The 72,089-nt window shown below is 43.3% G+C and overlaps 1 protein-coding gene across 1 annotated transcript; it reads right to left on the bottom strand.

Annotated features, from left to right (window-relative positions):
* Positions 1-21,926: 21,926 nt before the first annotated feature.
* On the bottom strand, positions 21,927-71,374 carry Rybp (RING1 and YY1 binding protein). The gene is made up of 5 exons (XM_075983342.1): positions 71,232-71,374; positions 70,467-70,592; positions 26,270-26,446; positions 26,067-26,165; positions 21,927-25,745 (listed from the first exon to the last, which is right to left on the bottom strand). The coding sequence occupies exons 1-5, from the start codon at positions 71,261-71,263 to the stop codon at positions 25,493-25,495; spliced, it is 687 nt and encodes a 228-aa protein (XP_075839457.1). The 5' UTR covers positions 71,264-71,374; the 3' UTR covers positions 21,927-25,492.
* Between the last annotated feature and the right edge of the window lie 715 nt (positions 71,375-72,089).

Below are 72,089 nucleotides of genomic sequence, written 5' to 3'. Positions count from 1 at the left end.
AGAAGGCAGATGGCTAAGAGAAAAAAAAAATTATTATTTGGCCCTATGAATGGAGCTATCCATGGGAAGAGTCATTAACTGCCAAAAAGAATGGGACAGAGAAGTGCCCTGGTTGTTCACGAGAGGCACGGGTGAATAAGTGAGACACAAAAGCAGATATGCCCTTTAAAGCCAGATTTTAGCTGGTTGGTGTCCTTTTGAGCCAGGAGAGTTGGTACCAATGGTGAAGTCCCAGGAGCTAGTGCGGGTGTTAGCATTAACTGAAGGGCTCTTTGTAAGTTGGTCTTGGCCCAGACAGCAGGAGTGACCTGTAAAATATATGTTTGAAGATGGGTGGGTTAAAATAGGCTCTACCAACTGTTAGTTTTTTACTAGACCAGATTTCTTGATAAAGCAGCAGAATTTTTTTTTTCTTCAGGAACCTGCAGGTATCTGTAAGACAACTGGAACAGGAACATTTAAAAAGACAATTAAAGGGAACTGGGAACTCTGAATCTCTGAAGATACATCTGAAACCTGTTAATTCTGGACTAGGAATCCTGTTAAAGAGGCACACCTGTCTGTATTTTAGCAGGAAACTTAACAAATGAAGTAGTGAGTTACCAGTACCCTAAGTCATCAAATGCCATTAGACAGATTTAAGAGGGATAAATGAGCAGAAATGAGACAGCTTTTTTAGCTAAGCAGGCAATCCCAACTCTCTCTGTAATCTTTGGCGAACACCAACCTTAGAAGTAGTACTTGCTGTTAGCTGTTGAGCCCAAGAGGCCAGAAGATTTTTCCTATGGCAGGGAGGTTTTAGCCTACCTGTCTTGGCAGGATGAGACAGTCGATTCCCTGTGTAATATCCAGGAAACTGATGAGGTGGAAGGCCGCTTTTTGCTGTTTGGGTGACTTTGCCATACCCAAAGGCAAGCTGAAGGTTTTTTTGTAACCATATATCTTATTGGAGGAGCTACAGGATGCTGCAGGAGCTGGCATGTCTCTGTGGCATGTCTCTGTGTTAGAAGCTCTTTTGTTAAATGCACATGACTGGCATGTAGAACTGTGGAGGCCCCAAAATGTGAGCCTGTTAGCACGTTGACGAAAGGTCAGAGAGTTGGAACTTACCTCTAGTCCTTCAAGGTTATTGTGTTCCTACATCAAACAAAGGTCCCACCTAGATTCAGTGTTGATGAAGGTTTCTGTCCTACCTGGTCCTGCAGTCATTAAGTCCCGAAGAAATCACACAGAAGTCTACATCAATTATAAACTGATTGGCCCAGTATCTCAGGCTCTTCTTATTAACTCTTTTTTACATCTTACATTAACCCATTATTCTTGTCTGTGTTAGCCATGTGGCTTGGTACCTTATTCAGCGAGGCAGTCACATCTTGCTTCCTCTGTGTCTGTGTCACGACTGCAGATTGTGCTTCCCTCTTCCCAGCATTCTCGTTGCCCTGCCTCTACTTCCTGTCTGGTTTCTCCACCTACACTTCCTGCCTGGCTACTGGCCAATCAGCATTTTATTAAAAATAATACAAGTGATAGGATAAAAGACCCTTGTCCCACAGCAATTTAGGTCAGAGAATTCTGCTCTCTTAAGGTTTTTGTCAACAGGTGTGGCTAATAGCTAGACCTTGTATTTCAGGAATAGAGAAGTAGATGTTTCTACTTCAAAGAAAAGTCTAAGGATCCAACTGAGGTCCTAGCTCCTTTAAGGAGATAACTTTGACTTTGCATTGCACTCAAGAAGTGGTTTGCCTACAGAATGTTTTGGTCTAGTGTAATGTCAGGAGCCATTTCCTCCTAAAATCATTACAGGAACCATCACCCTGGGGAGTCTGCAGAGAACCCCACACCCCCAATTGTGCTAAGAAACCGTTCTATTGACAGAACCTACCCCACACCCAAATTGGCTGTTAATGGAGAGCTATCTGTTAGCAGAACCCACCCCACATTCCAAACTATCTAGAGAACTAGGTGTGTCAACTCCTAGTTGTGACTTCCTGGCCTACATGACCTGACCGAACGTAACCTCCTGGCCTACGTGACCAACGTGAACCACGTGACCAACGTGAACCACGCGACAAGAGTCCAGGCCCCTGTGCCCCCCCCAATTCCTTACCCTATATAAACTGTAAACCTGTCTCTAATAAACAGAGGCTTTGACAGGAACTCCGCTTAGCCTCCTTCTTCTCTCTCATCCCATTTATCTTCCAGATAGTGCCTCTCCGTGACCCTGGAATAACTGACTGCAGGGTGGGTTACAACCCCTAGACTAAGTAACCTACCCCAAAGCGGTTTACAGTGTAAGAGTTAGCATTACTTGATTTATTCTATCAGCGGGATATTTGGGTAGCCCGTGACCTTCAACTGGTCTATTTATTTCCTTCTATCATGTTATTGCTTTTTTTTTTTTTTTGTCTTACTCCTACCTTTGGGAGTCAGGGGTATTTTAAGCAGTTGGAAATTAAACATGGGTTAATTTTTAGTATTCACTGGAATTCCCTCCCGATTCTATTCTATGTTTCTCTGTTTTATTATTTTCATTTGTGTCTTCATAGTCTTTACTATATTTCTAAATCCCCACACCTCTACCTTGGCAAGAGGTATTTTTGTCTAGGCTGGTCCTTGATATAGGACAAGCATTAACAGACTCATCTTAATTCCTGGAGTCCTGTTTTGGGATTTTGACTGTACAAAGACCAACCATTGAGTCTTCCTGGAGAAAAAAAAAAGACTTCACCTTACCTCCTTGAGGAGACCGCTCTCCGTCTAAGGATGTCAGCTGTGCTGAAGGAGTACCTCTGAAGGCATTGGTATGGGGTTGGGCCAGTATGAACCCTGCCTTGAGGTATCAAATGTTTTCATATCTACTGCTTTTTGACCCCTGAGATGAAGCTGGTGGTTGTAGCTGGGTCCACAGGATTTCCCTTGTCAGTGTCCGCTGACAGAAGAACTTCTGTCTTCTAGAGATGGAAGCTGAGGCTCTGGGAAATGTTGTCCTGGGATGTGGGGGATGTGCTGTGGGAACAGGCATGGGTGTGTCAGTTCTGCAAGCGTCCTACAGCAAGTTGGGGAGCTGTGTATACTTGAGGCAGTATTTTTGCTCATACAAAGGCAACTTGCAAGGAAGATCTTGCCCATAGCAAGAAGGAATGGATCACAAAGAGGGAACCCTCAGCCACACCTGAGGCAAATGGCTGCTAACAGTTTATTTGGGAAGTGCTGAGGAAATCAGGAAGCAGAGTGGGAAGGAGGGGGAATAAGCAGAGGAGAGGGGAGCAGGCACTGTTCACTTACTATGCGGAAGCTGGCTGGGTGTTTAGCTTTTCTTATGCTTGAATCACTTTAATTGTCAAGAGGAAGAATAAATTCAAACAAATGACGAGAGAGTGGACGGGAAGGTTTCTAGCATTCAAGTCATGAGATAAGTCTCCAAACCTGTTGATCTCCCATGACACTACAGCATGCACCACAAAACCCGGATGCTAGAAAGTCCCAAGATGCAGGCTGAGGCAGGAGGCTTGCTGGTCCATGCCAGCCTAGGCTATGATCTTGTCTTTAAAGAAAAAAGTGTCAATTGGGAAGAGAAAAAGCAAGGTGCCATAGAAAACCAAGGAACAGCACCCAGCATCCAAGCAAGGGACTGCAGCTGCCATTCCCCTTGGATGGAAACCCACAGAAAATGCTGCCCTGGGACATGATGTCAGAACATGCATGGCTGTGTCAGCTCTGCAAACATCCAACTACAGCAGGTTGGGGAGCTGTATATACTTGAGGCAGAAATTACCCAGCTAGCGGGGCTCCCCTGGGACCTGGCCGAGCCAGGCAGGAGTGGGATCTTCAGAATGTCTAGTTAGAAACACCCCTGGGCCTGCTTTGTCCTAATCTGCAATGCAACCTTTAGCCTAGTACCCAGATGTTGCCATGGAAACTGAGTCTCTCTCTCTCTCTCTCTCTCTCTCTCTCTCTCTCTCTCTCTCTCTCTCTCTCTCCAGATGTTGCTTGGAGAAAGGCCATTTTGTGGGTATAAAGTACCGCCTGGAAGGTGGTGAGGGGGTACTTTTTATAGAGAGGCATCTCGAAGGCTTGCGAGCCCTACCCAGAAGACCCAGCAACTTAGGTGACTGGAATGGCTCCTGTAGGCTGAGGCCGGCTAGGAGCTGTGGCTGGGAGTTAGGGGTGGCCTCTTCATCCAGCTGGCAGGCCTTTGGACGTCTTCCTGGGGGCAGTGGGGAGCCTGCTGCCTTTCTGCTCTGAGCCTTGTCACCTCAGCAGGACATCTCTAAGAACATTTCACACAGTGGTCAGGCCCTCCTCTTCAGGAGGAGGAAGTGCGGAAATGGTAGGTTTGGGCTCAGCAGGAGAGCAACTGTCTTTACAAAGCCCCCTCGGGCCTGTGAACTAAGGGCTTAAGCTGTGACTCCCACCCTGCGGCCCTTAGGAAATGCCTTTGCTGCCAAATGCCGGGTGTTTTCAGATAAAGACAGGCTGGCACAGGGCTGCAAGCTGGCTCCCATCGGCAGCCTGCATCCCCTGGGCCCTCTGGCCCATGTGGGAGGCTCTGTGCCTGGTTTGTACATCAAGGTCTTTTCCCTCATAGGCCATGGGCCAGAGGACAGAAAGAGTGAGCTGCTGTTGACAGGGAGGATGGGGACAAGAGCGCACAGCTGGAAGCCCTTCCATGGCCACCTCTGCCCCATCTTCAGAAGAAAGCCTGTCGGTGTCCCCCAAAGACTGGTTTTTTTTGAGGCAGAGTCTAGCCTGGGCTAGCTTTTTATTCTCTATGTAGCCCAGCTAGCTTTGAACTGATCTTGCCTTTGTCCATTGCGTGCTGGAATCACAGACATAATCGCCATGCTTGCGGGCAAGTCTTTGCTACTTTCCTGTTAGGTTCAGCGTCTCTAGCCACACCACATTCTTGAAGAGTCCCTGTCCCTTACACACTAAGCCACTCCTCACATCACCTTCCTCACCAAGGCCAGCAACTCTCATGCTGGGAGACCTGGAGCGGAAGAGCTAAGGAGAACACCCCTTTCCCCATTTCTCTTCCTTGCCTCTCCACTCCCCTGCCTGTCTGGCTCTTCACTGGGAGTTTAAGTTGTCTTTAAACCCTCAGACTCTGCAAGTGGAGGAAGCCTGGTTGGCCATCAGGACAGGAAGATTAGGCTTGTTAGAGGAACTCCCCTCGGCCTACAGTGCACCTCACTGGGACAGACAGGCTGGGCCAGAAGCCAGGTAGATGTGTCTGACACCACCACTCAGGAGGGGGGAGGGAGAAACAGAGAGAGAGAAAGAGAGAGACACTTCAGGGAATGGATCTTTCTCTCTTCTCTGTCTCTCTGTCTCTGTCTCTGTCTCTCTGTGTGTGTGTGTGTGTGTGTGTGTGTGTGTGTGTGTGTGTGTGTGTGTGTGTGTGTGTGTGTTCAGGCAGCTCCTGGGGAAGACTGATCAGGGAAGCTGTTGGTTGCTGAGTGAGGTATGTATGCCCCTGGGGGTAGCCAGGCCCTTAGGGTTCCTGCAGGGGTTTGAGACAGCCTTTCTCACAGATACTGTGAAATCTAGATGAAGCTGGGCCTCCAGAGGAAAGAAGCAGATTCCAGAGATGAGCCAGGCCTGAAGATAAGCAGGGCTCCCCAGGAGATGACAGCGCCACAGCTCCCTGAGGAGAGAAGGCCCCAGGCCCTGATGTCACACACCTGGCTTAGAACAGAGCCTCTGGGAGATCTAAAAGGCAGCTCCAGTGAGGAAGTACTCTTGAAGGGGGTGGAGTTCACGCACCTCGGAAGAGTGCACACTAGAGGACGTGAGACCCTGTGTCCCTCCGGGCAATCCTGCAGAGTAGCCTGTCCCTTACAGACCTGGTGTTAGGTCAACACATTTATCAAAGGATGAGGCTCGGAAGCCAGGACAGAGAGAAAGAGACAAACAGGCTGCTGGAGGAAGAGGTGAGGGCAGATGGAACCACAGGGAGAAGAGGCGCTGCTGCTGTGGTAAAAAGCAAGAGAAGGGGCTACGGGAAGTGGGCAGGAAAGGACAGAGAGAGCAAGGCAGGGGAGAGGCTAGAGAGAGGGGGAGGAAAGATGTAGGGGGAGGTGAGGGAAGGAGCCTGTTGGGGACATTGGCCTGTTCAAAAAGAGTAGGCTCTGAGGTCTGTGGCAGGGGCTCCTACCAGACTGCAGCTGACAGCTGTGGGTGGCCTTGCTGGCTGAAGTGCCAGGATTAGCTGGGGGGGGGGGGCAGAAGATAGATACCCAAACCCCAGTCACTACTGACAGAGCATCCTAGCCAGGGCTTGCACCCTCCTTTCTGGAATGCCATTTCCAGGGAACACAGATCTGCCACCAAACATGCCCCAGACCAGATGTGGCCCTTGGAGCAGCAACTGCTATGGGGGGAGACTTGGCAAACGGAAGAGAGGCTCCGGTTTCACATCCCACCACCGAGGGGACGGAGAGGGGGTGGGGGTGGGGTGCCCCGCGCGTCCCAAGATTTGCACCTTCCATTTCTAAAGAAAGAAGAAACAGTATGTGAAGCCGGAGCAGAGCCCCAAACAGCCATGTACTGAGAGAGGGCAGCCGGCAGAAGGGAAGCCATTCGGAGGCAGCTGGGAGGGAGGGCTGCGTGCTGGGGCAGGAGGCACGTGGGCCTGTAGTATTATATACACCACTCCAGGGCTAGGAGCCAGTCAGTCCTGGCTTGGCCATCGCTACCTCAACTCCCAGAGCTGTCCCTTCCTCTGCGTAGTGGGGAGAGGAGAGACGCTGACTCCGTGGGGCTGTTGGGAAGATAAGGTCTGGGGAGTGTGGCCTGGGAGATCAAACACGGAAGGGATTAAGGGGAGGACCTTTCGGGCCGGAGCCACCAGTGGGCCCAGGTGTTACAAATTCACCCCAGGTCAGCTGTCATTGATTCTAGGAGCCCCTCCCCGAGGCTCTGTTGCTGGGCTCTTCACCTCAAACCCCTCCATCCTCTAGCCAGGCTTGGAGCAGGTGGCCCTGTCACCATATCCCATGTTGAGGAGGAAGTGTGGGGCTGCAGGACGCTACATAAAGTGCCCTGGGTTTTAAGGAAGGAGACAGTGAGGCTCTCTGCCTCAGGCCAGTAGAAGGAAGGCAGCCTCGTCTCTGAACGACAGACAGCTGTTCTCTGGCGCTTAGTTCTGGCTTGCTCTTCTGACTGGATGCCGGCCAGGGTTTGGAGAACTACAACTAAAGCTTTAGGCTTCGGAAGGCAGTGAGCGGGCTCCTCCCAGCCTTTCCTGTCAACCTAGGTTCTGAGGAGCTGGAGGGTATGAGGAGAGTCTCCAGGAAAGTCAAATGCAGGGTGGCCAGCGAAGCCAACCCTCACAGGTGAAAAGTTCTGACTGAAGAAAGGAGGAGGCTGAACGACCGCTCAGGCTGCTGGAAACAGGACTTTCTGGCGTGAGGAGGCCAGCCAAGAAGTAAGGCACGTGTGCATGTCTGTGTGTAGTGTGCTTGTGAGCATGTGTGTGTTGCACACAGCATGTGGATGTGAGGTGAGTGTGGATGTGGTATGTAACGGTTGGGAGGCCTGCGGGAGCATGGAAGGAAGGGTGGCCCCGTGGGAAGGCAGATGTGGGCTGAGTAAGGAGGGGCTGAGAGAGGGCAGTGGAGGCCCAAGAGGAGGGAAGAGAAATGGGAGAAAGGGAGGAGAAAGCTCCTGACTGCAAGGCCACAGGAAATCCTCACAGAACATCCGGGTTGTCTGCTTGAAAACTGTCCAAGCATCCTGTCTGTCTGTGGGCACCTGCCGTGTGGCCCTCTGCCTGATAACAGTCCCCACTGGACTCCCGTGTGCATGTCCTGGCCTCCCCTGCCCTGTCCATCCTGATGAATCAGACACAGGGAGGCTGCATGGGACCCTTGGTTCTTGACATGTCGAAGGGGTAAGCCGTGTTTTTGGTCTTGTGTTTCGTCGAGTGGTTTCTCCATTTGAATACCGTAAGGACTCGGTGTTTCTCAGAGTGACTAGGTGAGCCGACAAATGGGTTGGACGGTCACTGGGTGGGTATGTTGTGCTGACTGACTGGCTGTGCGTGGGACTGACCCGGTCGCTGACAGGAGAAACTTGTTAAAAATGAACGAAGCTCGGATGGAGCCTCTGGCTTCACTTATATGGAATGTTTTTCTCACCGACGGTGGAGGTGGTGTGGTAGAGCAATGCGTTCCCATCCCTGTGACGCAGGTCACAGTGGGGTTACTCTAGGAGTTGCTTAAGTTGCTTTTCAGGAACTTGGAGGCAGTTCAAGCTGGTTGAAACTGGGGAGCTTTTACTTGGGCCTGTGCCAGAAGCTGATGACCCTTTGATATCAAAGGGTTCAAAGTCCGCTGTCAAGCTTGTGAATGCCTCCCTTTCCAAACGCACAGCCTGTGAAGAGCCAGGAAGCTCCTGGGTCCAGATGCCCACGACTTCACTTTCCTGTCAATACTTTCCCCACACCTCAGACCATCCTGCTTCCGTGTTCTGCAGTTCCGGGGAGTCAGCCCTATGCTTCTGTTTCCACACACTGCATAGCTTCAAGTAGATTATTTTGGGCTGGCAGGGTGGCTCAGAGGGTAAAGGTGGATCTACACGGGCAATACACAATTTGAAAATGAAACTCAAAAAGAGCAGCTGCATTTTACACCAGCCTCAAAAAAAAAAAAAAAAAAAGAATAAAATGGGCCAGCAAGATGACTCAGCAGGTTAAGGCACTTGCCACCGGGGCTGATCACCCAGGTTGTCCTCCTGCCTCCACATACATATTGTGGCACTCGTGTGTGTTCACACATACAGCAAGGAAATAAACAAAAACATAATAGAATATTATTTCTCATTCCAGTAACACTGTATAGCAAACAAAACAGGCCTAATCCAGTGACATCGTGACAGTCATGGCCGACTGCGGTCAGACTGATGGAGTCAGTCAGGCGGCTGGCTCGTGGTGTCTGCGTGACTGACTGGATGGCTAGTCAATGACAGGGAGTTAATGGGTGGTCGACTGGTTTGGCTGCCTAAAAATTCATGCTGACTAAATAACCAGGCAATTGACTGACTGGCTGGCGGGTGACTGACAGACCGAATTTGCTCTCCTGAGAGTGTCCAGTGAAAAGCTTGATTGACAGCTTCATGGCTGTGGCTGACAGGCTGGCTGGCTAGGAGGGGGCTGTCTTTTCCAGACTAATTGTAGGACTACGTGTCTGCCTGTGACCCTTCAGTCTTGACTGCTTTGATGGCGTGTCTGCTCCTTGGAGGATTACTGACTGGCTGTTGACCCACCAGGCCGCGGACGGTGGCTCCCTCTGACGTGACTGGCTGCTCAGCAGACAGAAAGAGACTGTGTCCAACCAACAGGCTTGGCCACTTGCCTTAGTTACCGGAGAGTGGTCATGTGGCTGATGTATCAAGTAGGCCTGGCTGGTACCTCACGATGGGAGTGGTTGTGCCTGAGTGGATGGCTGTGGCAGGAAATCTGAGTGGAGCTGTGAAGTACTATCCTAGAGACCAGGCTCGACTATATGGCTGACTGGTTCTCACACACTGTCTGGGTGACTGGAACCCATTGGCTGGCAGCTGAATGTTGACTGTCTGTCTGACTGGCTGACTGACAGATTGAGACTGACCAGGAGACCTGCTGACTGTAGTGCTGACTCACAGAATCCGCCCTCGAGACAGCATCTGATACTGGCTGGCCATCTGACTGACCCTAGACAGGAGCAGCCATGACTGAATGTCCCTGACCATGCGGCCAAGTCTGGCTGTTGTGCACCAGCCAAGTGCTTGCCCTGACTGGGTATGCTAACGGGTAGACCGGTTGATGTTGGCCAGGCTACTGGCTGGCTGGTCATGACTCACAGTACAGGCGACCGTGCCTTGCTGTGTGGGCCTGGCTGCGTGTCAGAGTCTGACTGTGAGACTGAAGGCTGACTGACTTTCCTGGCTGGCCTGCAAACACAGCCCCTACCCTTCCCAGAACCATTAGAGAACAGAGCGGGGGGGGGGGGGGGGCGGGGGGACGGACGGACTGGCCCAGTCTGAGGGGACAGAGCGGCTTCTGTAAAAGGAAGAAGGGGGCAGGAGCTGCCAGAGGGAGAACAGCAACAGGCCCAGCCCTGGAAAGTTCTCTGCATCACCCTCGCAGGGGCTGGGTCACTAGCACACACTCTCTCAGCTATGTTTTTGGCTCTGTCTTACAGGGCCTCTGTTTGGAGGCAATGTGGGGAGGGGATGTGGGAGAGCCTATAAAAACAGGGAGCCAATAACTCACCGACAAGACTCCAATTATAGCGGATTGGGGTGTTGGGGTGGGAGTAGGCAAAAGCCCGCCAACCGTCATTTATGGGGCTTGGATGAGGGCCAAACACTGCCCTAGAAAATCCAGGCCTTGTAATGCAGGGCTGGGGAAACCTTAGGGAGATGCAGGGTGTCCGACAGTCACACCTCTGTTACTGACGCCATTTTACAGCCGAGGAAACAGAGGTCATAGCCCTTGGAGGCCCAGGGTATTGTCTCAAAGCCAGGTCATGGGGGGCTAGACTGACCCTCTAGATCCCTGACAAATGTCAGCTCCAGCCTCCTCTTCTCCCCTGTAAAGGTACAGGGGCAGTCAACTGTCTCAAGCAAATTGCCCCCTTTGCAACCTTGGTCTCGTCATCTTTGAAAGGGTTAGTCGAAGGATGCAATTGATAGAACTCAGACCGAGTGCACAGAGGCCTGCCTCTCCCTTACTGAATCTGTGCCTCAGTTTCCTCTCCCATCACACTCCTCTTCTGTCAGCCTGTGCTGAGAGGAAAACAGGCCCCAGAGGCCTTACTTTCCTCTTTGCTGTGAGAGAATGCCGAATACAGAGAGGCAGGGTTTATCTTGGCCCCTGTTTCAGAAGACAGAGTCCATCACGGTGGGGAAGCATGGCCACAGGAGAGTGGAGTGGCTCCTTAGGCTGTGTCCACAGTCAGGAAACACGGAGTGCTAAACGTTAGTGGGTAGTTGTTTCCTCCTTCCTCCTTTTTCATTCACGTCAGGGCTTCCAATCCATAGCCTGTGCCACCTACATTCAGGACACATCTCTCCCTCTGGGTTAAACCTCCCTGGAAATGCCCAGAGGTGTGTCTCCCAGGTGATTCCAAACCCAGTCACGTTGACAAAGAATATTAACTATCACACCAGAAAAAGCTTCAACTTTGACCAGGCAGTGGTGGCATATGCTTTTAATCCCAGAACTTGGGAGGCAGAGGCAGGCAGATCTCTGTAAGTTCAAGGCCAGCCTGGTCTACAGAGTGGGTTCTAGGACAGCCAGAGCTTTACAAAGAAATCCTGTCTCAAAAAAAAAAAAAAAAAGTTTCAGACTGACTTTTCCTGACTCCGGAAACCATCAGATGTTGTAAACTTTTCATGATTATTAAGACTCATCCCTCAAGCGCACATGACGGTTATTAGGATCTCCTATGCCATGGTCTCTGGGAAGCCATGATGCACCCCCTCACTGTGGCTGTTGTCCTCATAAAAGGGGACCTTCATAAACGAGTGTGGTACACACACCAATAATTCCAGCACTCGGGAGGGAGGAAAAGGAGGTCAAGATTCAAAGCCAGCCTGGGATGCAAGAGACTGCCTGGAAAACAAGACATAAAACTTAACAAACAAAGGCGTAGCGTGAGTGGACATTTAGACAGGGAGAAGACACTGTGACGTCACCGGGACAAGATGTCCATCTACGCCACAGGAGGCAGGCCTGGGACAGCTCCTTCCCTGTAGCATCCTGGGACACAGCCCTTCCATCAGACATCAGCCTCCAGAAACAGGGAGACTTGAGGACAGCTGTGGTTTTCAACCACCCAGGTCTCACGGCCGTCCTGATGCTCCAACATAGGTGGAGGCTCTTCAACCTCAGACGGGGCAAATGAGACTGGCCTGCGGCCTCTTTGGGTCTCAGGGGGCTGGTGGCTGCTCTCACTACCTCCTAGGCTTTGAGAGCTCTGTCCACCAGGAACTCAGTTCTGGGGAGGCTGAGGTCAAGCAGATCAAATGTGAATTCAATTATGGCTTGGAGAGGAGTACATGAGGTCACAGATAAAATGACAGAGGGACAAGGCCAGGACATTGCTGTGAACCTGTGCTGGGAAAGTAGTACAGCTGCCTCCACAGCGACAGAGCAGCAAAGCCTGCCCTTGTCACCCAGAGGAGAAAAGTAAAGAAGAGATGGGCCTAGATGCGGTGGCTCATGCTCCTAACAGCAGTACTGGGAATGCTGGGACAGGAGCCTCACACTAGCTCGAGGATAGCTGAGGCTACCCAGTGAGTTTGAAGCCACCCTGAGTGATGTACTGAGAGGTGGGACAGTGTGGGTTGCATAGTGTTAGACCAGCTAAGAGTACAGCATGAGTTACAGGCCAGCTTAGGATATATGCATGTGGCTGTCCCCTCATACCGGGCCACATGTGGCAACCACAGCTCTGGGAAGCATGTGGGAACCGAAGCGACCATGGATCTGTTCGCTATTAAAACTGGTCTAGTTTTCCCCTCCATTTAGCAGAGGAAGCTCATGTTACACAGAAAGGTTAATTACCCCCAACTTCCAAAGGTTCTCTGTTGCCAGCGTCGAATTTCTGCAGAAGGATCCCGTGAATTCCACATTTCAGGGTGTAGGCTTAGTGAAATTGCTCTCTGGTTCTGACAGACCCCATATGTAGCTACCTCCCAGATGGGCTATGCAACTGAGACTACCCAGGCACCATTTGAAACCGACCCAAGTGTCTACAATGTGAGCTTGGTGTTTCCCAGCCGGTGTGTGTGTGTGTGTGTGTAAGAGAGAGCAAGAATGTGTATGCATACCAGACAGAAGACAGTCTCTGCCGCTTTTCCTCAGGAGCTGTCTTTTTTTTTTCTTTTTGACAAGTTCTTACTGCCCTGCTGTTCTAGACTGGCTGGCCAGCAACAGCCCCCCGCCCGAACCTCTCATCTCTGTCTCCCCAGCATTGGATTACAAAGCTGTGCCACTATGCCCAGCATTCTCACGTGGGGTTTGGGGATTGAGCTCGGGTACTTGCACTTGGCAAGCGCTTTACCAACTGAGCCATCACTGCAGCCCCTCCCCCGACAGAGAAGAGACTACCATCTTTTCATATTAACAAGTGCTGTTTTCATTGCTTGGATTCTATGATTAATCTTTTGAGGGTTCAGTTTCTCCTTGCCAACACTTGTGACTGTCCATCTTTATCTAAGCTGTCTTAATGGATAGGGCATCCATCTCACCAAGGTTTGGATTTGCATTTCCCTTCTGGCTAATCACCCTCAACACATTTTCATAGGCTTCTAGAGGCCATGTTTACATTTTCCTATAATGTTTGTTCAGACCCCTTGGCCAGTTTTTAATTGGATTATCTTTTCATTTTTGAATTGTAAAAGGTCCAGGTACATTCTGAACCAAAGTATCTTCTCAGCTACACGCATTTGACAAACACCTCTCCCTCTCTGTGAGCATCTTTACAACTTAACTATGGTGCCCCTTGAAGCCCCCAATTTTTTATTTTGGGGAAGGAAAAAGAGAGAATGATGGCCCTGGACCCATCAAAACTGCGGCGCTGTGGCTCTGTTCCCTCTACCCCATGCTCAAAGAACGGCTAAACGGGCTGCTAAAGGAGAGGAAGACAAGATGGCGGGTGATTCAGAAAAGAACCTCAAGGTTCTATGCTGAACCTGCTCCTCTGCGGCTGGAGCTAAAGCCTAAAAAGTCTCCTGCACAAAACCCAAACCAAACCAAAAAGTCTCCTGCAGAGTTGGGAGAGAAGGTACCCAGAAGGAAAAAGGGCAAAACTAACGCTGGCGAAGATGGAGGGAATTCTGCAGAAAATGGAGATTCCAAAGTAGACCAGGCAGACAAAGCAGAGGACTTCAGAGAGGGCTGGGTTGAAACCACAGGCATGGGTCTACCATGCCCAATTGGCTGTGACAGGCATTTCTGCAGTCTGCCTTCTTCCCAATGATCCATGAACATGGAATGCCTTTCTACCCACTTAGCTCTTTGATTTCTTTCAACAGTTTCTCAAAACATAGGTTTTTATATTCACTTGTTACAAATATTTCTAAATATTTTTATTTTACATTTTTGTCATTACCTTTTAGTATATGTGTGTGTGTGTGTGCATGTGTTTGAGTGTGTGAAAGTGCACACACACAGTGCACATGCAGAGACCAGACTTTCAGGATTCCATTCTCTCCTTCCACGATTGTTGGGAAATATTACTTTAAGTTGTGTGACTTTTGTTTATGCTGCATTTGTTTAACTCTGTGAAGCTGTGATTCTTTGCCTGTCTAAAACACCTGATGGTGTTTAATAAAGAGCTGTGTTGCCGATAGCGAGGCAGGAGCAAGGATAGGCAGGGCTGACAGACAGAGAGTATAAATAGGAGGAGAAATGAGGGGGGAAAGGAGGACTTCAGGGGCCAGCCACCCCACTACACAGGCACGGGGGAAAAGTAAAGAAAGGGACATAGAAATAAGAGAAAGATAGAAGTCCAGAGGCAAAAGGTAGTCACAATAATTTAAGAAAAGCTGGCTAGAAACAAGCCAAGTTAAGGCCGGGCATTCCTAACTAAGAATAAGCCTCCGTGTATGATTTATTTGGGAGCTGGGTGGTAGACTGCCCCCCCCCCCCAAAAAAACCCAAAAGAATAAAACATCACAATACATGATGTCCCAGAGACTGAACTCAGGGACTCAGGCTTGAAAGTAAATACTTTCACCCCCTGAGCCATTTAGCTGGCCCATCGTTGCTGCAGGCCAAGCAAGCACTGAGTGGATGTGTATTGTTGAGATCAGCATGGTCACGTCAAGGACCAAATGGATCAGACCCACGGCAGTGGCCTGGTCATAAACATATACACAGGTTAGGCTTGGAACTGAGAAAGCCTTCCTCTGGTCTCAGTGCTAACATTGGTAGTGTGTCCAGAAGCCAGCAACTGTTGCTTCCTCCTCCCAAATGTTGACAGCTGAAACTGCTGCTTAAGGCAACTAGCCGCGCCCTCCCGCGGTGTGGTTCTCAGTGAACACGTGGGTGGGTAGTTGATGCTGCTCCCTGAGAATACACATGGCCCACCTGACCCCTGTTGTTCTGTACACGTGTTTGCATGGCTTTTTCTCATTTCTTCACAGCCCTTTGTCAGGTTTCCAGGACTAAGCTGCTCTGGGTGCAGCACCTCTTAATGGTCCTGCGTTTCATTTCCAGCATGTCCGTTGCAAATGTATGGAAGTAGCATTGACTCTTGTACACTGTTCTTCTGATGGGCAGTCTTCCTGAACTTCTCCCCGGGTTTGTTGGTATAACAGGGGCCTTTTTTTTTTTTTAAGAATGCTTTGGACTTCGGATGTAAAAGATGATGTCACGCGTAAGGACGAATCATTTTACTTCTTCCTTTCCAGTCGGGCGAGAATCCCAGTGGAGATGAACAGAAGTGGTAACAACAGATATCCTTGTACAGAGCCCACCTCCTCACTCTGGACTTTTACACAGATACCTTTCCTCAGGCTGTGGAAGTTCCTCACTATGTCTAGCTTATTGCACACTATCATCAGGAAGGTGAATATTAGCTGGGGAAAAAAAACCATAATGCTTTCAGGTAAAGATGGATTTTGTTTGTTTATATTATTTTTATGTTTGGGTATTTCATCTGCATGTATGTCTGTATACCATATGCATACCTGGTGCCCATGGAGGCCTGAAAAAGGTGTCAGGTCCCCTGGAACTGGAGTTACAAATGACTGTGTGCCATGTGGGTGCTAGGAACTGAACCCCAGTACTCTGGAAGAGCATCCAGTGCTCTTAACTGCCAAGTCCTCTCTCCAGACCTTGGCTTTTTTTTTTGTTGTTGTTCTTTTTGTTCTTTTGTGTGTGTTATTGGTGTTGGTTTTGCTTTCTGTATTTTATTTTGTGTGAAGATGTTGAATCCTGGAGTAACAGACAGTTGTGAGCTGCCATGTGAGTGCTGGGAATTGAACCCAGGTCCTCTGGGAGGGCAGTCAGCGCTCTTAACTGCTGAGCCATCTCTCCAGTCCCAACCATGTTTGTTTTTAAAGCAACAAAATAAAACCACAAGTCTGAAGAGAAAGGAAGGGAAACACGAAGAAATTTTTATTTATTTATTTATTTGGTTTTTCAAGACATGGTTTCTCTGTAGCTTTGGAGCCTGTCCTGGAACTAGCACTTGTAGACCAGGTTGGCCTTGAACTCACAGAGATCCGCCTGCCTCTGCCTCCCCGGAATGCTGGGATTAAAGGTGTGTGCCACCACTACCAAGAAAATATTTGAAGCTGGAAAATGGATAGGTAGGCCACTGTCTTGAGAGAGTCAAATGCTAAGCCAGGTTGCAAAAATCAAGAACCAAGCAAATTCTCCAAAAGGCCAGTAATATGTGAATTTGTGGGTCATATAATTCTGGACATGCAGGAGAAGGCTGGAGAGAACTGGCTTAAATCCTTGGGCCTGCCCCTCCCCAACAGTCAAACACAGAATGGAGCTTGAAAGATCACCGTTGGGACCTAGAAAACAATGTGCAAAAATGAGGTGCACCCGTGTGCAGCTGCTCGATGAGAGCCCTGCAGGGATTCTAGCGCCTTCTGGCACCTGCGCAGACCTTGTTGGTCCAAGAAAGTATATCCCGACTCAAAGAGGCCTTTCTCTAAGCCTGGCTCATTTACCTATTTAACTGCTTTTCTCATTACTAAGATAAAATGCCAACAAGAGTAACTTGAGGAAGGAAGGACTCATTCTGGCCCCTGGTTTGGGGAAGTCCATCACGGTGGTGGCAGGAACTTGGGGCAGCTGCTCACAAGCATCTGCAGCCAGGGAGCAGAAGCAGTGGGATGCCTTTCTCTTTTGTGTTCGCCCAAGACCCCAGACACAGGAGAAGTACCACTTACATACAGAGCAGATCTTTCTGCCTCAGTTAAACCAATCTAGAAACTCCCTTACAGACAAGTCTAGTGTGGCATTTCCATGGTGATTCTTTTTTTTTTTTTTTTTCGAGACAGGGTTTCTTTGTGGTTTTGGAGCCTGTCCTGGAACTAGCTCTTGTAGACCAGGCTGGTCTCGAACTCACAGAGATCCGCCTGCCTCTGCCTCCCGAGTGCTGGGATTAAAGGCGTGCGCCACCACCGCCCGGCTCCATGGTGATTCTAAATGCTAACTGGTAGACAATGAAGATTAATTAACCATCACACCTACGGACAGTCTCCAACAGACTTGAGTTGTCAGAGCTCCCCTCCCTGAGAATCTTATTCACCAGGTCAGTGGAACTCATTTTTCCAGGGAAAGAAAGTCTCAAGGTTGACACAGGACTGCCACTTCTTACATGGGACTTGTTTTGTGCACAAGGTTTCACATAGACCAGACTGGCCTGGAATTCAATCCGTAGTTGAGGCTGGCCTTGAACTCCTGTCCCTCCTGCTTACAGGCGTGTGCCACCACTCTCAGTTCTGAGGAACAACATTCTCTGATTCGACCGAACACCCCTGCTCCTGTTTCTCTCCTCATCGTTCCACAGTCGTCTTCAGCAACTCCCAGAAGCTCCAAGCCTGTTCCTTATTGCTACATAAAAGTCAGGCACCAGGCCTTCTTTGAATGTGAGTTTGCTGGAACACTCCCATTCATAAGAATGAGGTAAAATGGCATTTCTTCTGTTGGTCCATACTGAGTTTGTTTCATGAACTCAATGAACAAAGAGGGTGAAAGGAAGTTTTCTCTCCCCTACATCTTGGGTTAGTAAATATTTCTCCCCACCTAAACACTGTACTGTAGGCAGGTACAAAAGCAGCAACCATTCATGAACCTTCTAACACAAGCACTTAAGGAGATAGATTAAAAACAGGGTCCTTCTAGGACCTTGGGCTTTGGTCCTGGAATACATGTTGATTTTGCATGTGATGCCCACTCCACCATTCTGCTAACATTACTACCTTCTCTTGGGGGTAAGGCAAGCTCCAAAGAGCCACCAACTTAGACTGCATTCATGATGGGCTCCCCACACCTGGTGGCTCCTCCCTGCAGACCTGCACAGGTCTCAGATGGCAAGAGATTTTCACAGGCACGGAGGTGGATGGTCATGGCCAGCTGCCAACATCTCACCTGCTGTTGCAAAGAAAGGCTTGTGGAGTGCGGAACGACTCTCTTAAGCTTCAGTGGGACTAAGATGATGTCTGCAGGGCCTTGTTGACAGCTAAAGCCAGCAGAAAAACCAGCATATTCTGAATATCTGCCAGGAGCCAGGAATTCTTCAGGTCATAAAGCCTCGCAAGTGTTGGAGGTACAGTGCTTTCCTCCAAGTAACAGAGTGGTCTCTATGTAGTACTTGGGCTTGCCATTCTCTTGTACTAAAGTCACTAAAGCCTTCCCCTGTGTCATATTAGTTGGTGGCTTTAATTGTTTTAAAAATATCAGGGTAAGCCGGGCGGTGGTGGCGCATGCCTTTAATCCCAGCACTTGGGAGGCAGAGGCAGGCGGATCTTTGTGAGTTGGAAACCAGCCTGGTCTACAAGAGCTAATTCCAGGACAGGCTCCAAAACCACAGAGAAACCCTGTCTCGAAAAAACAAAAAAACAAAAAACAAAAAAAAAATCAGGGTGACTACAGGGGAACAGATTTTTGTCTGCAGGACTTCTCTTGAGCTTTTGAGACTTAAGCAGTTATTGTTCTAATGGGCTGGGATGTGGCTTGGTTGGCACAGTATAGTGCTTGCTTAGCATGCATGAAGCCCTGGGTTCAAACCTCAACAACTCCTGTGAGTTATACATCATAGTTCCATGATGGCAGGTACTTAGATTGCAAATTCTTCAGGATTATAAAGCAAGAAGAGGTAGCAGAATGAGATTCTATTTAGTTCTAAGAATGAAATTATATCATCGGCAGGAAAGTGGCAATCACAAAAACACAGTAGCTGTGATCACCTGCACAGGACAAGGGGTAGGGTGATAATAGGGTAGAAGGGGTCTGCAGGAATGGGAATAAGAGAAGATGGGGGGGGCATCAGAAACACCCTATACACAAGAAATTTCCAAAACCTTAAATTTGGGGGTGGGTGCGATTAAGACAGGGTTTCTCTGTGTAGCCCTGGTTGTCCTAGAACTCACTCTATAGACCAGGCTGGCCTTGAACTTAAGAGATCTGCCTTCCTCTGCCTCCCTACTGTTGGGATTAAAGACATTTTAAGAGTGTCAAAAAAGTAATTACAAGGGGCTGGAGAGATGGCTCGGTGGAAAAGAGCACTGACTGCTGCTCTTCCAGAGGACAAGGGTTCAATTCCTAGCACCCACATGGCAGCTCATAAGTGATTGTAAATCCAGTTCCGGGGCAGTCTAACGCCTTCACACCATTGCACAAATAAAGTTAAATACATCATTTAAAAAAAGTCATTACAAAACCCAATGCTTTGTTCAGCAAATAATATACTAGGAAAAAAATTAAAAGGAAATAATTGACAATTAAACAATAATATCACTGATTGAAAATCCAAACAATTGAAAGCCACACTGGGAGCGACACTGTAGCCACAGAAATACAGAACAGCTGACAAAGCCACCCCTGAATTCCATTTATTTATGCATGGCCTTTGACCAAGTGGTGCTGCCTCTGAACCAGGAAAAAATAGTCACAACCGAAAAGCACAACAAATCAATCATACCAAGCTCTTGTTATCAGTGAGTTTATCCAGGAACGTAAGAATGCAAATGCATGAAAATGAATCTCCTTCAGTCACTTCTCAGGGCATCAGAGAGACCAAGGCCAGCAGGGTGCAGGTCCCACTGTCTCAGCAAGGACTCTCACACCTGTAAGGTGCCCAGGATCACCCAGTCCCCGGAGGTGAGTCTCTCACTGCTCCATCTACTCCATTGAGTGTATCCTGTCACTTCCAGGAGTAGCATCCACTTGTTCATCTGCTTGTGATTTATGGCTGAGAACAGAACTGGGGGTGTAGCCTGGGTAGACAGATCCTGGTCTGGACTACATGGTACACTCGGAACTCCACGGTCCTTAGGGTCAGGAATCTGGGGTTGGGCTGTTCTTCAGGCTGTAGGGCTCAGACCTGGCAGGACTGACTGGGAATCTTCCATCTGGCTATGTTCTGCAGGGAGCCAGTGAAGTTCTAGGTGGTTTCTTCTCTCCTCCTCCAAGCCTCTCAGCTGGCCTCCTTGGATGCCTAGCTTCAGTTCCTCAGATGTTAATTCCAAAGTTTTAAGTGAATTCTGTTGTGGGCAGGGGTAACACATATGTCAGGGGAGCAAGGATTATCAACGTCTGTATTAGGGATGTCTGGTATGAGCCCATGGTGTAAAACTGCAGCAGCCTGCATGCTTGCCCTGCAGGTCTAGGGCAGAGGCACCTGTATAGCTGGGTCTGGTTGTGCAGGCCTGCAATCCTAGTTCCTCTGGAGGCCAGGGAAGAAGGACCAAACGTTCAAGATTTGCCTGGAAATCCTACGGAGGCCATCTCAAAGATAAAACTTTTAAAAAAGTCTGGGGGCAGTAGTAGTAGAGGCAAGGCCCTATTTATGTTCAAGCCCCAGCAGCAAACACAGGGCTGAGTGGGGGCAGCTGCACAATAGGCCTCTCCCAAGCCAACCGTCTCCTCCACCTCACTGTTCACCCCTAGCAACCTCTGAATACATGGTCAAAATGGAAGCCTGACAGCCTGGATGCCTTAGAGCCGGCCAACCCCACCCCCACTTTGGCTAACAGCAGAACATCACATGCATACCTTCCACGCCACTGTCTGCCTAGACCCGCAGAGACTTGTATTCCCACCTACAGCCTGTGCTTTTCCTAGGAAAACCAGAGCATTTGCTATAAGACCAATTGCCCCCTTCCACTGTGCAGGCAGATTAGCTACTGTCCATGACTAGCAAACAGGACTTGCCCAAAGTTACCAGCCTGCCTCAAGAAAGCTCTAAAGCTGTCCCGCTTTTCCTTCCATGTTCAGAGTGTCAAGGTCCAACAGGCTTCCTCTGCTTCACTCAAGAGCTGGCTGTCCAGGCACTGCCAAGCCTTTAACATCACTCTGGCCCTTGTGCAATTCCTTCAGCAAGCACCAATTAGCACACTGAGGTCACACCTGCAAGCAGTTCTCAGGTCTGGACAGTATTTAGCTTTGGCCTCTTGGACAGTGAGGTTAATAATCTATTCTTCCTGATGTCTTGTGTTCGCACATATCACATGGGAGGTTCCATCCTCCCGAGTGTTCCCAGTACCACTATCAGTGGGACCCCACAAAGGGGCTACAAGTACAAGCATGGGAGGGAGAGCAGAGAATGTTTCTGCACCTAAGATGTCCCAGCACAAACAGCAGCAACACAGACACCATTTATTCCGTGCCCTTGAGACCTTCCCAATACTTCTTGAAGAATCGAACAGTGATGAATTACAAACACGAAATATTTGGTAAGCGTTTCTTCAAGGCAAGACTCCCATTTGCACCCTTCCCTTCGGTGCGAGCTCAAGCACAGAACCAGACACAGTCCTCAGCATGAATCCTCCAAGGCAGGCCACAAGCAGCAGCAGGTAAGAAGCCAGGCTTCCTGAGGGGCTTGGGGGCCAGGCAAGATGTTTCACTCCATCTGGTCACAACAGGCTTAATGTACTCTGGCCAGAGGGCTTTCAAACACTGGAAGACACCTCCAGTTCCTTTAGATCACAACAGCCTATCTGAAAGGAGCATAAACACAACCACTTTCTTCCAAATCCTGATGGCTCTTTGACTCAATTCTTTCTTGTACATTTGTGATCTACACACTAAGACGCTGAAAATAACCTTCAGCTTGTGGTAGCACACGCACGTAAGGAACTATGCTTTCTATCCCCACTGGAAACATCCCACGAGTGGGTGGGGCAGGGGGTGAAACTAGGCTTTTCTAAGAGCTAAGGTCTATGGAACAACAAAATAATCATCTCCAATGTAAATTTTACTATTTTATTTGTGAAAAAACTACAAGCAGAATTCATAAATAGACATTTCTATTTAAAGCAGGAAAATGATAAAGTGGCTTCTAATAACATAGTCGTGCACATGCCAATAACAGGAATATATTAACATCTTTTATTTGCTAGACAAAGAGCAGTGTCCAATATAAATTTCCCCCAAACATTTAAGACCTGTGAATTTCTGACCAGTTCACAAAACCACTGACACTTTAGCATGAAGAGAAAACAAACCTAACAGACTGTCAGCTCTAAGACGGACGGAGCAGAAACTTCCAAAGCATTATACAAGCCATCTTTCTGGGCAAATGGAAAATAGAGCTCGTATAAGACATTAACAAAAGTTCACAAGGGAAGATTATGTTCTGACATACTTAACAAGCATTCGCTATCTGTCTCCAACAAACAAAGCTAAGGAAATAATGTAACCATCTTTACACAGTAAATTAAGGTTACAAGTCATACACAAGAACAGAACTGCTTGCGCGTTAGAAACTGTTCAGCTCCATTGTCACACTCTAAATGTTGGCTCTTAAACCATTTTCGGTAACATACAAGCAAAGGTTATTATATATTCAGCAATTAATAATTTCTCAATAATTTAAGATACGGTAGCTTAAAAATGTAGACTGAGAATGATCTTGATAAGGCAGGCGAGACATCTCAGTGGAGCTAAACTCACAGAAGCTTCTGCCAATGTTCCGAAGTACCCAGATCCAAACTGAAAGGTTTTGATTAAAATATTTTCGTGGTTATCAAGATGTCTTTTTCTTCCCCTCCCAATTGCATGACTCGGGCAGAGCAAGTCAGGTCAGCTCTGTGCGTGTACATACGAGTGTGAAGAAAGATCATGTACTAAACATACGGGAAACTTGCAAGCCTTAACACTGTGCTTTTTGTTTCAATATGCTTTCTGTGCCACTGAATACCAAGTATTTCTGGTCCTCTTAATGTCTCTTTGTAAGCTACACTAGTGTTTTTACCTACTGAGTACTATAGAATTCCATTTCCAGAATGCATGCCTGAGGATGTCATTGTGTAGCACCTACCACCTCTTCACCCCAGCAGAGCCTGTGACAGCAGCGACAGGGCGGCCAGGGACACCAGACTGCTTAGACTCCGCTACTGTCAGCTGCAGTTTCTACCTCACGGCAAGTTCACTCCACTCGTTCTGAAGCCTTCCCTCCCTTCACCTCTCCTCATTAATTTATCACGGAGGCAAAACTGAAAAACCAAGACATGGGCGATGAATGAATTAGTAGCCTATGAGGAGCTGGTAAATCAGCCTTTCCCACTAATCTAGGGGGTCCAATCACTTTACATGAAACTCGTTTTGAAAGAGTACACAGTGTTTCTGAACAAAGTGCATACCAACACTTATTGGTTCAAAGAGCAGTGCAATCCACATGAATTTGGTGGCATTTAAATTTTTTTAAAAAGTTAATTAAAAAACTTAGCAATTCCTTACACCTCTGGAAAATAAATATGGCTGACTAATTAACCCTCCCTGAGACCCTTAATAAAAGGAATATTAAAACTTTAGAAGGAATGTCTTTGCAATACCCCACTAATATTAAAATGTGGATTTAAAATTCATAGTCAAATCACTATGTATTATATATTCTGATGCTTACAGAAAGCACCTGATTTCCTTTGGTTCATTAATAAATACTTTAAAAAGATATTTAAAAAGGTAAGTACAGCTTGCATCCCAGATACAAGCACTGTTTTAAAAAGAGGGGAGCATTGTCCATGCTTCTGAGAACAGGAGCCCAGCGACAAATAGCACTGCCTTTGGGACAGAACATACACTACAGCGCAGAATGACCGGACTGGTTTTAATGTAAATGTGAATGGAACCGTTCCCGTTGGCTACTCAATTCAAGCTGTTCATGTTCTTAACTTGTTGCCTCCACAGATCGAAATCAGTTCTATTATTAAGCAAACCAGGTTAACACCAAGATGTGGTGTTTCCTTACACACACACTCTCCCGTGAGTCCTTCGAGTGTGATCCAATAAAGGAAGGTTAACACCACGTTCTCATACTTAAAGTGACTTAAGTACTACAAAGAGTGGATATGAAGGTAAAGTCAGATAGGAGAGATACCCTGAATCTAAGTACAAAGTAGAACCACCCAAACTTGGGATGAGATGGGGTTATTAGTGGTCTTTGATTATCCCCGCCCCTAAAATGGAAAAGTGAAAAGAAACTTTGAGGGTTCAGTCATGTCACCTCTGTTGAGAAGACAAAGACCGCCTGGTCACTCTCCTGGGGCGGGAGCTTTTGTCCTGTGACTTGTCCATGCACCCTTGCGGTCCTTTCCCACACAAGGAGCTGAGAAACAACACCAGAAACTGGATGTGTGGTTGACAACCACTGTTAAGTAAAATGAGTAATAGCAGGATTTTAAGAAGAAAACAACTGCATTGGTAGGGTGAAGGTTTGGGGGCTGGGGTAGGGGTGGCAAACAGAACACAATCACAAAACCCACCACTGCAATGTCACAGGGGAAGTAGACCGCCTCCCCGATGGTGTGGGTTAAAAACGCACCTATTGCAACCCTAGGACTAACAGACAGTTGCTAGATGTGCCTCAGGCATGAGCAGAGGTCTGGGAAAGGCCGGAATTCAAGATACAGAACACATTTTCATGAGTGCTTAAGAACAGTAATGTTAACATGTGACCGTAATTTACACGAATACTTGGCATTCTGGAGCTAGTTTTGTTACTTCCAATGGTCAAAGCCCTCCAACTGAACCACCTGTGATTTGTCAATTATCCCATCGCAAATGCAGGCTATCTGGAGCAGTCTTTAAATTTGAGATCACATTGTTTAAAAAATATATTTTTTTATATCATCCAGTACTTTTAAAGACAGATGAGAGAGTCAAGTTCCCATGTAGGTTGGAACATACTTCATGTAAGACTGATTTTAATTATATTTCAGCACTTTCATAGAAGGGACTGTCCCAGATCTGTGTCAACTGTTCAATGTTGTATTCACTTCACAGTGTATCAAGCACCAGCGTTGCCATGGATTGGTTTCAAATAACCCTTTATATATAATTTTATATTTATATATATAGTTATATCAAAACTGATAGTACAGAGTATAGCTGGAAGAAAGAACTAAATTTAAGAGGATATGCTGACAGGATGGAGTCTGTGAACACAATAAATAAAAGTTCCCTCCCCCCTCCCAACCCTCTTCAACAAAACAGAAACAGAAAACCAGTTGTAATGTACATGGAAAATTGTGCACAGCAGATTTTTTTATATAAAAAGTAGATTCAGGAGCACATCCAATTATAAATGATTGTTAGGAAAATCATATAAAACAATGGAATACATAAAAGTGTCAAGAGTAACTGTCAGGGTACGAAATTCCTTGGTAGCCAGATGCCCACGGCAAGCAGAACCTCTCCTGGTAGCATCACTACAAGGTCGTCCACAGAAGACTCTCCAGGGCGCAAGCAGCATGGGCAGGTGGAGGGTTTGAATCTCATACCCTGATTCATAGTTTCACAATTCCATGTGCAATTTCAGAAAGATTCATCATTTACTGCTGACATATCGCCCTTTGGCGTGGAGGAGCGGGAGGAGCCTTTGTCTGTGCTCTCTGACCCCGAGCTGCTCTGGTTCTGCTGTTCTGACCCTGCACTGGAGGTCACTGTGGAGGAGGATGTAGAGGAGGATCGAGTCTTTTCCTTAAAGTCTGTGATAATGACGGTGACGTTGCCCACAGTTACGGCCAACTGCTGTGCGGTGCTCCTGTCCACGTTCTTCAGCCGGGGTCTGAAACACATCAAGGGAGACATTTAGGGAGTGACAACATCTACACGAGCCTTCCCAAAAGCTTGTGCCCATGTACTGTAGGCATTCTGACCACATTTAACAATAGGAGAAATGACCATCAGCTAGCAGAACTTTTGATCATAGATGACAAACCACTTCTGTTCTTTTTGTTCTGGCCAAGATGATCTAAGAGGTCAGGAACCTTATCTTAGTTCCTCATTCCACCTCCCTTGGCCTAAAATCTCTTAAGTATATAGGAATCTTGGGTTTTTGATTATGATTAAATCAAGAACTTAGTATTTCACTCTAGTTTCATAGTACCTTGAGGTGTGATTCGTTTCGCTGGTCTTTGTTGTAGCGTTAGCCGACTGTATACTGTTAGCTTCACTAGGAGGATCTTTCAGAATATCAGACTTTGGTCTAAGGGTAAAAGCAAAGACCCAGGAAAACAAAAATAAGTCATCATTTGAAATCTCTGACCCAAGTGCAAATTAGTACAGAGTAATCAGTACCCAGATACTTACTTTGTTTTCTTGTTGGTGTTTTTCTTGGTGACACTGGGGCTAATGTCCTTGTCTTTCTCAGGTTTCTCTTTGTCGGGTTTTTCCACTTTCTCCTTCTTCTCCTTCTTAGGGGGAGGTGGAGTGGCGTACTGCTGTGCCACCTGCTGTGCCACCAGCTGAGAATTGATGCGAGGTTTCCTGCAACAGTCAACACAAGATACAGCATTAGTGTCTGGCTGTGAGTATTTTCTTAGCAATTCAACTATCCATTATTCCACACTGTTTCAATGTTGTCTTCAAAAGGAGACATCACATGCCCTTTTGGTACATATGCACACAGCCCTGTGCAATCATCCAACACGTTACAGGAGTGCTAAAGACACAGTCTTTTGAGCTGTCATGATTATACTGACAGCTTTCAAATACTGCTGCTGCAGAAGGCTAATCTCGTTTTATTAAAGGGACACTGGTAATCCCTTGAAAAGAGAATGAAATTAGAAGTGTGACATTCACTCCTCAATCTAATTATTCCAACTAGGCCTGCTCCCCTGCAGCTGTAATTGGCACGGACAACACATACTGGGCAATAAAAGGTAACTGTGGTTCATACAAACTCCCAAGGGGATGAAGTCACTGTGAAAAAAACCTCAGACAAGTGATACATTGACTGTGTCATAACAGTTATGCCCGCACCAATCTCCAGCTGACACGGGCTCTCTCATCACTGTTGTGTGTGTAGCTTCTAAGGAGCACCAAACATTCTCACAATGCAGGACTATTCACAGACCCAAAACTGGGGGGTAGGGGGGTGTGTGGGGGGGAGATATGCTAGCCAATGTTTCTATATACAACAACCCCTCCTCTACAGTCACATAACAGGTCTCATAAGTGAGGTCCCCGAGCTACTGCAAGGCAAGTGTGGCCCATCGAGCATGGGAATACAGGTAGAGATGGTTGGGATGAAATGCTATTGACCATAATTGACCGCTGAAGGTTGGGTGAGACAGGACTCCTATAATACTAATATAAAATTTCCCCAGCTAGACAGTCAAGAGTAATCAAAGTTCTAAACCCCAAATGGGAATATTCAAATGGGCTCTTAGCAAAATGAAACAACTGGGCTGCTAGAACATAGCCTAGTACACCAGAAAGCCCCAAGCAAAGGACCTGGAACACAGTCAGTCCTACACAGCACTGCCTCCTCACATAGTTCAGCTAGTCCTCACACAGGATTGTTGAGCAAACAAGGTTAATGGAGTACCCCTTGAAAAAACAATGTAGGGGACAATGCTTACAATTCCAGTAAAGACACAATCTCGACAAAAGTCAACTCTATCAGCCTCCAGCAACAAAGGCGTTGATCAGTAAACCAGTTAGCTCAAAGTACAGTTCTCTAAGTGAAGTTATTAAGTCATAAGATTTATATGTGGTTCTCAAACTTGCTAATGCTGTGACCCTTTAATGAAGTTCATATTGTGTTGACCCCAACCGTAAAATTATTTTCTTCTCTCTCTCCCTCTCTCTCCCCCCCCTCTCTCTCCCCCCCCTCCCCCCCCCCCCCTCTCTCTCTCTCTCTCTCTCTCTCTCTCTTTTTGGAATTTCGAGACAAGGTTTCTCTGTAGCTTTTGGTTCCTGTCCTGGAACTAGCTCTTCTAGACCAGGTGGCCTCGAACTCACAGAGATCCGCATGCCTCTGCCTCCCGAGTGCTGGGATTAAAGGCGTGCGCCACCACCGCCCAGCCCGTAAAATTATTTTCATTGCTACTTCATAACTGTGATTTTGCTACTGTCATGAACTGTAACGTAAAAACCTGATATGCTACCCATTCAACCTCAAAAGGGTCTCAACCCACAGGCTGCTCTAGATGACTATTGAGTCTAAGCCCTTGCCTCCAAACACTCATAGAACTTCACCTTTATGTGAAAAGGTGCCATCAGTTTTAACAATGAAGCAGCCCTACCTAACATGTTCCTTCAAAGAGGAATATAGTTGCAAATACAAAGATTTCATAGGCACCAAAGGAACGAGAACCAGCTGTTTACAAGATTACCAAGCACTGTAAATCAGACTTGTAACAAGCTGTCATATAGTTTAACCTACACTTGGATGTCAAAGGGAATTTTGGTGCTTGGGTGTAGTGTTTTCCTTGCATACTACAAAGTCCTGAGTTTGATCCTGCTGTTAAACCTAACAAATTTGAGGCTAGCCTGAGCTACATGAGGCTTTAATACGTACAGAAAAGTACCTTTCAATTAAGCCCACTGCAAACAAAATGAACCCAAGATAAAGAGAAGGCACCTGCAGAGCACTTCATATAGAGGTAGAACCAAAAAGGTGCCCAGGGGCCTCATGCTAGAACCCCAGTAAAGTTTTGTAGTGTCCTCTACCAGGCTACACTTTATTTTTCCCCCCAAAGTTTAGGACTGTTAATTTGTCCTAAAGTCACTGAAGCAAAAAAGAAAAAAAAAAAGATAAACATTCTTTTACAACCCCCAACGCAAAAAAAAAAAAAAAAAAAAAAAAAAACTGTTGAAATGTCCTTAGAAGGCTCTATCATTTTTAACAAAAGTAACAGTGTAAAACCCCAGAGTCATTTAAAATAAATTGGGAAAGATTGGGATGGAAGGAATTACTCAATTTTGTCTTCTTTCCTTGTGGCTTTAAGTCTCCCCCTCCTCCTCTGCCAGGCTACACTTTATACTTCAATGCCAGATAAGCTGGACAAATAAACTGGACAATGGTGGTGCCTTTTAATCCCAGCAATTGGGAGACAGAAACAGGTGAATTTCTGTAAATTCAAGGCCAGCTTGGTCTACCAAGTAAGTCCCACAACAGTCAGGACTGTTGTACAGAGAAACCCTCTGTGGGGGGTGGGGGTAGCAGGACAGAGACAAAGAGAGGAGAGTTCTTGCATCTCAAAGCACCTGTGAAGGTCTGGCTGTTGGTAGAGCACCTAACAACACAGCCTCCAGCTCCCTATCATAGCTCTTTGGCTTCTCCAGGATGCAGGACTCCTGACAAGGTCAGCTAGCTGCACAACTCACAAGCTGCACTCAACAGGTAAGATGTCTAAACACTTGTGATCATGTTAGGCACTCACACATCAGCAAATATGCTAATTCTTCAGCACAGACCACAAGTTTCATTATAGACAGGATGAAATTCATATATACAGGGAATAAACGATGGCCCATTCATCCTAGCACAGGCACAACAGTGTGTGGGCAGACAAGTGATGTGCTGTGTTACACAAGCCAAAAGAAATTAGGACTAATTAGCATAGTATTCAATTATTAACCATGAAAATTGACTCAGCTTTCTAAAAGCACTGTGTTATTTGGAAATAACTGCTTTGTTCTAAATGTTGTATGTATGGCTCAATAATATCCTTAATTGACAGTTACCTTATAAGCAACCCACCAGCTCTTCCCCCACCTAAACCCTGCACAGTGGCAACTTATTTTCTTAAATTCAAAGACTTGCTACAGAATAACCATCCCTCATACCCACCTCAGTATTTCTGTGTTAAGGAGCAATTTCATGACCTAAGGAAAATGAAAGTCTAGAATGGTTTCTTATATTAAGGTATCCCCGTGAAAAGCACCTAATTTTTTTAGTGCTAATTCCAAAAACATGCATATGCCAGGTTTAAAGACACAAAAGCATTTATGTGCAGCTATTCTTCCTATCTCTTGTACCTGTAAAAGCCTTAGCAGAAGATAGGAATTGTAGTACATCCAACATCAAGGCCCTAGACAGACCAAATATGCTTTTATAAATACAATTTTATAAATCAAAGTTACTTTTCTTTGAAAAAAAAGTCTCTGTAAAAGAATTTAAATTCAGCCGGGCAAATGGTAGCACACGCCTTTAATCCTAGCACTCGGGAGGCAGAGGCAGGCCAATCTCTGTGAGTTCGAGGCCAGCCTGGTGTACAGATTGAGTTCGTTCCAGGACAGGCTCCAAAGCTACAGAGAAACAACAACAAAACAAACAAAAAAAGAATTTAAGTTTTAAGTTGTGAACAGCTAAGGCATGGCTACATTTTCAGGATGATTCCTCAATTTACCTCTAAGGCAATGTGCTAAACTGTCCGTCCCAACAGTATCACCCACCATACATGAATGGCCCTGGCTTCTTAACCAGTGCAACTTGTGCTGATTTAATCCTAATTCCTGAACAAGTAACCTATATGATTCATAGGTTGTATTAAAACCAGCTACTTTCACACAAAGACAATTTAAAACCTCCACCATATCTGACTGTGGCCATACTTTGTAAGGTATCACTAATTTCTCTGCTTTGACGCTTAAGAAATCTTTTAGTATTAAATATAGAGCTGTTCCTTCTCTCACAAACAATTCTTAAAATTCGCCACTAGTGACCTAAAGAAATTGTAATCCCATTCTAGGTTATTCTTTCTCACCAGTATATACCAGACTCAAGAGAACCACTGTGCTCTGTAAAAACCTTCCTCCCAATTCTAACTCAAACTACTGTATAATGAAAACTTTTTTCTCCTGAGCCAGGCAGTGATGGCACAGCCTTTAATCCCAGCACTCAGGAGGCAGAGGCAGACAGATCTCTGTGAGTATGAAGCCAGATTGGTCTACAGAGTGAGTTCTAGGATGTCTCATGCGGAAGAACTGTGTGTGAGTCTGAGCGCACGCGTGTGTGTGGTATGTACTATGGAGTTTATGTGGAGGTCAGAGGACAGTTTGAGGGAATTGGTTGTTTCTTCCCACTATGTGGGTCGAGGGGATCAAACTCAGGTTGTTAGGCTTGGTGGCAAGTGTCCTTACTGACTGAGCTGTCTTACAAGCCATCTAGAACCTTTCTCTGAAGCTCAATGGGTTTCCTTGGCATTTTTATTCTCTGGTCTGAGTGGTGTCAGGATCATGCCCTCCAAGGCAGCCCAAGGACCCTAACTGCAGCCCAAACTGGAACTCCCGGACTGGACGGGAAGAGTACTGGCTTCACTCCCCCCTGCCCTAACAGAAAAGAGGGCCTGCAGCAGCATCGAGGTCTACTTTCTGATGCAGTGTACTGTGTGATTTTGGCTAAGTTACATTATCTGGCCAAACTTCTGTTTCCTCAATGATGAAAGCACTGGAGTAAATGATTTTAGGAAGCTTCAAACCACCCTTACATTTTTGCATTCAATATTTAATAAACACATCTTAGTGAAGTGCAGGCAGATTTGTAGCTTACATTGTCAGCAACTCATTTAGCCTGTTTACAGTCAGCTATATCATCTTACAAACATTCTACAGTGAGTTGGATGTGACCAGAATCATCATCTTCCAAAAGGCATGCAAAACCAACTTATGAACCACAAGGACAACAACTCCCTAGGCAAATACAGTTTCAGGTGCAAATAAACTTAATAAACCAAGTCTCCCCTCCAAGAAAAAAGACATTAAAGTGATCCAATCTGCGGCCCAAATTACTTCATAGCTGTCAAAGACCCTATTTAAAATCTATGTAACTATTTCTCTAAAATACTTATGGAACACTGAGAATCTGTAATTCTTCAAACAAATCTAAAAAGCTATTTGTCAATTCCAGGTATAATACTCACCCAACTACTTGCTGAAGGTGATGCTTAAGAGAAGAGCCAAATTGGACTTATTAAAATCTTTTTTGAACGTTTCCCCTCAAATCTAGCCCTTAAAATTATCCCCAAAATTAAGTACAAGGAAACAACAGCTGCGAGAAGGTAATATGATCAAAAAAGTTCATGCTATAATAATTTCTAAATCACTGGTAATTAGCATTCTGCTATGGCTGGGTGCTTATAGAAGGGAATCTTAACTCCTGGGCTTGACACGAGGGTTTGTTAAACTCTCTCCACCTGCCTTATCCCAGAATGCTCATTCACACAAGGTCAAACTACACTGGATGTTGTATTTTTTTGAAGATACCCTCAACTATGTATTTGTTAGCCTTCTATCCCTTAGCTTGAGATACACCCAAGATCAAGGCTACTTGTTTCCCCATCTCTCTAGGCAAATCATCTGTAGCCAGGTTTAGGAAGCTTCAATCCATCATGTATCTGCTGCCTAACATTTAGAACATAATTTACTACTTTTTGTTTCTCTACTAGATTATGAATAATTATAAAGCAGTACCAACCTCTTCAATTTTGCATTACACCTCTAAAATGGCTTTGAAGTGATAGCTTCCTGACAGTAGCTCAGTGTGTATTCAAGAATAGGTGTGTGTCCTCTAGAAAGTGGTGTAGAAGTAGATGTTACACCATCATGAGGCCTATCTTTTCATTATAATGCTATACTTAACTGTTTGGGTCTCAGAACAGAACTCTTTAAGGCTGTGGTTTCTCAAGGAAAAGTGCATTTATGAGAAGGGTTTGTGCGGTGCTGAGCTGTTTATACACCATGTTTCAGTATTCTCAGTTTTCAGAGGACATTAAGGAACCAAACACCAAAAAATTATGGGGCAGGTTCAAGTAGACTTTAACTCAAAACATAACTTTTATGCTTTTCCACTAAACCATATTAACTTGAGAATGAGTGAACAGATGCAAGGGAAAGGTGAAGAAGCCAGGCAGTGGTGCACGTGCCTTTATTCCAAGCACACAGGAGGATTTTGAGTTTGAGGACAGTAAGTTCCAGGACAACCATGGCTATGCAGAGAAACGCAGAAAAGCACCTCAGTCTGAAATGGTGATTCTGCCTCCTGGAATCTCAGGAGACTGCGTTTTTTAGAGCTGTCTCGCCCTGTCTTTTATATTCCTCTCTAGGGCTGGGATTAAAGGTGTGTGCACTGCCTAGTTTCTATGGCAACTACTGTGGCTACTGGGATTAAAGGTATGTGCGCTACCATAATCTAGTCTGTAAGGGTGACCAGTGGGACTGTTTTACTCTCAGATCTTCAGGCGGTCTTTACATTTGAAATTCCACTACACAAAACCAAAGGGGGAAAAAAAAAAACAAAGGCAAGGAAGCAAAGAATTGCACACCATTTTAAAGAGAGGCAAAAAGTTTCCAGGAATCCCAGTGGCATCCTCAAGTGCTTCTAATCCAGTTTTGTACTAGGTGAGTACAAGCTCTAATCCTCCACCTTACCACCCATTTCGAATATGCCAACTACCTCACTTTTGCTTATGCGACTAGAGAAGACTTGGGCAATCAGTTCTACGCACTGTAGTTTATAAGTATCTAGGGCCATAGGACAAAAACTTAGGAAACAAATCCTTCAAAAATGTTGTCTTTCGCGGACGGTGGTGGCGCACGTTTTAATCCCAGCACTCGGGAGGCAGAGGCAGGCGGATCTCTGTGAGTTCGAGACCAGCCTGGTCTACAAGAGCTAGTTCCAGGCCAGGCTCCAAAACCACAGAGAAACCCTGTCTCGAAAAACCAAAAAAAAAAAAAAAGAGAGAGAGAGAGAGAGGGAGGGAGGTCTTTTGTTTCTCTGGTAGAGTAAAAAAAGATCTACAGACTTAAAAAAAAAACACTGTGCAATGAGTAAGTCTGCTTATTTATTAACTAGAGAAACCACACCATCTCAAGTTAAGTACTCTGGCTTCAAGCGGGATTCCTAAATCACCAGAAAGATTGCCGATTGCACAATGTTAGCTAAACCCTTCACGCATATAAAAGGGACATGTAGACAAAATTGTGATCTTTTATTGCACAAATGGCTATAATCATCTAGATACATTTCAATTCAGTATTTACTTCTAATCAAGTACCTGCTTCTTTCTAACAGCAAAGTAACTCCACTTTCATTCATGATCAAGTGTGTAACAGACTTTGAATTTTCCATGCTCCACAAATGACTGGAGTCTATATGAAATGATCTCTCCCACCCTCTTAAAAACTGCCGACAAACTTTCTGTAAAAACTGCTAAAATATGTTAAGTATCTCCAATCTCCTTATGCAAGTCCCCCCCCCCTTTCTGTTTGGGGTCCAGATGAAGCCCTCACATCACATTTTGCTTTCACTTCTTTCCTTCTGCCTGCCTATGGTAGCTTTAGTCTTTTATGAATTTACAGAGTTGCTTTCTAGAAATATCACTGAGTCAGGGCTGGAGAGATGTCCCGATGGTTAAGAGCACTTGCTGCATCTTTGGTGGACAAAGTCTGGACTTTATAAATAAGCTGTTTCTCCTATAAACTTTCTGCGATTTCAGTATCCAAATATGGAGTCCCCTCAAATTGCTACAGAGACCCGGCTGATTTGGGTAAAATCTACCTGCCTCAGTCTCTAGAATACTGGGATTGCAGACCTATATACAGCTCTAGACCTGGATCCTTCCACTTTTATTACCTGGAATTCTTTCCCATATACTTATTTGTTCTATTATTTCTACTAGTACGATTCTTTTAATCACACAGGTATAGAATTACTGTTTTTTAAATCTCACATTATCATTACAGGCTTCTTCCCTATAACTGTCCTAGCTATTGCCTTGTATCCATTTGACAAACCCCATCCTTCAGAATGGGTTCCAAAGTCTGCAAGTTAATAAATGCCAAATGCTCATTGGATCATCTAACGTTTTAAAGCAATACATTCAAAGAAGAAAGAAGTAAGCCCTCACTAAGCTAGGGTACAAGGTGATAAATAAATAAGCATTCCCCTCCAGGTAGATGAGCTTGAACAGAAGAAGGCTGACTCGTGCGCACGGTGTGTGTGTGTGTGTGTGTGTGTAACAAGGAGCTTGAATTTGAATGCCTATCACAGGCACTGATCTACAGCACTGACAAAATGCTTATGCTTTAGTACATAAGAATACTATGTTCCAAGGGCACACTTGATCAAACAATATGCAGCTAAAGATAGAAATATCAAAAGAACTAAGGATAGATTTCAGTTGTATGTACTGGTCTCTAAAATATATACAATGCTTTCTAGAAAGAGAAAAAAAACTCTCAAAAAGTGGAGCTTTCCCCTCAGGAATAATGACTCAAAAGCCAAGACTTAGTTCATGTGCCTAGCAAAGCAAACAATCTGCTGTGAAAGAGAACCCAGGGTTCTCCAGTCTCTCTACAGCTCAGTGCTATACAGACAGCAACAGCTCCAAAATTGCCCATCCCATTTCTAAACAGCTGACACACACTCAAAAGCAGCCAACGAGAAGGCAAAAGACAGTATAACATGGTCACCATTTTCTGAGCTTTGTTAAGAGAGGCTTTTTGAGATAGGGTTTCTCTGTGTAACAGCCCTGGCTGTCCTTAAACTTGGAGATCTGCCTGCCTCTGCCTCCCTTAAAAAGGGTGCGCCTCCACAGGTTGGCTGAGAAAAGAATCTTTCTATGTTGTCCAGGCTGGCCATGAGTTCAGGTTTTAAGTATTCAGCCTAGAAAATTGTATCATGGACACATGGAGTGATGACCATCTCCCATCTGTTGTAGCTCTTTCCCAGGCAGGTTTCCTCCCAGCTCCATGAGACCACATAGGATTTCTGAAATACAGATCAGATCCATCTTTCCTCCAATTTGTTGCACATGAATGACATAGTATATACTTCTTAAGTGCACATCTACTCGAACAGAGTTTGGTCTCTGAGCTTTGTTCTCGCTGTGTGTCTGTTTTTTTATCTCATCACCTTTGATAGACATTTATGCTTTTTCCATGTTTCAGCTAAAATGAAGAAAGATGAAATGAGCACCAACTATATATCTTTGTGTGGACATATGTTTTCATTTCTCCTAGCTAGAGATCTATGGCAAGCCTACATCCAGTTTTTTGAGAAGCTGCCAATTTTTTTTTTTTCAACATGATTATACCATTTCACACACTCTCTCAGCACTGAACATTTGTGATGGTTCTCCATCAGCTACACTGGGTACTAGCAGTCTTTTTCATTTAAGTCATTTACAAGTACAGTACCACTTCCAAGTAGGATTTGTTTTAGTTTTGAAGATATGGTCTCATGCAGCCCAGACCAGCCCTAAACCCCTTTCATCCTCTCATCTCCACAGGCAGCTTCAATCTAACTTTAACCTGCAATCCTCAGATAGGTACTGTGTTTTTGAGTATTATAACTCCACAGAAACAGTATGGCACTTGTGAAGATCAAGATGCCTACCAATTTAATGCTTAAAGCCGGCGATAAGCAATTAAGTGCTGCTTTATGTTTCAATTACATCACACACATACACAATCGTGGTACATATATAAAGAGGCAGGTCACGCTCAGTGCCACGTTCCATTGCTCTCCACCTTATTTTCTGACACAGACAGGCTCTCTTACTAACTTTGCTACTGGTTGACCAGCACCTCCCCTGGATCTTCCTGTCTGTCTCCTAGGACTGACATTTCAGTCATGCACTGATACATCAGACTTTTTGTGGGCTGAAAGTAAATCAGAAGTCTACTGAATTATATGCCTAGAGAATTTAACTGAAGTTCAAGCATATAGAAAGCAAGTTTCTTTAAAAGGGGGGGGGGGGATGGCTAATTTAGGCACAGAACAAAAGAAAACTTAAAAACATAACTTTGAACATTACAGTTTTACAAGATCTACTATTATTTACCCAACACTTGAAAGTTAGGCAACTAACTAAATGAAGAAGTGTTTATTTTATATAGAGGTTTGCAAAAATCAGTCAAATAGATGAAGATAGCTGACAAGGACAAAAGAGATAGCAAGAAATAGCTAGCACATCAGATGGCAGAATCAAAATCCAAAGGGATCAGTTAACTGGAGAGATGGCTTAGCAATTAAGAGCATTGGCTATTCTATTCTTCCAAAGGTCCTGAGTACAATTCAAAGCACCCACATGGTGACTCACAACTATCCGTAAAGAGATCTGGCGCACTCTTCTGGCCTGCAGGCATATATATGCAGGCAGAATACTGTGTACAAAATAAATAAATCTTTAAAAAAAGGCCAGGCGGTGGTAGCTCACACCTTTAATCCCAGCAGTCAGGAGGCAGAAGCAGGGGGATCTCTGAGTTCGAGGCCAGCCTGGTCTACAAGAGTTCCAGGACAGGCCCCAAAGCCTGTCTTGATAAACCTAAAGGACAGCAATCTGCTTGATGTAGTTCTTTTGGGGGATAGTGTCTCACAATTCTACCTCTTCTGCTGGCATACTAGGATTACATAAGGCTACCCATTAGCTTTGGCTATAAATGTTCTATTGAGAACAATAACAGTTATCAGAAAACTCCAAACAGTAGTCCAAGTCTATCAGTTTACAGACAAGGAACTACAGCCCCTCTGTTTCAGTTTCTTCCAATGTTAAACACGAAAACACACTTGCCTTAAATTATTCCAGCAGAGCTGAGAACACAATGCCGAAACAATTGTCCTAAGTAAACAAAGAACTTTCCCACATACACTTTAGGTTTGTTCATAAAGCATTATCAAGTTTTTAACTTTGGTTTAATGAAACCAACTATATATTCCTCCAAGTTTCAGAGAAATGTCTAAGAAGGTTGATGTTACAGGAAAAAACATTCCAATTATGCAAAAGACAAGCCTATGATGTTTAGGCATCCCTACCACTGAGAAGGCTGAGGCAAGACTGCCACAGGCATGAGTTCACTCTGGCTTATATAGCTGAGCCTATGTTTTCTAATGATTATGAGATCAACAGAGGCAGTGGGAGGTGGAAAAGCAGAAGGAATAGAGAAAAAGGTGTAAAAAACAGGCATGAAGTCAGTGTGTTTTCAAGGCAAAACAGATTGAGATTCTGGTTTAGATTATGAGAGAGGGAAGGGAAAATATGGAAGGAGCTGTCATCACCCCACCTACCTCCCTTGTAGAAAAAAGATAAACTACACTAAGATTCTCCTTCCTAACAGGAGCTGCAGGTAAGCCAAGGCCTCTGGGAAGGTCAAGGGCTGGGAAGAGCAAGGGTTCACTTAGTGTACTGTCAGTGGAGACAACCACCAAGTGTGGCGTGGCAGCAGCAAGATTTGTGACACAAAAGAAAAGGGTTAGTCTCAGGATGCAAGGAAGCAGATTCAAATCCATTAGCTGAAATACTTAAAGTGTCCTACACTAAAGTAGGGATAAAGACTTGGAAACTGAAACCAAGATAAATGCAAAAAATAAGTTAAAGTTGGGGAAAGTGTGATGTAAGATTCTTGGTGCATCAGATAATGCATCAGAACAAACATTTTCAGAATCTGAGAGATGAATCAGCAATTGAAGTCATTGATGATCTGAATGGGAAGATTTTGGTGGGCAGGTGAGAAAAGCATGTTTCTACAAATCAGAGAAGTAGATCTTGGATCTGTTGGAACAAATTTAATTTTAGAGCTCATGATCCTTATAGGAGCTGCAGACTGAGCAATGAAACATTCATCAGCCTAAACGGCTGCTGGATAAACTCTAAGCAAACAAAAGGCCCATAATACTACTGGGCAGTCTCCCCTTAGCCAATATTGCTTTCTAATATATCAGCTAGTCATAATCTAAAAACACTACAAAGGAAGTTCCAGAAATGATCAATTCACAAGTTTTAAGTAACTTTTACTATGGTGTAACTGTTGTCACCTGTATTATTTTTTTTTTAATTTTATTGTGCCTAACTTAAAATTTAAACTTCATCCTAAGTATGTAAACATAACCAAATGGATAAAAGAAAAATATTGTGTGTGTGGGTGTGGTTTGTGCCAGATGCTTTGGGGGTGGGGGGAGGGACAGTGCTGAAGGGAATTGGAACACATCCCTTAAAGTTAATACCTATTGTATTAGGTTTTGAGGTGGACTTTGTTTCTCAGTCACCTTGGAAAAACATGTAGAATCTTTCCCAGAAAAAGATCATCAGACTCACATCCTTGGAACATATCTACTCTCTGTGCTATGAGTTAACCAAATAGGGAGGGAAAAACGAACACTATCACAAATCAAATTTCTATCCCGCCACCCCGGGTTTGTCTGCATGGTCTTGGCTTTCCAGAAACTCTTTAGAACAGGCTGGCCTCGAGTTCTGAGACCCCTGGAATTAAAGAAGATGGGCCACCACTGCCCAGACTCTGCTGGTTCTTAAGCTGGCTGAGTAAAAGTCTCTTTTGGAAATCTTAGCATATAGTACGACAACTATTAACTCAGACAATAGAAGGTGTGATCTGTGGGCCCCATCCATATTGTTCAGGCTGTGTCCAGAATTCATCCATTTTCCTAAAATAAGAAGCAGGATTACTGATTAAGAGACTATGTGCAGGAATGTGGCAGCCAAACCACAAAGACCCTCTGGAAGCCTTCATGACAGGCTTACATGGTGAGCAACTAAAACCTGTACCTGCCAACAGCCATCAAGTACCCAAGTCTTCAGTAACAACATACTTTCTCCAGCCCCTACCAAGCCTTCAGATGAGGAAGGAGGCAGCAGATGATACTACTGGAACTTCATCAAGGATAAGCCCCTCCCAGACACCTTACAGAAGGCTGTACATATCTTGCAATTACTGACTTGGGGGTAATACATTCATCAACACAACAATACAGACAGAATACATAGAAAAACACCTATTACCTCCCAAATGTACAATAACTTTATCAAGTGATGGTGTCTTGGAGAGACAATAAATATCTAACTTATACATTATGATCAAATCTACTCTAGAGAGAATAACGGCATATCTAAGTAAACCCAGAAGTGGATCTTTATGACCATGTCTCTATGTTCAGAGAAATGTGTTAGGCAATTCACTGTTCCAAGAGCATCACACTACACTTACATAAACCTAAATAGTCTGCATACTATATGCTGTACAGTGGTGGTGGCATTATAGCCTGATCCTCACAGTCCCAAAAGGAACGAAAACCACGGCATTAAATTCAACACAAATGATACAATCAAGGTGTACTAGGTGAATGTGAAGCTGCTGCTGGCATAACATAGTAAACTGTTTTACAGTGGAAGAGTATGAATATACATGAAAACAAAAATTACAGTAAATATTTAAGCCAAGTCAGATGTGGTGGCACACACCTGTAAAAATCAAGACTTCAGAAGTTGAGGCAGGAGGTCGAGGACAAGAAGGTTGGGGCCAGTTTGAGGCTACCCTGTTAACACACTTCATTATTCATTCATTGTCAAGCCTTAAGCATTGTGTCCAGGTGTGAATGACATATTTTTCATCACCAGCAATGCAATAGTAGTAGGCTTGCTTACTAGGTAACTAGGTTACCACACACAGTACTTTATATGAATTTCCAGTGTGGTGGCTAGGACGTTACCAGGTAGAAGGACTGGTTCAGTTCCTTGATAACATCATAGGATCATCATTGTATTTTTGGCCTGTAATTGACCAAAATGTCATCATGTGGCACCTAACTTAGTAACCTAGCTAGTCCACAGTCTCTTCAAATATTCAATCAAAATTTGTCAGTTGCCAGGCAGTGGTGGTGTACGCCTTTAATCCCACCACTGAGGGATCTCTGAGTTCGAGGTCATCCTGGTATACTGAGCAAGTTCCAGGACAGGCTCCAAAGCTACAAAGAAACCCTGTCTCTCAACAACAACAACAACAACAACAACAACAACAACAACAACAACAAAAGTCAGTATTTACTTTATTTCTTTAAACATGGAATCAGCAAACTTTTTCTGTGACAAGCCAGGCAAACTCAAATACAGCAATGAGAAAAAAAAAATCAACACTTAAGTAGACCATTAAAAGCTTAATCCTTAATGTAGCTTAGCTTGTCAAAGAGCAGAGTACTCATGAAGGAGGTGAGGTCTTCATCTTAGAACAATTCCAAGAAGCCATTGAAATATTTTCTAGAGGAAACTCCACTCTCCTTATTTAATTTGCCTTAAGACAGTATTTTGTTTCAGTCTCTAAAATTAGACACATTAATCTCCTAGGTAGAATTCTTTTCCTTAATAAAAGCTCCCCATTAAATGTCTTTTCTCAAGTGAAAATATCACTGCAGGCACTTGAAATCAGTCTGGTGGACCAATCAACTTCCCCACGGGAAAAATAACAGGATCAGGCTACATCAGCCACAAATGGGAAAGGTGGGTGCTCACTGTGAAATCTGTCTTGCTCTCACTGGGGTACAAGGTCTCCTGCTTGGTAACTGAGGACATTGAGGGAAGACCTGACTTTAGTGAATCATCTGCTAGAGTAAAAGTGTCAAGCCAGATTCTTGTATACCAACAATAATACAAAGAAACCTTTAATCATCAGCATTTCCGATACACAATTTGCATGTACATCAGAGTCTCTGCTGACACAAACCTAAAACTGAATGAAGTCTATATATGCTTAAGAAAAGTCAATATTGCCGGGCGGTGGTGGCGCACGCCTTTAATCCCAGCACTTGGGAGGCAGAGGCAGGTGGATCTCTGTGAGTTCGAGACCAGCCTGGTCTACAAGAGCTAGTTCCAGGACAGGCTCCAAAACCACAGAGAAACCCTGTCTCGAAAAACCAAAAAAAAAATAAAAAAAAATAAGAAAAGTCAATATTACAAGAAACTTTTTATTTTCACAACTTCTAATAAAACTTCCCTATAAAGTACTTTAAAGAAGAGTGAAAAAGTGATAGTGTGAAGACTACAGGTTTAAAACAAAGAAATGAAACTAGTATTTAATGAGCTTATTTAATAATTCAACTCCATTTTCTTTTCTGCAAAGGGTAAAATGGCATGTGTGTGAACATGGACAGACAAACACACATGGGGGGGATTTCAATATTGAAAAATCATTACCATGGTGAGAAATGAATGGCTCAGTAGGTAAAGTTGTTTTGCCATTAAGCCTGATGTAAGTTTGATTCCCAGGACCCAACATGGTGTAAGGTAAAAACTGATTCTACAAGTTCTCTAACCTCCAAGCACTGATGCACACACCCACACACACACACACACTAAATGAATAAAACATAGTGAAAGTCGTTATCAAAAAGACGATGAAAGGGTGGATTTTAGCACAACAGCTGATATCCATTAGGGGAAGATTCATCTCTCCATATGCTGGAAACACTCTGGCTGGGTAGCTCTACTTGTTGCCTGAAGAACACAAGTCACCTTGGTCCCTTGTCTTTGGAGGAGTCATGAAGATGCTGCTGAACAGAAGATAGAGGGGGCATTTTCTGAGGGTCTTGATAGTAGAAACCAGATATGGTGGTAGATGTTCAAGTGCAGTCAAGCTCTCAAGTACAGAGAGATGCAGGGAAAGTTTCCACTTCACTTGGATAGTCATCCCAGCACATATAACTAAAACTTTGTCCTCAAAATTCACACTCACAAGTTACTTAATTTACGGCATGGAAGATCAGGCAAAGTCACTACAGAGATTCTAGCTTAGATAACGCTTTCTGAAGTTTACCAACCAAACAGGCTTAGGCTTTCCACAAGGCAAAAGCAAAGAACACTGACTATCCCTGTGCATTTAATTCCCACAACAATTAAAACCACGGACAATTAATGGGCAAAAGACCAACTATGACTACCTTCTCTCCTGTTTATTAGGACATGTTTTCTAAGTTGTGAGATTAACCACGTTTTGGTTTTCTCTTTCTGCTTAAAAAAAAAAATCAGTCCAATCTATATTCTGTGACAAAAACGAACTCTAAGGCCTTGCTTTTGGGGGAAGTGTGTGTGTTTGTGTGTGTGTGTGTGTGTGTGTGTGTGTGTGTGTGTGTGTGTGTGTGTGTGTGCGCGCGCGCGCGTGCGCACAAAATCTTGCCCCGTGCTTCAGGTTGGCTTCAAATACACAATCCGTGTGCCTCAACCTCCAGAACACTGGCTTTACAGGAGTAAATACCGTGAGCAGATAGGGGTGAGGGGCAGAGAGACCAATCACTTTATAGAGTTTCTAAGTCCTTAATTTTAGTGTGTTTAATCTTTAGGTGCAGTGGCCTTGCTCTAATTCCTTATGATTACACTAACTTCCTTTAATGCTCACTTGATTTTCTTAAAAGTAGTACTCACAGGTAAAAACATACTGCTAAAGGCTAGAGATGAATCCTGAAACTCATGTGCCATTAATAAACAAGCATCAGACAATAAATAAGTGGTCTACCAGTCAGTTTAGAAATTTTAACATGTAGATGATTTCCACCTCTTAAAAATAACAACTAAAAATCTTGGCTATATTACTCATGTCAATAAAATTGCTGTGGTAAGCATTAATGATCATTTGATAACAACTGCTTTGAAAAATAACCACTCTTCATAAACACTGGTCATTTCCCCTCCAACCAGTTTCCCATTTAGTGAGTAGGCTCCTTCAACCAGGCCTAAATGCCACAATGCCATACTCATCTACTGACTGTCTTCTTCAAGCATTCAAGATGGAGGGGGGGGGGGGCGTTTGAAGGGTTATTTATTTATAAGTAGTTCTCACTCAGGGGATTCTGATAGGAAGCCTGGAATTTCTGTAGCAAAGTCTGGTGGGAACTGATTCTCAGGAATAGCTAGCCTACTGTTTCTCACACCCTTCCTCAAACACTATACGTCTTCACATTCCTGCTGCTGAGAGACTCCAGTCTCACACTAAGAGATACATCCACCTCCCAAGTGCTGGGATTATAATCACCACTGCCCAGCTATGAACATATAAATTTTAAAGTAATATTTTTATTGATGCTGAGAATTTCATACACATTCTACCAATGCCTCCCAGTTCCTCACACTCCACTTCATGTTCGAGGGAGGGAGGGAGGGAGGGAGGGAGGGAGGGAGGGAGGGAGGGAGGGAGCAAACCTATAAAAAAGAACCCAGTCTACATTGGTTGGTATATCCTGGGTATGGACCCAAAACATAAATTTTTAGTAATAATTATTTTAAAAGTTAAGTAAACTATATCTTCTACCTAGGCTTCTATGAGATTTTCCAAATTCATTTTTTAAAGGCTTATTTACGTTTATATACATATGCCTGTGAGTTTACATGTACCACGTGAATGGAAGTGCTCCCTGGGACTGGAGTTACAGGTTGCAATCCCACCCCACTGAACCCTAGTTCTCTGCAAGAGCAGTAAACACTTTTTAACCACTGAGCCATCTCTCTGGACTTTTTTTAAAAAAAAAAAAAAATGCAACTCCTGCAAGTAAAAAGAAAAAAAGAAGCCGGGCGGTGGTGGCGCACGCCTTTAATCCCAGCACTCAGGAGGCAGAGACAGGTGGATCTCTGGAGTTCGAGGCCAGCCTGGTCTACAAGAGCCCAGCCTGGTCTACAAGAGCCCAGCCTGGTCTTCAAGAGCCCAGCCTGGTCTACAAGAGCCCAGCCTGGTCTACAAGAGCCCAGCCTGGTCTACAAGAGCCCAGCCTGGTCTACAAGAGCTAGTTCCAGGACAGGCACCAAAACCACAGAGAAACCTTGTCTCAAAAAACCAAAAAAAAAAAAAAAAAGTATAAAATAACAAAGATGGAAGCAAACAACAAACAGCACTAAATAGCAAACAACAAACAGTACTAAATATCAAGTGCAAACAACTAAAATTTAGTCTCCAGAACTCAGAAAATGAGTCTCTTTCAAATTCCCTGGTCTTGGGGTATTTCACAACACAAACACGGTGGCTCCAGCAGTTCACACTATCATGTCAAATAATCTGAGACCTCCTACATCTGATCTTCACCATCAGAATCACTACTATGGCATCATCTGTACATGGGCACACAGTGCCCAAAGATGACTTCTGCAAAGGTGAGTTCACAGAAGACTAGGAATGCGTCTAAATGGTAAGGATGTGAGATCTGAGTGACCTTAACTTGCATCCATTCTATAGTTTACAGGTTGACTTTCCATTAAGTCATCATTTTGCTGGGAAAAGGGCTCAGCAGGAAAAAGTACTAGCCACCTAAACCTGATGACCAGAATTTGACCCCCCCCCATAATTCACAAAAGCCTGATGTGATGATAGTCCCTATGTATAACCCAGCCAGCACCCCCATGGTAAAACAGGAAATAGACAAAAGAATCACCTGGAAACTCAAGGGCCATCGACTCTGGAGTATGCAGTGCAGAGAATGAATACACACTCACACCCACACAAAATCAATTGTTATCACTATGCTGCCTGCTGCAAATACACAGACTAAAAATATGTAAGAAATTCAACTCTGGCATTCTAACTGCAAATTTTCTACTTAACTGATTTTTGGTCTCCTTTTTAACAGCATCATTCAAAACTTATTTTACACTTTGGTAATTGTTATAATTTAATATGAAGTGTTCCTCCTTGACTTATGGTAGACCCCCAGATGACGACACTGTTGACAGGTGATCGCATCACAGGAGTCTCACCTCAAAGTAATGAGTTAATTCATGACAAGTTCATAACAGAGAATAAGCTATTCTCCAAGCTGCTTTCTGACCTCCCGTGACACACAATGCCTTCCCCATAAATAGTTGTTTTTTTTTTTAAAAAAAAAGTAAGTACAGGTGAGCTGTGTTGGCGCACACCTTTAATCCCAGCACCCGAGAAACAGAGGCGGGCGGATCTGTGAGTTTGAGGCCAGCGTGGTTTACACGGCAAGTTCTAGGACAGCCAGAGCTGTTACACAGAGAAACCCTGTCTTCAAAAACAAAAACCCCCAAAACAAAAACAAGCACAACTATGTATAAAGCAAGTAGGTGTGTATGCTTCTCCTTGAGGGCAAAGTAATAATGTGTGAGACTCAGTCCATTTGCCCAACCATGACAAAATACCTCAGATTGAGTAGTTTATAAAAAGACTCAAACCCCTAACTCAAGAAATTAGCAGATGCAGTGTCTGATGAAAGCTAATTTCTCAAAGACAGTCCTATCTGTATGTCTTCACATGAGAAAAGGAAGAAAGAAGAGAGAAAGATCTTTTAGGACATAAGGACATGAAATCCCACCATGAGAGTAGGTCTCGATGACTGCATCACCCTCCAAATGCTCATTCTTGACAACACACTGAAGATTAGATGGCAACATCTGGATTTTGAGAGATATGAACAGTCACAGCAGAGTAGAGGCTAACAACAGTAATGACTTCTCTTCAAAATACACCAAGAAAGAAGCTGAAAAGACCTAAGTAATAAGACATATATTCAAAATACAGAAAAATGCTTTACAATGCAATAAAATAATCCTAATTCTTTTTTTTTAATTTTTTTATTGATAAAAGGAGAATAAAAATAATCCTAATTCTTAACTGAGCTAAAAACTAGAATAGAAACTAGACCAAAGGCTACAAAGGGACAGCAAGCAAAATGCTAATCATTAATCTTTCAAGAAATAAAATTCAAACCACAAGGTTTCACAATACACCCACTCAAAAGACTTCAATATAAATGACAATATACCTGATGAAGTCCTGATGAAGAAAAGGAAACCAGAAGCCTCCTGTGCTGATAGCAGTAATGTGAAAGTAGCACAACTACTTCAGAAGTTTGTAAGCAGTTAAGCTTCTTTTAAAGTTAATTTTACATTCTGCTACCTACTCATAAGCATCTACTAAGGAAATGCAAAAAAAAAACACATATCCATGGCCCTATCTAAATGTTTACAAGATTATTCACAAAAAGCAATAAAATCAGAAACAATCCCAAATCCATCTACTTATGACTGCAGAAAATGCAGTTTATCCAAATAACAATTTACACAGCAGTAAAGAAACAAAGTATTGACATAATATAACAAAGAAAACAACCCTCATCAATATGCTTAACAACTGTATGTTTGATTACACTGGGTATGGAGAGTAAGAAGTCAACAGTTGCCCCAGGGCAAGAGGACTACTAACAGGTAGAAGGGAACTTTTGGGGGGGGGAGTGTTTTAGGACAAAACAAGACTAAGGTGAGGCTTGCACGGCTATATTAAAAAAAAACACTAAAAGGGGGGCTATTTAACACAATTTGCATGTACTATAAATTATTCTATTTAAAGTCTGTTAAATGGAAATGTAGCAATTCAACCTTCTAGAAGATTTTAATACAGAAGTCAACTTAATTTTCAAATATTCTTGCATCTCATTCTATATTTATTTGTATACAACAGGTTACATTTTCAGATACAAATTACAGGGAAGATTAAAGGAAATTTCAGAGACTAGCTTTTTCTTGTATAAAGCATGAGGTTTACAACACTGTCACATAGTATGCCTATTTCAGTCTTTTAGTAAGGTCCAAGAAAACCCATGGACAGGCGACCAGCAAGACGGCTCAGCAGGTTAAGAGCACTTCTTTCAAAAGCATGATTGTTAGAAGCCACAGTGGTGTCAAGAGACAACTGACTCCACAGAGTTGTACAAAGGCATGCACTTGTGCCTCCTCCAATGATAGTTAAAAAAAAAACCTTCAAAAAAATAAACAAGCCTTTAAGCTTTCTGCTCAAAGGAGGCTGCAGTGCAACTTTCTTCAGTCATCAAAAATCTGGGTTTATCCAACACCAGCTCCCTCCAGCATGCTACCCAAATTCAACCCCAACAAGATCATGCAAGATCATGTACCCAAGGTGGACTGAAAGTGAAATCAGTGTCTCCACAAAGAGGTTAGTGATGACATCACTAAGGCAACCAGTGACTGGGAAAAGGTCTGACCATTCAGAACTAACAGCCTCTGAGGTATTACTAAGGTAGTACCTTCTGCCCCTGCCCTTATCAAAGCCCTTGAAGAGCCACCAAGAGACAAAAGAAGCAGAACATTAAATACAGTGGAAATAAAACTTTTGGTGAGGCTGTCAACACTGCACAGCTAGAAAATTTTCTACAACTATTAGAGACCCAGGGTACTGCAGTCTTACGTGTTACTAGCTGCAATGTAGATGGCCACCAGTCATGACATCATTAATGATGCAGTAGAATGCCCAGTTAGGCAATAGAAAATCCTTCTCAATAGAAGGTCATATAAAAAGATTATTTATATATATATATATATATATATATATATATATATATATATATATATATATATATATATGCTGTCTAGTAAGTTGCTACTAAAAGAATTCTTGTGACCTGACTTTATAGCAAGACAAACCACACACTGTAACACACAGAAATACACATACCATGTGAGTGTTATACACAAAACCAGGGGAAACAGAAATCATGTCGGTTGTATAAGATAGTAACACTAAGAAATGGTATGAGACTTTTCTGCAGTGGTTCTCACAAATGCAGTGTGGAATTACAATTTGCAAGATAAAGACTTTTTCTTCCATTATGAAGACACTTTTCGTACCTCTAGGGAATACCAACATGTGGTATATTCTGAGGCTGAATTAGGTTTAAGTGCCACAACAAGTTAGTCTTCTTAAAACAATTTTTCCTGAACAGTAGAAGACCAAAGAAATGTGCTAGAAAAAAATAACTAAATATGGACTAAGAGAGGGTAGAGGTGGTAGGTACACTCAGCATCAACAATTCTCATAGGACAAAATCTCAATCAGGAACTTGCCGTCCTAAGGAGCCTTTTAAGACAGATACATATATCCTTCCTTCTGAATTCTACATTTATTTCTGGTGACTAATTAGGCTTCTTAAAACCTTGACCAACATCTATCAAAGGGGTTATTTACTTACAGTTCAGTTTGTTGGGAGTTCGATTTCCTAATAGTGATGCGACCAAGCTACCAGTTAAAGGGAAACCGTCCTTTCTCTAAGAAAGGAGTGGCTAGCTTTAAAAGAGCAATGACAACGGGACAAAGCACAGTAGAGGTATTTTGCTCTCAATTACAGGGTTGAACTGTTCTAAAAGCACAGGGCTAGGAGGAGCCCATGGAGACTATGGAAGACTTTAAAAAGCAAGACTGAAAAGCCAGGGAGTTTTACTCTACAAGACTAAAATCCTAGTTGGGCAGTGGTGGCACACACCTTTAATTTCAGCACTTGAGAGGCAGATGCTGGCGGATCTCTGAGTTCGAGGCCAGCCTGGTCTACAAAGTGAGTGCCAGGACAGACAAGGCTGTACCCTGCCTCAAAAACCAAACCAAAGCAAAACAACAACCACAAAAAATCCTTTCAAGGCTCAAATTTCCAATAATATAGTTAATAACTTTGAATTGATCTCAAGCAAGTTATTAAACAACCAAAAATTTGCAATCTATCTCACCAACAATGAAATACTTCCTGTCCTTTAGTTCTCCCACCTCAGCACATAACTTTGACAGACTCAAATGTCAGTAGGAAAAGGGAAGTTCTGTTGTCAGCCACGCTTTTAAAATAATTTTGGCAGCTCGTAATAGTGAAGATGACATCATTTAAAGTATAGCCCCTAAAGCATCCTGTTTATCCAGCCAAGTGTGGTGGTACATCTCTCTCTACTCCTAGTATTTGGGAGGCTGAGGCAGAAGGAAGGTCACAAGTCTGGGCTATATTAAGTGGTCTCTGTTTACAGAAAAACAAAAACAAAAAAAACCCTACTTGCTATCTAGCATATCAGCATGACTGATAAAAATCAACTTATAGGGTATTAGTATGATCCTAAATTTTTTTAAAAGTGAAACTCATTTCAAAGACATTGAGAAGATAAGCATAGAAAAAGTTAATCATTTGTCAGAAGATAAAAACTATAACTGGATATGCTACAGTCACCTAATTTTTTTCATAAATAAAATGAAATAAAGTACTAAAGGGAGATGTAAAGACACAGTAATTCACACTGTTGGGGGGGGGATGGGATTTCTGAGAAGACGAAAATATTTTTTTTTCTTACTAAGATTTAAACAGCCAAAATTCAGACCAAATCTGAATACCTCAATCTTACTTTTTTGACATTTAAAAACATTTTGTGTAAAATTTTAACAGCTTTTATTTAAAAAAAAAAAAAAAAAACTCCTTTCAGGACCGTGAGATGGCTCAGTGGGTAAAGGCACTTACTGCCAAGCTTGCTGACCTGAGTTTAATTCCTAGGACCCAAATGGTGGCTGGGAGAATTAACTCTGTCACCTTGTACTCTGACCTTCATAGGCACAAAGGCAAGCATATACATATATGCATGCATGCACACATGCAAATAAATGTAATAAAAACCTTTAAAAATTAAATAAACTCTTCTCCCCTTAGACTGCTATATGGCCTTCTGAGAGCTTTGAGTAAAACAGTTACATCAAACCTGCAGTCTTCAAGGTAAGTAATGGATGTCTGTTTTTTGATACATGATAATATACAACCAAAAAGCTAAGCTCCAAGAGGGATAAAGACAAGCAGAGCATTTCCATGCTGCCAAAATGCTCCAGGTGGCCCACAATTATCTCAAAGTCATCAAGTAACATGACCAATATGAAAGTAGACTATAAACGAAATTCTTACAAAGAGAAAAGAATTGCTACTAGTGTGGTACAGATGGTAATAAAAAAGTCACATACACTTCCCATTGGAGGAAATTAGAAGGGCAGACAAGAGAAACATATCTCAAGAGAAACAGTTCACACCTTGAAGTCCCTCATACCTCATATCAAATAAGGTTTATCTGTCAAACTAAGTACTGTTCAAGAAGCGCTAGCAAAACCAAATTGCAGGCATGCTAAATAAAGTAGCATGTAAGTACTAGAAATTTGAGAGCTGCCATTGTTTATATACTGTAATTGGAAATATCTCACAGGAGTGATCATCTGGAGAACCATGAGATGTGGAAACTGAGAGACAGTCCTTATTCATTACGAAATGCATGCCTTCTGTGGTTATGGTTCTAAGACAAGGAAAATAGAAAATGATGAGGGGAAATGAGGCACATTACTTCATTTCTGCCTGTCCAAGGAGTAAAATATTCTAAAGCACAGAGAATACTGACAGCATGGAATATCAAGAGCAATTCTTCTAGTCATGTTCCTAATGCCTGGTTTGCCACAGTGTCACTTCATGGGGAGGCAAGCAGTGGTCTGATCCAGATGCAACTCTGTTCAGTTCCTCCATCACCTTAAGTGAAGACAGTAGGGTCCTTAAATCTCAGTGGATTTCAGTTTCCTAGTAAATAATTGTTGGGTAAACAACTTCTAGGGATCGTTTAAGAAACAACATAACCACAGGCAACTTAATCAGTCAGTTATTGTTCTATTGCAGCTTATATAAGAAAGCATTTGCTTAAGGTAGACAGGGTTACAGATAGTTCTTGACCATCACTGGAAGGAAAATGGCAGCAGGAGCAGTAACTTACATCCTAATCTGCAAGTTGCAGGGGGGCACGGGGTTGCCAACAAAAACATACCTTCTAATCTTCCCAAGACAGTCCGATTGGGAACAAAATACTCAAATATAAGAGCATACTGGGGGCCATTCTCATTTAAACCACAACTAAAGCAATCCTGTCCGTGGATTAGATGGGCTAATTCTTACTACAGCATGAGGAGTTGACTCACTCATTTACTAAATGAGTCCACATGTATTTCCTGGTAAAGCACAAACTTTAGGCAATAAAGAAAGAAAGAAATGAATAAGTGCTGAGAACAAGAAACCTATACCAAGGCCCATTATAATCAATTGCTGAAGTTAGGTAATAAGAAATCTCAAAAGAAGCAAAGACAGAGCTGGACAACAATGAAATACCTATTTTCTCCCATTCTGTGTGTGTGTGTATATATATATATATACACATACATATACAAACACACACACACTCATGTATTGTAAAACAAGTTCTAGTATGTTCTTTTGGTAGGATCTCTCAGGTTGATTCTAAAATTTATTATGGAATTACAAAGATTGAAACATAGTCAAAACTGAGAACAAACCAAATTAACTGACAATGAACCAAGGTGGAAAGGCCGTATTTATTTCTTGATTTCAAGATGTTACGTGATATGAACTAAAGTTAAATTAATAAAGACAGACCAATCGACAAAACATTATTTTAAAAAAACATTCAAAAGAAATCAATGATATAAACAGATACTTGAACATGCAGATAGAAGGAAGGGTGAGAGGGAGGGAGGAGGGGAGGGGAGGGAGGGCAGGTCACAAAACACACCAAAACAACAACAAAAAAGTATGCGCCACACTCAATACCCTAGATGCTCTTGGAGACAAAGTTTAAAACCACATTAACAGGGCTGGAGAGATGGCTCAGAGGTTAAGAGCATTGCCTGCTCTTCCAAAGGTCCTGAGTTCAATTCCCAGCAACCACATGGTGGCTCACAACCATCTGTAATGGGGTCTGGTGCCCTCTTCTGGACTGCAGGCATACACACAGACAAAATTTTGTATACATAATAAATATTTAAAAAAAACACATTAACAGCTAAAATACCATGAAAAGTCTACAGCTAAAAGAGATTTTTGCCAAGGCCAAAGAGGATGTTAAAACAGCTTAGAACTATCACATGTGCTGCTGGAAATTTAAAATATATTTTAGTCACTTTGGGAAATAATTAGCAGGTAGCTTTTTTGGTTGTTGCTGATGGTGCTTTAAGTTAAACCTAGCCTAAAGATTCCATTTCTAGTATTTATTCAAGAGAAAAGAAAAGCATAAGGCTATAGAAAAACTTGTCAGGTCAGGCGGTGATGGTGCACACCTTTAATCCCAGAGGCAGAGGCAGGTGGAACTCTGTAAATTAGAGGCCAGCCTGGTCTATAAGAGCTAGTTCTTGGACAGGCACCAAAGGTATATATATGGAGAAACCCTGTCTTGAAAAAACAAAAGCCAAAAAAAATAATAATAATTCGTCTGGGGTTATACACAACAGATTTTTGCTGTTAAGGGCCAGAAACTGAAAACAATTAAAATGACCATCATATAGTAAATTGATTTGCAGATTATCCATACAATGGATTGTTATTTAGCAATTAAACTGGGAAGTGGTGGTACACACCTTTAATCCCAGTATTCAGGAGGCGGAGGCAGGTGTATCTCTGTGAGTTCAAGACCACCATGGCCTACAGAACTGAGTTCCAGGACAGCCAAGGCTATATAGAAAAATTCTGTCTTGGAAAAAAGAAACAACAAAAATATGAATCTTCAAATATGCATTGAGTCAAAGGGGCTAGGACTAATGGGTGGAGGACTCATTCACATAAAAGAAAATACAAATGAATTTACACAAGCTAATAGCTAGAGCGGGGACTGATAAGAACAGGGAAGAAAACTTGAAGGAGGAAATACATGATCATTACCTTCAACATGGTGATTTCTCAGACTGCATTTTAGGTGTGAACTTCTTTATATTAAACAAAGATGGCAAATGGTCTGTGTTTTGTCTGATTACAGTATGCTTGGTTTTGTTACAGGACTAATATTGAAATCACACATTAAACCACAAAACTTCCCATAGACGAGTTTTACTATTTATCATCTCTTAAAATCTGAAGCTTAAATTAGGCATGATGACTCACGTTGTGATCCCAGCTCTCAAAAAGCCAGACTGGGCTACAAAGTAAATTGTATGTATCAGCCTGGTCTATTATGTGAGCTATTAGTAAAAGAAATTAATGAATGAACAAATTACAATAAAATCATAATTTGAAGATGCATACTAAGAACATTACAGCAAAGTTTTTTCTCATTAGCTTGCTAAGTATTTTTAAAATGTATTTTCTTTCCTGACTAATTTTTATTGGCAACACAGTCTAACATTTAAGCTTTCAATTTAGTGTCAAAACCATCATGACCATCACACACGCGAGCGCGCGCGCGAGCGCGCGCGCACACACACACACACACACACACACACACACACACACCCTGTAGACTGTGTACCTATCGTTTCAGAAGTGATCTACACTACAAAGTTTTCACGGAGGCAAAACCTCAGTGATGTTTGGAAGAGTCTGGCAACACTAAAGCGTCATGCATTTGGAGGGTCACCATGCAACTTTCCATATTCAACAGTGCAGAACTTTATCTTTCCACTCTTCTTCACACCAATATTTGGTCCAAATGGTTTTCTAAGCACAAGAAAATGAAAAACAAACAAACACAGCCAGTCTGGGTTTATTCAAATGTCAACTGTTGGGCTTGGCATGGAAGTACATGACTGTAATTCTAGCTCTAGGAAGAGTCTGAGGCAGAAAGACAAGAGTTGGAGATCAGCTTGGCATACCTAGTAAGACCCTGTGTCTCAAAACGAAACAAAACCCTGAAAAGTTTCTTGTTGTCTGTCATCTGAGTTTCCTCGGACAGGGCATGGAGGAAAAGGCGTATGATGGTTTTCACTTCTGTTCAATCTTGAAATGCCAGATGTAAGGAAAGAAAAGTCAATGTTCTTTGCCAAAACACTTTGCACAATTCCAAGTTGTTTTCTTAAGGGGTTTGAGAAAAGTAGAGGACTAAGACTAAACCTGATGGTTAAAATGAATCTGAGGAAATTCATTTCCTGCAAGTGGAAACTGGCTGCTGTTCTGTGTTCATCACTTTGCTCACTCTTCTATCTCTGCTGTGCTAACTCTGAATGGAAAGAGAACTCAACAAGGATTAAGGCTGTGCTCATTCACACAAAGAACACAACCAACCAAGCCTGCTATCTAAAGGGGGAACACATGTCTACACAGTACAGATGCTCACTCCAGCCCATCTGCCCAAAGATCTACTTTTTGAGAAAATGCCAATGCCATAGCAACACTACAGTGTATTTTAGCTTCTTTCTTTAAAAAAAATTTTTTTATTTACTTGTTTTCCAAGAAAGGGTTTCCCTGTGTAGCTTTGGTGCCTGTCCTGGAACTCGCCCTGCAGACCAGAGATCCGCCTGCCTCTGTCTCCCAAGTGCTGGGATTAAAGGTGTGCGCCATCACTGCCCAGAGTATTTTAGTTTCTTAAAAGAAAAATTTATAACCCAGACAAGGTTTACACAACTTGCAATCCAGTAGGTGAGAATTTAAAGAAAAGATGGTGATTCTGTCTCAGATTACCAGTCTCAAGCCAGTGGTGTCAGCTCACTCAAGACCCTGGCCAGCACTTGGAGAGTTGCAGTAAGCTGCTCTGAGTTCTCACTCAACCAGCCTGGACTAGAGTGAGGCCCTGCCTTTATAAACATTATACAAATTTCTATCTAAGGAGAGATCAACTCTGCAGTTTTGCATAAATGTCTACTACTATTATTTAGAAAGTTAATTTGCAAATTGATAACTGATGCATAAATTTAAAATGCAACAAACCTTTTTACCAAAACATTGTAAAACGTTGGGAAAAATGTCTGTTCCACTCATGAAATTTCACATTAGGTCAAAGAATTCTAAAAGCATTAATAAACGATTTCAAGACTTCATTTATAAAACAATGCCAAAGAGCTGAAAGAAGACCCAGAATTTCCCCTGCTGGCAGAAAATGATAGTACCTAAATCACTACTTGGTTTAAGAGCTCTAGTCCATCTCTTGAAAAATCCCTTCTTAAAAGAACTACAACCAGTCTAAGTGCTACTCAACTGCAAAATCTCTGAAGAAAAGCAGATTTCGAGATCTTGTTGAATTTAATCTACCTTTACTGCCACCCTAAGCCATTTTCAGGATCCAGACCACCCAGTCCCTTCTTAAGCAATTTGTATCCAACAAGCTGAGAGAAATTCTGAGGCACCTTCCTGGGAGGGGCTTGCCTTCTTAAAGCAAACTGTTTCATATGAAGCCTATTTTGCAATTAACTGTTAGGTCAGCTGTGAGCAGAAAAGCAGGTAAAAACTTGAAAGGGAAGTGTGATCACAGAAAACATCCTAAAATTAATACAGTGTAAGTGAAAAGTAAAACCAGAAACAAAAACAACGGCAGCCTGGCATGGTGGTCGTATCTTCAGTTCCAGCACAGAGGCAGGAGAATCTCTGAGTTCAAAAATAGCCTGGTCTATAGTGTTCCAGGACAGAGAGAAACCCTGTCTTGAGAAATCAAACCAAAACCCCAGTAGGGCATTATTTCCAAACCATTCACCTAGTTTCTTGTTTGTGCTGCAGGATGAGTGTGTGCTGTGCTAGTGTGTATTTATTTGAGATTAAACTCAAACCTTGCACATACAATACAAACAAGTGCTGGGCTGCATTATCGGCCCTTAGTTTTATCACACAAGCTCTCAGTTATCAGCTGCCTTTGAAGGTAGCCCAGGCTGGCCTCCAACTCATCTTCCTAACTCAACTTCCTGAATGCTGGGGAGTGTGCTACCACACCCAACTCCCAAGTTTAACTGAAAATATCAATTTACATCGATATTTAACCAACATATGACATAACTGTCCTTAAGGGAGAAAGCATTTAAACAAGAGATGAGAAGGTACAGAGCAGAATACAAAAGCCAGTTAGTAGCCTGCTTTGGAAGATTTAACAACTGTCTGTCTAGGCTTCAAGCCTAAATACAGAGAAACAAATGTGAAGAAAAAAAACCCAATACAAAATGATTCATGTTCTGCTGTTGACTAAAGCTGTTTCAATGATCACACAAGAATCAAAATAGTCTCCCACAAGGTTATCATTAGCTGGGCCTTGCGCCAGAAGCTGGAGTTTATCAGGTAGGATAAGAGTTAAGTCTCTGGATCATTATGCAAGTAAGTATAAATGGACCAGGAATGTCTCTCAATGATGGAGTCTGCCCTGAACCACAAACTGTGACAGGGCAGGTAACATAAAAGAACTTGTTCAATGAAGACTGATCAATGTGACCAGGAAATGCATACTAAGGGCAAGAGAGCCTTGAAGAGCAAAAGACAACCAGTTGTTGAGTAGACAAATTATGTACTCTCTGTATTTTCTGAAGTAATCTCCAAGACTAGGCTTGGCAAAAAACAAAACAAAAGTTTCAAGGTCACTGAATTTATACAGGTAGAGAGTGGTTCTTGCAAATACATTGAAAAAAATGTAATAGACATTAAGGCAGCAGAATATTAGAGAACTAGAATGAGAATTTAGTATGTTGACTGTCATGGTGTGTGGGTATCTAATGTTTCTAAACTGTGATTTCAGATGATAGAAAGACTATATAAATAGGCTATTTCTATGAAACAAAAAAGATCAAGCGCAATTCTACTAAAAAAATTGGTTTAGGAGAGGCAGGCGGATCTCTGTGAGTTCGAGGCCAGCCTGGTCTACAAAGGGAGTTCCAGGACAGGCTCCAAAGATACATAGAAACCCTGTCTCGAAAAACCAAAAAAAAAAAAAAAATGGTTTAGGAATGTTAAACTCTAAGCCTCACTTCCTTATCTGTTAAGGGACCTCTATGTACACCTTCCCTTGTAAGGATTAAATTAGAAAAAGCATGAAATGAACTTAAAGTAACTCCTACTGTAAATTAAATCCATTAAAAAATGTTGGCCCTTGTCAGCACTGGGTGGACTAAAGCTTTAAAAACAAAAATAAGGTCATACCATGCTATTCAGGGCTTGGCTAACACCACTATGTCTTGTCACGCTATAGAGCCTTGGACAAGGCTATGCCTCCATACACAGCACCTAGTACATTCAATACACATCTGATGTTCCATATATGTTAGTCACTAGACCCCAAATGTGTATGGATGTGTCACCCCAGGGCTGCAGTACAACAAATACTTAAAAAACACACTTGTCTTCTGTACCTGGTGTTCTGTAGTGATTCCAAAATTTCAAACATTCTTTTTAGGTATTTTGCTTTGCTGTTGTTTGTTTGAGACAGAGTCTACATGTGGCCCTAGACATCCTGTAACTATGTAGACCTGGCTGGTCCCAAACTTACATAGATCCACCAGCCTCTGCCTCCCAAGTACTGGGGGTAAAGGTACCACAAGCCCTAGCTCCAAGAAATTCAGACATTTGAATACCATTGTCTTCATCCTGTTTCTATCAGTCTACACTGAGTTTAGAAAAAATTAGGAAGGACATATAAATGAAGAATTTAGTAACTATTCAGTTATATATAAACTAAAAACTCCAATGTTTGTAACAGACCACCTTCCCTGCATAATTTTAAACAAATAATTCCAGAGTAAATCAGAAAACACAGAGTTACACAAAATCCCCCCGCATCACATTTTACCCCAAAAGTCAATTAGGAAGAGCATGTTCCAAAGTCTTCAATGTGTGGCAAAATTTCACAATCAAGAACAGTAGCAGTAAATTCTTTGTATAAGATGTGATAGGTGTCATGTTTAAGGAAGGTTCAGGTTCTATCTAGAATAAGACAGGAGGACATAAAAGGAGGCATTTGCCAACACATGATCAATTTATTATATCCTCGACAAGCTGTATATTACCTTGACTTCCACAGTAACGTAACTGAAGGAAATGGACACAGAGCCAGAGTACACAGTGAAAGTAGAACTTATACAACGGGCACAGAGCTTGTCCATCTGACTCTGCCCAGGCAACAAGCGCTTTCCATTGCACCACTTTCCTGCAGGGTAAATCATTCACAAACTCAATGTTTCTTGCTGGTGATTTTAATGATAGTATGACAAGTCCTTTCAACGTCAAGTGAACAACATTTTTGATTTCAAGGCAGAAACTACTGTACACTCTCAGCCTGTTTTTAAAGATATTATTATTTCTCCAAAAGTCAGGATGAGAAGGAAAAGAAACACTGATAAGCAAAAGAAACATTAGAATTAGTAAAAATAAATTTTAGTATATTCACAGTCTTAACTGCATATTACAGCTCTGTGATTAGGCCTTTTTCTAGAATTCTGAACATGCCTTATTCTATTGCTCTCTTCTTATTGAAATAGTCCTAGAAAAGGATGGAATGTTGTGAAGATGCAGGGTTTGTACATGCTAACTGGTCCATTTAACTTAATCACCTGTCCTACTGAACATGAAATCCAGTTATTTTTCTGTGCAGCAGAAGACCGGAGTTTGGCTCGCAGTGATCAGAATGATTAGCACATGACAAAGTACTCCAGCTCAAAAGATCCAATCTCTTCTAGTTTCTATGGGCACCCGCATTCCTCATGTGCACATACAAGCAAATATACATAATTCAGAAATTTTTAAAAATGATAGATCTTTTACAATCTGAGTTGCAATTTTAAAAAGAAAAGACTATCTAAATATCCTTCTACCTATTTGTATTATGCATGTATGTAAGGTGGCATTTACGAGAGGCAGCATTCTCAGAGTTGATTATAAAACCAAACAGGTGGTGGCGCACGCCTTTAATCCCAGCACTAGGGAGGCAGAGGCAGACGGATCTCTGAGTTCGAAGCCAGCTTGGTCTATAAGAGCTAGTTCCAGGACAGGAACCAAAAGCTACAGAGAAACCCTGTCTCAAAAAATCCAAAAAAAAAAAAAACAAAAACAAACTATCAACTCTGAAAACACACCGAAAATGCTTTATGTTCCACACATCCAATATTAAGCCAAGATTTAATTATTTGCATAAAACTAATCTGATTAGTGTGCAAATTAGCTTTTGTCTCTAGTAAATGGTAAAATCACATGTTCAAAGAATTTTAAAATAAACTTAAGATTTCTAAAATCCAAGTATTTGATTTGTATGCCTCATTTACATGCCTTTATGCTCTGAGGTACAAAGCAGAAAAAGCTGAAGAAGCCCCAATTTGAACAAGCAATTCCAAGATCCAATTCCAAGATGCGCTACACAGACCAGCAGCATGAAATTGCCTGAGAACCCATGAGAAATACAAGTTCTCAGGTCTACTTCACAACTGCTTATGAAGACTCTGGGAATGAGACCCAGCAATGTGTTGAACAAGTCTTACAGGTGGTTTCCACATGCTATGGTCTGAAACCATCAACCTACGCAAATTCAGAATAAACATAACAGCGTTCTCGTGCATACAAATCTGTTCTTCCGTGGAGGGGTTGGGTAAAGTATTGATTAAAAAAAATTCAGTGTCATGGTTTTTCTAGAATACAATCTACAACAAGGCAGGATTTTCATTTTACTCTCTACAAATAAGGAATTCAAAAACATGAAAAGTTCACAAAACTTCTTCCTTAAAAGCATCCAAAGTGAACTGCATCAAAGCTTTGAAATCTTTCATTCATACAGCTTTACCTTCCCATTCCTACATTGCACTACTACCTACCCCATTTTGTCTTATCAAAAAACCTTATATTACAATTTAGCACCAAGGGGAGTGTACTCAAATATTTGTGGTCCAATGAATAAACTCCTCAAAACCAACTATTGCTGACAATGAGAAAGTTTCTATTTTTGTTTGGCCACTAAATATCCTGTAACATATTTCTTCCTAATTAGGACAAGGATGGGTTCCAGAGATTATCATTCTTTTCTTCACTCACACAGTGAAAATTTAGTAATAATGGGCTGTATACATGGCTCAGCTGTTAGGAGCACTGGATGCTCTTCCAGAGGACCTAAGTTTGATTCCCACACAGTAGCTCACAACCATCTCGCTAACTCCAGTTCTGGGGATACAGCACCCTCTTCTGGCCTCCACAAGCACCAGACATGCATGTGGTGCACACATATAAGCAATACAAAACACCTACACATTTAAAAAAAAAAAATTCAAGTACTGCTCTTCCAGAGGACCTGATTTTGGTTCCCAGAATCTTCTGTAACTCCATTCCCAGGTGACTCACACATCAAACCTCTGCAGGCACTTGCACTCATGTGTATATGTCCACACAGTCACAAAATTAAAAAAATAAAAACAATTTCCAAATAATTTACAAAGTGCTCAAGTAACACTGAATGGAGTGCAAAGCTACCATGTTTATTTAAGGAGCTTAAAAGTAGAACTGAGCATGAGTTCAATTTTATTCACCTTTTACTTAGTAACAGATTCGCTAAGCTTGGCCAATCATTAGACAACAACCACCCAGGAATTGATCAAGAAATCTGAATCTTACAATCTGTCTAAATGATACCCTTTTCCTTACAGGTTATGTGGCCCACACTAAATGGTTTTGGGTTTGGGGACTTAGAGCATCTTGAACCAAGAATCTGGCTTCTTGTAACAGATTATTGTGTAAAAGAGAGAAGAGTGAGCAAACCTCACAGCCTACATATGACAGCTGAGCTGTTCTTAGAAAGCAGTCACCAAGTTTGTTTTCTCTCTATGACTAACCACCAGGTTGTAAGATTCATCATGGGCATTCCTTTAATCTCTTGTCCTACCAAAGGCCATCAAAGTCCCTTATCTGTATTTGTGTTCTTTAATTGTCCAGAAAATACATTAGGTATTTTTAATACCTAAAAACTTGAGGGTTTTGTTTTTGTTTTTCATAACCCTAAATCCTTCCCACTGTTTTTAGGTTGTTGGGTTTTTTTTGTTTGTTTTGGTCCAACCAAAAGATAACAGATATTCTAAATTGGCTAAAAGGAAAAAACAAAGCAGTATCTAACCCTGCTTAAACAATTTTTACTTGTGTACCTCATGATCCCAAACTCTGGATTTCTGAGTTAACACTATAGCATATCCACAATTGCCTTTACTGAGATCATTTTGGCCACCAGTGTCAAGCACTGCATGGAAATAAAAATATAGATAAATAAATGAAGTGAATGAGTCAAGAACTCAGCAGAATACAAGCAATTACTCCAAATTACTCAACAAAACAGAACAAAGTAAAAGGTGAAACTACCATATGTAGGAGGTGTAATGTCAAGTTTACAGGCAAGCTAAAATGGCACAATGGACAGAGGGCGTGCAACACTGAGTATTCTAACGATCTGTAAGCAGTTTACAAACAAGCAATCTGCCTCTTCAAAATCAGATTATCCCATACAATCAATGCCTTGCTTTATTTCCAGACTTTCCAATGACTTCTGGCTGCTAAAATTACCACCTGGGCTACTAAGATAATACTTATGACAGCTGATATTCAAGTGTGCCACCACAAAGTACGACTGCTCAAAAACACTCCAGGAACTACTACTTTAAATGTACTGGCTTCCTGCCTCCAAGGCTTCTAGGTCTTACATTTAAGTCCCAGAGCCTGTTTAGAGAACAAAACCAGAAAAACAGGACTATTACTCCTAGGGGCACACTTCAGGGAGACAATGTTTGCCTAACTCAGTAACATTAAACACACAAGAGGAAAGCCCTCATATGTGAAAAAGAACATTTACTATTACTCAAAATGAAGGCTGGGTGGGAGTGTTGCTCTAGCAAACATTAGCCAATGGTTTTTGATCTTCAGAACTACAAACAACCAAAAGAACTATAACTATTTCTCCAAGTCTCTATAGAGCAGACATCTGTGAACCCCTAGAATGTGCCAAGCTGTATAATAAACAAAGAAAATAAAATTATAAAAACCAACACCCTCTACTCCAACAAGGTGACAACAGAGGAAGACTGGTAAATCTGAAATATACATACAGCGCGCGCGTGGATAAGTGTATGTAAATGATGCGGGATTCCCCTTTGTATGCTGTGATTACCAATAATGAATAAAGAAACTGCTTTGGACCTATAGCACGGCAGATATGGGTTAAGATATAAATGTTAGCCAATAAGAAGCTAGAGATACTGGGACAAGCAGTGTTTTAAATAATAAAGTTTCTGTGTGATTATTTTGGGTCTGAGCTGCAGGACGGCCAGGAAAAAAAACAAGCAGCCTTCTTATTACAACAATATATATGCATGATAAGATCGGTGCAAAATGGCTTCGTGGAAGGACATCCAGAAGGATGAACATCAACTAGAACACGAATAGAAAAGCCCTTAAAAGAAAATGGAGGTGCTCCCGTTTCTGCTGGATTCGAGCGGCGGGCTCCCCTTCTAGGGCTCAACAATAAAAATCACTTTGCACTCGTGTGCGGAGTACTCTTTCACCTTAAAAAAAAAGGATTCCTATCACATGGACGTATGAAGTAAGAAATCATGGTCCACACTCAAAAGACACTAGTTTGGTATGGAACAAACATGCTCTGTATAGAGGGCAGATGGGGTGGTTGCAAGCTGCTTCCTGAAGACAAAAGGAAAAGATCAAACCACAAAATCTTTGACATACTCTGAACTTAGATTTCCTCCTAAAATAATGTGAACCAAGAGATAAAAGTAGTATTTTTGAGTGATCTGTGTGGCACCTTTGGGAAACACTCTCAGAATTCAGCTTTTCAACCTATGGACTCAACTGCCTTTAACATACTCAAATGGAGAAGCAGTCCAGGAAGCAGGTTTATTTATCTTATGTACACAAGCATGGAGTTAATGATGAGAGGTTAATGATGATTATGACTGGAGACTAATAATAAACAGTCTCCAGGAATTCAAAGCATTTGGAAGAGAAAGTAAAAGAATGTAGAAGATGGACTGGGATGTTGTTCAATTGCAAAGCACCTATCCAGATGACAGATGCCTGGATTCTATCCTAAGCACCTAAAGAGTTAAAAAGGGTTAAGAGAAACAGGGTATGTCGTGGCACAATTCGGTTGTGGTTCATTAATCCAGGAAAGGAGTTCTGAGTTCAAGGCCAGCATGAACCAATTTTACATTCAAAAAACAATGAAGCCAGCCTGGCGGTGGTGGCGCGCGCCTTTAATCCCAGCACTCGGGAGGCAGAGGCAGGCGGATCTCTGTGAGTTCGAGGCCAGCCTGGTCTACAAGAGCTAGTTCCAGGACAGGAACCAAAAACTACTGAGAAACCCTGTCTTGAAAAAAAAAAAAAACACAAACAAACAAACAAAAAAAAAAACAATGAAGCCTTCAAGGAAAAGCCTGTTTCCACTTTAAACAATCACCAATTCTTATGTGATCCCTCACACCAAACCTATCATCGCAGTTACAGCACTTGGTTCTCACTGGCTATTGTTTTTGGGAAGGTGGTGTTCTCCATTTACTTATTAATCAATATTTTGAAATAGCAGTGACTACTGAGCCCAGACAGGAGGCATGGTGGCACATACCAGAGACTGAAGCATTTGGAAGGCCCCAAGGGGAAAGAAATAATTGTTCAAGGCCAGCCTGGACTACACACTACGTGCCTGTCAGCCTGGGCTAGTTGAGACTCAAAAATACAAATAAAAAAGACTGCTAAACAATACAGTCAAGGAGAGGTGACAACCAACTCTTTCGCATCCTTCAGTCCAGTCACACAAAAGTATAAAACTCTGGCCTGTTGTGGTGGCCCATACCTTTAAGCAAAGACAAGAGGATCTCTGAGAACCTGGTGTACATAATAGATTCTGCCTAAAATAAACAAACATGTACTTACTTTGTAGCTCATCAAGCCTTTAAACTTGTATACTACCAACAGGTAAAGCAGGTACTACTTTAGGGGAGCAAAGACAATACCAACAAAGAGAAAAAGTACTGATGAAGGGACAAAGAGAAAACAGTTTAGACAGATACAGAATGTTATCGGCTCAAGTCTAGACCCACCTACTATTATGAGCACTTAGTATAAGAGCTGGTTCTGACAGCTACAGTGACTGTAAGGTTTGTAAATCCTGGAGTTCTTCAGTACCTATTGAAGTGCATAATAACTGAATGCCACATAAACAGTCCAAAAATACAGCAGTGTATAATCTCCTATCCTGGTGTTCAATCAATCAATCAAAAAGCCAAAGGATATTAACTGGCCTGCATTTAATATACAACATACAACTAAATTGAGTACCCTAGGACCCCCAAAAGCTGGCAATGTAAACATCATCTGAACTAAAAAGGCTAACCAGCACACATATATCAGCTCGCTTCCTCTCCTCTAGCCCTAAGAGCGGCCTGGCATCACCACACCTAAACAGGGAAATGCAGGTGGCAGCACTGTCCCTCTGTCTGTACAGACCTCCATCAGTCCTCACTCCTCTATGTTCACTATTACACTATTAAGGGCGCCCATCAATAGTTGAAATGATCTCAGTTTTCTGTTTATGTATTTTCTGTTCTCTCTCCATCCTACTTCAAGTTTATGAGAACGGGAATTTTGCCTGTCTTTGCACCACTGGGCATACACACAGAGCCCAGACAGCTCTATAAAAATTTGTCAAATGATCAGGTAAATTACCCACCCAAGTAATTTAACGTCACCAAATATACCTAAGATCATCAAGTTAGTACCAATTAATCAGTTAAGTTCAATACAAAAACAATACAAAATAAATTATTACTCAACTTCTGTTAAGAGTCATCTTGAAAACTCCCAGTTTTGAAAGAAGCATTCAGTTAGAAAGGTTTGGTAAGGTTTGATAATTTGGAACACAGGGAATTTTTAAAATGTATTTTACAGAGTATTTTTATGAAAGACAAACATTAGAAAGAAGCCAATGTGACTCAAGGTGCAAAACCACAGTTGTGGATTCTCAGGAAATATGGGTAAGAGGCCTGGAAGTCTTGCTATCTGAAATGTACTGACAGATGCACTTTGGTTCCAGCAAAGATCATAACTATATTGTGGTTTTTCCACCAAACTTTAGTGTTTAATGACTTCTCACTTTGTCAGGTATCATAAGGAAAGTCCAAAATTACAAACCCCAAACTCCTGAAGCTCTCTCTCAAAGAAGGAACACTTTAGATACACAAGTCACTTCAAGATTCTTCCAATTCAATATCCTGAGTACCTCTTTCGGTAAAGATAGTTATTTCTGTACAACAGCTAAAATTTTACTTTTTTTCTACTGTCCACAAAGTTCTAAAAACAGTAAACTTTTCACATTGGTAGTACTTAAATAATCAGGGATTAAATAAGACTTTCAATTCAACGTTGAGATAAAATAAGCAGATAAAGATGACAGGGATGCTCGGGAGGCAGAGGCAGAGCAGTCTGGTCTACAGAGTTCCAGGACAGCCAGGGGGCTACACAGGGAAACCGTGTGTGTGCGTGCGTGTGTGTGTGTGTAGGGGGGGAACAACTAACAAAAGGATGACAGGGGCATGTATAAACTCTGCAGATGTAAGGATGGCTAGCTAGGACAGGCAGGGTAGATAGAAGAGAGAATTCAATTGTCCAAGGTGTCCTCTGTCCTCCACACACACATGAAATGAGTGCACACACATAAAAAAGAAATGTTAAAAAAAAAAAAAGCAAAATCTGGAGATGAAAATAAAGCTCCAAATCTATAGTGACTGACCCAAACACATTTCCAATTGCTCAAGAGACTTTCAAGTAATAGTAGAGAAAAAGATGTACCACTACTAGCAAAGAAACAAACACTGACAAGAATGACTACATAGCAGTGTTCCAGTAAGTTCTATTTTAAAAGAGAATATTTTACTCAGAGAAAAGACAGAGTCACAAAAAAAAAAAACCCCACCAAATCTAAGAAGTTATTTTGTCCATTTACAAACTTCAGCAGTACAAAGAATTATGTGAGTTCATGCATTTGTAATGCTTTACTTTTTCTTTCCTCTTTTATGAACGGAGCAGGATCAGAAGAAATACTACAAGCTACCACCTAGGAAAGGCATTATGTTTCTCTCCCACCCACCTACCATCTTATACATACAAAAAGGCTCTTTTATTTCCCCACCTTGCAAAAGCTGGGTGTACCACCATTGTGGCAACGGTCCAGCAGTCCACAACTACTTTAGGCTCCACTGTTAACTTAGCTATGTATCAATGAATGTGAAAGAGGAAATCAACTGACATTATGGCAATGTTCTAAAACTTGGAATGTGGTGACAGCTGCATTCTTTCAAATGACTTAAGAAAAATCACTACATTGCACTCAATGATGAGTGAATGTTATGATATGTAAAGTATGTGTCGTCCCCCCCCCCATAAAGCTCTTTAAAAAAATGACAGGCTGGAGAGATCGCTCAGAGGTTAATAGCACTTGAGGTTTTCAGAGGACCAGAGTTCATTCCCAGCATCTATACCAGGCAGCTAACAACCACCAGAGAATCTGATACCTTTGCTCACCAGCATATGCGTACCTGCACAACACACATAAATAAAAATAAAAAAATTTCTTAAAAAAAAACAGCGAAAGACTGACAAAGAATGGTTAACAAAGAAATGATAGACTAGGGAAGGCCAGATGTAATGGCCTTACACCTGTAATACTCAAATTAGAGACTGGCAAGGACCCGGAGTTCAACACCAGTTGAGTCTATGTCAGTTACAGGCCATTCTGAATCCTATCTCAAAAGAATAATAGACCCAAGAAGCCGGAGAGATGGCTCATTGTTAAGCACTGGTTTAACACTGAAAGGACCAGGGTTCAATTCCCAGCACCCACACAGCAGCTCACAATTGTCTGTAACCTGTATCTAGGGGATCTGACACCCTCACACAGACATACATGTAGGCAAAACACTAGTGCACGGAAAGTAAAACTAAATTATTTTTTTGAATAATTAAAAAAATAAAAAAATTACAGACCCAACATGTACTTCATAATTATCTCTAAAATACAGATCTTAGCCCAGCAGGCTCATTCGTAATAAATGAACAAATGTATAAAGAGGTCTGCCTTGAAAGAATCCCACTATTATTAGTTAAGCGTCCACTCCTTTCCCTTTGGGGCTTTTCTAACTGCCCCTTTCACTCTGTTCTTTGCCATTCCACAAAGTTCATATTCTAAATTAATTCACTATCTACCTGCAGCTACCTGTAGACTTAAAAATACAACACATGGCAATAGAAGTCAAAAGCTGGCCGCTGGTTTTGCAGAAATCATTTTCCTTTTCCAAAAGAACTGGGATAAGTGTTCCTTCTAGTTCCTTCTCAAGCCAGACTGTTCCAATCCCACTTTACACACGTTTCGCAGCCTTTACAGTTTGGATTACTTTACCTGAGTACATGCTCTGCCACCCTTTAACACCTCCCTTTCCCTTCAGCTGCTTCTTTCACACCCTAGGAACTTCATAAATGCTCTTTAGATGATGGCTATTAGGGCTGGAGAGATGGCTCAGTAGTTAAGAGCACTGGCTGTTCTTCCAGAGGTCCTGAGTTCAATCCCCAGCAACCACATGGTGGTTCACAACCATCTGTAACGAGATGTGGTGCCCTCTTCTGGCAGAACACGGTATACTTAATAAATAAAAAAAAGAAAAAGAAAAAGAAAATGGCCTATAGATGATGGCTATTATTTCCCTTCTTAAATGAGGGATATCAATCCCATCAGCAAAGGGCAAATAGCTCTGTGTCCTATTGGACTACCAGTACTTAAAGCTGTTTTTTCCTAGGTTGACTGGTTGATGCCAGCAGCAATAAAAACAAGAGTAATCAACAACAACACAGTAACTACTGGCCAGCTAACCAGATAAGGCTGCTTAAACACTAGCTCAGATCAAAACCATGTGTGTCAGCAAATACACTATTTCAAAATCGCCAATTTTCATCTATTACCCACCATCCAACCCCCAACCACGAAGCTAGGTTGAAGTTCCTAAGACCTGACTTTAAGGCCCAACAGAGCAAAAACAAACCAAAAACCAAATTATGTTTTCTATTGCTACCTGATTAAAATACTATGAAAGAGAGAAAATGGCAAGATCCCAAAAGTGCAAAACTATTTACAAGAAAAAGGCTCAAGAGAAAATACTGTAATCGGCAATATCCCAGAGAAATCAAAGGATACACTAGCTAGGAGAGCAGTGTAATCAATGAAATCATGAAATCAATGAATAATACACACACAAATGTTACTTGTAGTCCACTTAATGCTGACTTCTGAACATATCTAAAACACTGAAGTATTAATAACAACCTCTGTCCAAAGAGTATCATGACTGGTACTTTAAATACCGGGTCATTTCACTGGTCTTCTACCTGTGAAATCTGTATCCAAGCCTACTGAATGACTCAATGGATGACAGCCCTGAAAGATAACACAATTTTTCTGAATTGACAGGCTCTCAAATGTCCTAAAATTTCACTGTCATCATCTGTGGTTCTGAAAACTGTAGACAGAATCTTAAAGTCAACACCTTTCATGTGTTTCCAAAAAACTGGTGAGTCAGGTTTTTCAATTAAAGTAGAAATTGAAAATCATTGCGATATGAGATAATCTTTCCCAGCAATACATCATATGTAAACTTTTGAATCTGGCTGAAGTTTCTCTTCACCAGCACGGTTTTCAAGTTCTTACTAGTTTCCTGGTCATTTACTTGAACATCATCTACAGGAACACTCAAAGCAAAACCACAATAAAGAGCTTTGGCCTCAGAGGGATTCTACATGTAAAAAACATTACTCATAAATAATATACAGTTACTATTGATTTAAGTAACAAATATGTTTCTAAACTTTCATGTTGCTTGATGGAATCCCCGATTTTGGACAGCAGAACAAACCACACAGAAATGGGTTTTCCATTTAACTAAATCTATTTATTATGACACAAAAATTTGACATGAATTTTATTTAAATAAAAAAAACAAAACCCAACAACAACCTACTAGCTGGGTGTGGTGACAACTGCCTACAATGCCAGCACTCAGGAGGCTGAGGCAACAAACAGGATTGCTGTTCCAGACTAGCTCCAAAATGATGAGATGCTATCTTAGTAGAGAAAAACTACTTACGGGGAAATAAATTTCAGTTCTTGAGTTTTGATTCAAAAGTCTCATTTCTTAAGAGTTAGCGAAATTCTAAAACAGTCCACCAGCATCTGGGGCAAGTCATTCTAGTTACAGACTTGCAGCTCAGCCTCCTTAATCCCAAGTGAAAGTAAAGCAGAGACCCGGACAGAACATCCAGGTGGAACTACAGTCACACGGAGAGGACACCAACTCAAAGCAAGCACCTGCTGAAATGAAACTTTTGGCCATCAACCTCATTCACTTTCGGACGTCTTCTAAAGACAGTCTACTTAAAGGAGACAGAACTCTTAGGAACAGAAACCCCAGATAAAAATGAAGACACCTGGAAGACTATAAAACCAGTTTTTACATTTTACCTAAGTCTATTTTAACGTTACCTCTAGAAGTAGCTCCAACTCATTTGCTATCGCATGCAGTCAATCACTCATCAATACCAAAGAAACGCTTTCAATGTTGCACCTCAACATTTCACACTGCTTCACCAATCTGCATAAGCTAATAAAAAACCAGACACATCAGCACCCCCATGCACTTTCCCAACTCTCCAATATTTAATCTTCAAGTGCAAAAAAGAAGAGGCATTTACAAGGAAGAAAAAGGTACAACCCAGTCTTATTGTACTTCCATACCACCATTAAACTCAGGAAAAAACTAATGCCGGAGAGACAAATTAAAACCACTCTGCACATGGCAAAAACAAAAAGGTCTAATGTTCTACAATCCACGGCAGTATGCCCACTTCCTCTCTCCCCTCTGGGAGCCAATACCAACAAGCCAAAGGATGCAATGTCAAATAAATCCAGTGTCTGTCTGAAAGACGACGAAAACCTGGGGAAATTCCCTCCCATAAATCCTCTATTTAAGCACGAGGCACTGCACCCAACTGGAAATGGCAAGCAACCCCAACCAAATCCCTCATCCCCAAATGCAAATAAAAAGGGGGCGTAATCAACAAGTTGGCAAGAGGGCGATCAATAATAAAAGTACGACTTCCCTCTCCTCAGCACAAATTGATAAATAAAGCCAAAACAAATCCTTCCGCAAAAGCTAACAAACGCACGTCTTCCAGTACCTGGTGGAGGTGCCTTTCCGCACATCGCAGATGCTGCATTTAAAGGCTTCGGCGCTGTTCCTGAAGGTGCAGACGCTACAATCCCAAAAGCCTTCGTCTGCGGCAGGTTTCGCTTGTCTTTTTGGCCTTCCGAGGAGCGAGGAACCGAAGGGAGGATGGAGAGAGGAGAGAAACAGGCGCTGGTGAGCCATCGTCATTTCACAGGAATCCGACGCTGGAAACTTCTCGCGGCGACCACCCATCCACCCCACTGGCGGGCACCGGGGCAGGAGGCCGGCGGGCAGCGCGGAGCCGTGCGCCCCCTCCGGCCCTGGGAACCGAGCGCCTGGCGGCGACGGCTCACGCGGGGCCGCGCCGGGCGCAGGAAGCGGGCCGACTCGTGGGCGCGAGCGCGGGGCGGCGGGGGCGCGGCGCGGGCCGCGGGCCGGATCCCGAAGGCGGCGGGCAGCCGGGACGGCCGGGCGGCGGCGCGGAGGGGGCCGGCGCCGCGCGCTGCCCGCCCCTGCTCGCGCCCTCCCGCCCGCCCCACCTGGTTAAATCTCCCTTTGTCTGGGCGGAGCGGCGACGGCGGAGGGCGGCTGAGGAGGAGCCGCCATGGTTGCGGCGCGCACGGCCGCCGGCCCGAGCGGAGCGACACCGCCTCCCTCCGCCCCCGGGTCTCCATCTTAGCGCGCCTCCCCCGCGCGGCCGCTCCGGCCTAGTCGCCGGCGTCCCCGCCCGCCGCGGCCGCCCTCCCCTTCCGCCCCCTCGGCGCCCGGCAGGTACCTGGTCGGGCTCTTCTTGTCGCCCATGGTCATGGACGGGCTGGCCCCCGGCGCCCCACAGCTGCGCGCGCCGCCGCTCAGAGGAGAAGCGCGGTCCGCAGCGTCGCGGAGCGGCCCCCGCCCTCCCGCGCCGCCCGCCCGCCCTCCGCCGATGGGCTTGAGCTCTGGCCGCCGCCGCCGCCGCCGCCGCCGCTGCCGCCGCCAGTCTCCGGACGAGACTAGTCCCCGCCAGCGCCGCCTCCGCCGAGTGACTGACGAGGGGCGGGGCCGGGCGCCGCGCGTCATGCGCCAGTTAGCCAATAGGAGGGCGACGACCGGCGCCGTGGGGGCGGGGCGGGGCGCGCGGGAGGGCGGGGCGCGGCGGGGGGGCGGGGCGGCCGGCGTGCGTGCCCGGGAGTGTGTGCGCGCGGGGGGCGCGCGTGCCTGCCGGTGGCCCCCGCGGCCCCGGCGCGTCTGAGCGTGCGAGCCCGGCGGGGAGCACGTGGCCGTGGTTGCGGGTCCCCGCGGCTCTGTGGCGGCCCCTACTCGCTTCGGAGCCCTGTGCGGCCGCTGCTGGGACTCTCGCCCCGCAAACGCTCCGCTGAAGTAGTTCCGCGCAGTTTGCGCGCGCCGCGGGGGGCTGCGCCTCGAGGCCCGCGTCTCCGGCACTGCCGCTTTTGCCATGCGGGGCTTTGTGGTCCCCTCCCCCGAGTGACCCTCCCCGGCGACAGCCAGCCCCGCACCCTTCTGGGCCCGGGCGCCGGAGGGAACTCTGGAGAGGGTGTGGCGGAGCCGCGGGCCCCCGCAACCGAATTAGGGCGTTTCCCCCGGGAAGTTGCTGTTCAGATCCAGGCGACCACGTGCCTGCTTTCCAACCTCG

This window comes from Microtus pennsylvanicus, chromosome 8 (genome assembly GCF_037038515.1).
Source record: "Microtus pennsylvanicus isolate mMicPen1 chromosome 8, mMicPen1.hap1, whole genome shotgun sequence".
Lineage (NCBI taxonomy): Eukaryota > Metazoa > Chordata > Mammalia > Rodentia > Cricetidae > Microtus > Microtus pennsylvanicus.
This window is presented reverse-complemented; position numbering and strand designations above follow the sequence as displayed.

Coding starts and splice junctions, on each gene's coding strand:
- Rybp (XM_075983342.1), bottom strand. CDS start 71,263: ATGACCATGGGCGACAAGAAGAGCCCGACCAG. Junction 70,593..71,231: donor GACAAGAAGAGCCCGACCAG/GTACCTGCCGGG, acceptor GCTCCTCGGAAG/GCCAAAAAGACAAGCGAAAC. Junction 25,746..26,066: donor GAAACGAATCACACCTCAAG/GTACTATGAAAC, acceptor GATGTGTTTCAG/ACCCCGGCTGAAGAACGTGG.